The 72,089-nt window shown below is 34.1% G+C and overlaps 12 protein-coding genes across 12 annotated transcripts in view; 8 read left to right on the top strand and 4 right to left on the bottom strand.

The window, feature by feature from the left end:
- TRIADDRAFT_56229 (uncharacterized protein) overlaps positions 1-3,138 on the top strand; it is a gene marked incomplete at both ends in the record, with an annotated part of 3,600 nt that extends 462 nt beyond the window's left edge. The window contains 9 exons of the mRNA XM_002112722.1: positions 725-804; positions 982-1,070; positions 1,231-1,270; positions 2,165-2,236; positions 2,328-2,419; positions 2,489-2,593; positions 2,741-2,832; positions 2,912-3,022; positions 3,102-3,138. Coding sequence (XP_002112758.1) covers positions 725-804; positions 982-1,070; positions 1,231-1,270; positions 2,165-2,236; positions 2,328-2,419; positions 2,489-2,593; positions 2,741-2,832; positions 2,912-3,022; positions 3,102-3,138 — 718 coding nt within the window. The remainder of the gene's footprint in view (positions 1-724; positions 805-981; positions 1,071-1,230; positions 1,271-2,164; positions 2,237-2,327; positions 2,420-2,488; positions 2,594-2,740; positions 2,833-2,911; positions 3,023-3,101) is intronic.
- A 941-nt stretch (positions 3,139-4,079) lies between these two features.
- TRIADDRAFT_25231 (uncharacterized protein) lies at positions 4,080-7,581 on the top strand (the record flags this gene model as incomplete). The annotated part of the gene is made up of 12 exons (XM_002112721.1): positions 4,080-4,196; positions 5,297-5,332; positions 5,552-5,612; positions 5,962-6,003; positions 6,118-6,173; positions 6,353-6,436; positions 6,647-6,714; positions 6,811-6,897; positions 7,014-7,068; positions 7,181-7,224; positions 7,349-7,429; positions 7,497-7,581. 12 exons carry the CDS (start codon positions 4,080-4,082, stop codon positions 7,579-7,581), a joined length of 816 nt encoding a protein of 271 aa, XP_002112757.1.
- Positions 7,582-17,390: 9,809 nt separating this feature from the next.
- TRIADDRAFT_56227 (uncharacterized protein) lies at positions 17,391-22,814 on the bottom strand (the record flags this gene model as incomplete). The annotated part of the gene is made up of 4 exons (XM_002112291.1): positions 17,391-17,419; positions 17,573-17,864; positions 21,341-21,390; positions 22,784-22,814. 4 exons carry the CDS (start codon positions 22,812-22,814, stop codon positions 17,391-17,393), a joined length of 402 nt encoding a protein of 133 aa, XP_002112327.1.
- A 5,106-nt stretch (positions 22,815-27,920) lies between these two features.
- On the top strand, positions 27,921-28,694 carry TRIADDRAFT_25295 (uncharacterized protein; the record flags this gene model as incomplete). Its single annotated transcript, XM_002112720.1, has 1 exon — positions 27,921-28,694. One exon carries the CDS (start codon positions 27,921-27,923, stop codon positions 28,692-28,694), a length of 774 nt encoding a protein of 257 aa, XP_002112756.1.
- A 3,765-nt stretch (positions 28,695-32,459) lies between these two features.
- On the bottom strand, positions 32,460-32,717 carry TRIADDRAFT_25504 (uncharacterized protein; the record flags this gene model as incomplete). Its single annotated transcript, XM_002112290.1, has 1 exon — positions 32,460-32,717. One exon carries the CDS (start codon positions 32,715-32,717, stop codon positions 32,460-32,462), a length of 258 nt encoding a protein of 85 aa, XP_002112326.1.
- A 1,366-nt stretch (positions 32,718-34,083) lies between these two features.
- On the top strand, positions 34,084-35,071 carry TRIADDRAFT_56224 (uncharacterized protein; the record flags this gene model as incomplete). The annotated part of the gene is made up of 2 exons (XM_002112719.1): positions 34,084-34,170; positions 34,616-35,071. The coding sequence occupies 2 exons, from the start codon at positions 34,084-34,086 to the stop codon at positions 35,069-35,071; spliced, it is 543 nt and encodes a 180-aa protein (XP_002112755.1).
- Positions 35,072-41,174: 6,103 nt separating this feature from the next.
- Positions 41,175-43,239, top strand: TRIADDRAFT_25702 (uncharacterized protein; the record flags this gene model as incomplete). The annotated part of the gene is made up of 10 exons (XM_002112718.1): positions 41,175-41,286; positions 41,379-41,470; positions 41,544-41,600; positions 41,668-41,772; positions 41,854-41,926; positions 42,067-42,204; positions 42,298-42,381; positions 42,794-42,882; positions 42,970-43,034; positions 43,119-43,239. Coding segments are annotated over 10 exons (936 nt in total), but the record flags the coding sequence as incomplete, so codon positions are not given.
- Positions 43,240-45,259: 2,020 nt separating this feature from the next.
- TRIADDRAFT_26086 (uncharacterized protein) lies at positions 45,260-52,259 on the top strand (the record flags this gene model as incomplete). The annotated part of the gene is made up of 17 exons (XM_002112717.1): positions 45,260-45,349; positions 48,700-48,799; positions 48,932-48,999; positions 49,133-49,221; positions 49,374-49,458; positions 49,583-49,851; positions 49,972-50,098; positions 50,354-50,419; positions 50,590-50,687; positions 50,783-50,883; positions 50,981-51,063; positions 51,143-51,236; positions 51,323-51,452; positions 51,540-51,642; positions 51,773-51,859; positions 51,945-52,122; positions 52,189-52,259. The coding sequence occupies 17 exons, from the start codon at positions 45,260-45,262 to the stop codon at positions 52,257-52,259; spliced, it is 1,839 nt and encodes a 612-aa protein (XP_002112753.1).
- A 2,810-nt stretch (positions 52,260-55,069) lies between these two features.
- TRIADDRAFT_25208 (uncharacterized protein) lies at positions 55,070-55,327 on the bottom strand (the record flags this gene model as incomplete). The annotated part of the gene is made up of 1 exon (XM_002112289.1): positions 55,070-55,327. The coding sequence occupies one exon, from the start codon at positions 55,325-55,327 to the stop codon at positions 55,070-55,072; it is 258 nt and encodes an 85-aa protein (XP_002112325.1).
- Positions 55,328-57,119: 1,792 nt separating this feature from the next.
- TRIADDRAFT_24809 (uncharacterized protein) lies at positions 57,120-58,595 on the top strand (the record flags this gene model as incomplete). Its single annotated transcript, XM_002112716.1, has 1 exon — positions 57,120-58,595. The coding sequence occupies one exon, from the start codon at positions 57,120-57,122 to the stop codon at positions 58,593-58,595; it is 1,476 nt and encodes a 491-aa protein (XP_002112752.1).
- A 1,454-nt stretch (positions 58,596-60,049) lies between these two features.
- On the bottom strand, positions 60,050-66,931 carry TRIADDRAFT_63297 (expressed hypothetical protein; the record flags this gene model as incomplete). Its single annotated transcript, XM_002112288.1, has 4 exons — positions 60,050-60,296; positions 65,474-65,804; positions 66,083-66,183; positions 66,285-66,931. The coding sequence occupies 4 exons, from the start codon at positions 66,929-66,931 to the stop codon at positions 60,050-60,052; spliced, it is 1,326 nt and encodes a 441-aa protein (XP_002112324.1).
- Positions 66,932-69,149: 2,218 nt separating this feature from the next.
- Positions 69,150-71,726, top strand: TRIADDRAFT_56217 (uncharacterized protein; the record flags this gene model as incomplete). The annotated part of the gene is made up of 5 exons (XM_002112715.1): positions 69,150-69,272; positions 69,968-70,053; positions 70,712-70,770; positions 71,258-71,343; positions 71,628-71,726. 5 exons carry the CDS (start codon positions 69,150-69,152, stop codon positions 71,724-71,726), a joined length of 453 nt encoding a protein of 150 aa, XP_002112751.1.
- Between the last annotated feature and the right edge of the window lie 363 nt (positions 71,727-72,089).

Below are 72,089 nucleotides of genomic sequence, written 5' to 3'. Positions count from 1 at the left end.
ATCACATAGTTTTATCGTAGGACAACAGTCTTTAATTACAATGTACTGCTTTAAAGATGAGATAGTAATGAAAAAACGTTAATTGAATTACATATTGTAGAAACTTTAGGACATCTTGATCTTTGTCAGTGAACTGGTCTTAGAGCGGATCATTTCCTTTTGCTCCTGTCTTTGACCAACTTGCATTAGTCACATTCCAATAGAATTGATGGATGATGATGCTTCCCTAAAATAATATTGATATATTATGTCGCGAATAATCATTAAAATATGTGTATCGTTACACTAATACACTAAGTCCGAACCGTAGCGTAATGTCATGTCTGATAATTAGAATTATAGCAGATAAGTTATAAAGTTATAATAATCATAGATTACAAATTATCAACATGTTATGTTATCAAAATGCTCATCTGTGTCGTGTCTAGGAATTGAGTAAACTTAAATATCTGTATAGTACGATGCTGCTAAGTTAAAAATAGATCCGTTACTATTACAGCTAGAGTCTTATAAAAAGGAAAGTCTTACGACTTCTTCGGCTTTGCTTCACACGATCATTCAATTACTCTGCTAATGCATGTACAGTACAACCTTCAATAAAGTCAACTAACTAGTAGCAAAGTGCGAGCTGCATTTTATGAAAAGTATCACTAGTCAACCTCAAGATCCACTACACATTAGCTAAATTATTTCCCTCGCATAACCATTTCCTTCTCCTCTTTAGGAAACATAAAAAGAAAAAGCGAAAAATGCATCAAAAATCATCAGCTGTTAGTGATAATACCAAAGAAACCTTGGATACCGGTAAAAATTACAAGCTAACCTTACTGTATTGATAATTTATGGTCTACGCATATTTCGTATGCCTATAATACTGTATATCGACTAAGTGCACTGGTGGATATCGATGAGTGGTAATCATATGTCTGATTCAATGCTATTTCTATTTATTATTTTCATCCGATGTTGCTCATGCCCCAGTGGGCAAATGGTGGGCTGTTCAAAAGCTAGAACAGATTAAGGGTTGTGTTTCTATAGAAATGAAAGATCAACGTTATTTATTTGCAATGGTAGGCAATAATATTGACCAAACGATCGAAACGGTCTCCAAATTCGCCAAATTCTTTCACAACCTACTTGCGAAATGTCAAGTAGATGCTAGCGGATGACATTCATTGAGAACATCAGGAATTTTCTATACTTATGGCCCTGTTTTTGATATTTTACTAGGATAATGGTTCGTTTAAACTTGGAGATCCACGTCCTAGTGGTAAGCAATCATATATTGTTGCGTCTTAGGTGTTATACCAACTCAGGTATACAGTACTATACGCGTATATAATTTGGAGGGAGGGTCTATTTTCTACGCAAAAAATCCCTCCAGCTAAGCTTTCAATTTTGCCTTATCAGCTTATGTAAAGCTAGATATCATTTTGTGTTAGTTTGCTGTCTTACGATTGTATGTATTGCAAGATGTAATAGTTAGACAGCATACATAGCATACTCTATTCTCACTAAGCTTTACTCTGCATCTATTTATTTGCCCATTAAGTTCTGACTGAATGCCATATACTTTCTAAAGTCAATCAAGAAGTTGTCATGTCTTGGTCAACAGCTGCCATTACATAATGTAATGGAAATTAGAACTGATCGTTTTAATCTTAGAATAATTGCATTGTTCATACGTAGTCGTGACGCATGATGATAGGTCTACGATACTATTTCATTTTGCTATCAGAATAATTTGCTTGTAATAATGAAATTAAACATCAATCAATAGATTTACTACAATCTCGCCCAGTGTAATGTCATTGCTTTATTACCTATCATCAGCAACTTTGGCAAGACATGACTGAAGAAGGTTGTTGTTTTTCTTTCCCATATTTTACGGATATATGATGTAAATAAATTTTATCTCGCGTAACATATCAGAAATTATAGTAATAAGAAAAGTAACGATACATCGAGTATGTCCGTTAGCCACCTTCGTTCTTTCAAGGATATCTCTAATTGTATTAAGTAAAGTTACCTAGTAGTCAACCGAATTTAATAAATGCAATGTAGTGCTTACAACATAATTATAAGGGCTACGATTATTCCAATGTACATATAAAATTCACTTCTTTTGTATACTGTACTTCATATATATTTTCATCAAACTTAGGACCTGTGGCAGAGGAAGTATTTACAGCCGTCAATCTAAGTGAGAGAAGGATTGCCTTAAAGTCTGGATATGGTAAACTTAAAAATCATATAAATTTTGCGATTGAATAAACTTCATCCAATGTATTGGATTTGTTTCGTACACTTCTATCAATGATATATAGGAAAGTATGTATCTGTTAGAAAAGAAGGTAATATCGTAGGACGTGCTGACGCGATTGGACCACTAGAACACCTTGAACCTGTAATAGATGGCGTAAGTATAGCTATCTGATAAAGAGCAAAATTTATAAGCATCTTACTAATTGTTCAAACATCTACCCAGACCAAATGTGGCCTGCAGGCCTTTAATGAAAACTTTCTCGGTGTTCATGAGGACGATATGATCGCAGCATTAAACAGAACTATCGGAGATGCTGAAAATCTCAAGGTTCGATCTATATATATATATACGCGTCATGTAATACTTCGATATGCTTTCCTTAAATTATATCGATAATTACCATAGCTCATATCTATATCTCGATTGCTTTCGTCAGTTGAAGTTAACCAAGTAGGCAATTGACTCTTATTATAGATTAGAACAAATACAGAAAGGGAAACTGGAGTTAAGAAAGCCAAACAGGATGAAAGTTTAGGAGGCGTTGTAAACTGTGAACTTAATTATGTGTAAGGACTACATGCATGCATCTACAAAGCTCTAATCAGTATTATCCGCAATCTGTAATATTACTGTTATATTACTTAGGAAAATGTATCAGAGTTTTGGCGATCACAAATTACGGTTAAATACGGATAATCCTGGCACACTAAAAAAAGCTAGAAAGACGGGCAGTTTTCATGAAGAGCTGCTTGACAGGTTTGTAGTAATTGCATGTAATGTAGTTATAAACTAAACTAACTGTAAAAGGTTCCAATTTTACTATTATTTTATTTAGGAGAGAAAAGATGAAAGCAGACAGATACTGCAAATAAATAATTTGGACGCTCAAACGTACATTTGCTGACATTTACCTTGTCATGTAAAGCAGCTTCAGTAATAAAATTCCAAAGCCGTGTTCTCAATCGAAATAGTATAGATTTCTGTATTTATCCTCATATACTGTATATTGCTGATATGAGTATATGTGTAGATTTTACACGCATAGTAAATATGAATGCAAAAACTAAATTAGTTTTAACATCTAAATGTAGTAAAACGTTCTGTGCATTTCATTAGACATATTCTATCGTTCAATTCTAATGCTATGTTTCCGTGATAGCATGTTGTCATGTAAAGAATATGCTGTGAATTAGATGTTGATCAATGAATAATGATTAGATAATCCTGCACGAGCAGCAGTGTGTCGTTAACGAATTGGACTTAACATGATGGCCTACGACATTTTTATAGACCTACCAATAAAAGATATGATATACTCTCAATTTAGCGCTGTAAGCTTTACTTGCAATTTTGAAATAGTTTGCAAGCTTAAAACAGCGCAGAATCATCCAGAATGAAGAATAAAGTAATATTTGCTCATCTACATAATAATCAAAGCAAAAATATTAATAATCTTACGTTAACTTGATATTACCGTTAAATCTATTTAAATAACAATAGTTAGAGCCTGCGCTGTTAAAAATTCCATTTAAACTATTTGACCGGATTCGAGGCGCTACTATACATCCAATAACATAATACGGAATGATACTATCATATACATGTTATTTTAGGCAAATGAGTTAACTATTACGGATAAAATTGTACTGTTTGAAAATTGGACATCATTCATAAACTTTACGAATTCATTTGCCCTGTTAAGAAGAGTCTTAGGGAAATAGTGGTTTTACCTTCAGAGTGTGGTTAAGGATCAACTCTTCTTTAAGTATTAATTGAAAGTAGATGCAGTACAGTTTAACCTTATTACACAACCATGGATAAATACGCCAAAATTAAAAAGATCGGAGAAGGAAGCTTTGGCAAAGCTGTACTAGTTCGTAATAGGACGGACTCAAAGCAATATGTTATTAAAGAAATTAACATCTCAAAGGTAAAAATATTAAACTATCTGATAATACCTTTAGGTGGAGATTCCCCAAATACTAGAAAAGCCAAATTTTTCTTTATAACTTGAACTTAAAGCTCATCGTACACTCGCGGTAGTGTTAGTTCATTTGCATAGAAGCTTTAAATCAAGATATATTTGCAATTTGTCATCATAGTTCAGTTAATTAAATTTTGGTACAATAGAAACGCTAATAATTACATTCTGAGTAATCTATACTAGTCCATTAGATGGGTACATATCTCATGGTGCTATCTTGTAGAAAGATTTTTTGAAGCCAAGAGAAGGCATGTAAATTGTTGACTTGCAGTTATGTAATTAATTTCAGTTTAACACACGCCAATAAGATGTTGAATATTTTAAAAACTAAAAAGATACATGTTTATCATACTGTATATGCAGTTTTATATTATTACTCGATTTGGTCGCATCCTTTTGCTTCGCAATCGACTTTAAAGGAGAAGAAGATCCTGGCACGGGATTTAAATTCGCCTTTACAGTAGGAGCTGTAAAGATAATTCAGTTTAGAATTGCCAGTCCATATAGTTATGATATTCCATTCCAAGATACATAGAATTGCATAGAGTAAAATTTGTTACATAGGTAAGTTATCTATAACTATCATTATCACGCATCTTGGAAATAGCATCAACATGTACGGTACGTTAGCTAAAATCAAAGTGAATTTCTAGTAAGATAGTCAATCATTATCGTGCATTATAATAAGGATTGATTCGAGAAACATTATTACAAGACGCATATTCAAAACTTTAAAGTATTACTCTTATACAATACAAAATCAATTTCCAATTACCTTATGCTGCTCTAGTATCATATAATTTCTTTATTTTCAAATGGGAAACACAGACATAACTCGTGTAGTCAATATCTTTTCGGATGTTTGCTCTTACGAGTTATGCTATTATAATAGATTCATTGCAAGGATCATCAACCTTCGCTTATTCAATTTGAAGTATCACTTATATTTGATAGATAGTTTATATTAATTCTATCGTAAGATTGTAATAAAGTATAATTCAATCAGACTGCAATAGCAACTCATAACATCTACTCATTTACTTCAGATGCAAAAGAAGGAGAGAGATGAAGCTAGAAAAGAGGTAAATAAATATTTCATTTCCTGTTGCAAAATCCAACGGTGATGAACATCTCGCACGTTTCCATCGCAACATTTCTTATACAAGATAAATATGGCACAGATCGTAGTAGCAGGCAGACTATAACATCGATGCAGCGTCTGCCGTATATATTAATTTCTATAATTTCAGTTTCCATTTTATAACTATACAACACTAATGAAATAAATTATCCGGTATTAGGTTGAAGTTTTATCTCAATTAAAACATCCTAATATTGTCACCTATAGAGAGTCTTTCGAAGGTAAGTACGTTATATATACTATACAGCTTAGCGCGATATAATCTTCCTTACAGAAATAATGTGAAATATATTGTAAACGCGTCAAATTAAAACAGAATCCGAGTTTAGCTGACAACTCGGGTTAGTAGTTCATTGTAATACTTTATAAATTAAATTTAATGCTTTAAATATCTTATATGCTAAGATACATCTAGACTAATGAATAGAGCTTTTGAACTAACACACCGTTAACAAAATTCAATCTCATACATATTTTTAGCTATTAGTATGTTCAGACTTTAACGAGTGGTCTATTGAATTTCAATATATTTCGACACGATATATTTAATAATTAAAATTCATTCAACAGAACGAGGAAATCTTTACATTGTCATGGACTACTGCGATGGAGGTACATAAAAAATCATACCTATTTGAGTTAATTCTGATACTACTAGACAGAATATTATTAGATACAGTAAGTGCCGTATAATTTCAATAACTGATAACCTAATTCACACTACAGGTGATTTGTATCAGAAAATCAACCAGAGAAGAGGAGTTTTGTTTCCGGAAGATCAGGTAAATTAATTTTGATAATCATCAGCTCTTGCCTGAATCTATTTTTAAAAGATTGACAAATATAAATATCTAAAACCTTGAGAGAAAAACTTATTTCAAAAATTGTTAGTGCAATATGATTTCAAATTAACACCAGATCTAAATTATAAATAGTTATTCTTCTTCATGAATATTACTAGATCTTAGATTGGTTTGTCCAAATCTGCTTGGCAATGAAGCATGTCCACGATCGTAAAATATTACATCGCGACATCAAATCGCAAGTAAGCAGTATTCTAGTTTTTGTTAAAAGCATAGTAAGACTAACATGAATTTTATTTTCTAAGAATAAAAAAATTGAATAGAAACATATCTTTAAGCTAACATGAATTCATTTAGTATTAAGATGATTATTTATTAGTATTATGTGGTATTGTAATCTGACTAAAAAACTTGCAATTTCCACTCTTAACTACCAACAAATCCAATCGTAGAATATCTTCCTGACAAAAGGTGGAATAATTAAACTAGGCGATTTCGGAATTGCTAAAGTTCTTAACAGGTAGATATTAAATTAATCGTGATTTCTATCTGTACTTATCTGTACTTTCACTCGAACAAATAATTAAACTTTGGCATAATTGGACAATCTTTATAGTACTGTGGAATTAGCTAGGACATGCATTGGAACACCGTATTATTTATCACCTGAAATTTGTGAAAATCGCCCATATAATAACAAGAGGTTCACTTTAAAAACTAACAAACATAAAGAGTCAAAATTCTGATTCCTTCACTTTACCCAATATTACAATAATTTCAACACCTAATTATTTATTGAATCTTGATTTGTTAATTTAGTGATATTTGGTCACTTGGTTGTGTGCTGTATGAAATTACAACTTTAAAGCACGCGGTAAGGATTACATTAAAAAGTAACAGTAACCATGAGGCCTCTCTACTTGCATAAACCTTAAAGATTTCCGATAAATATTACTTATTTAACAGTTTCGTTATTTTTATTTCAGTTTGAAGCCGGCAATATGAAAAATTTAGTTTTGAAGATAATCAGGTAAATTTTATAGATTAATAACTTGGCTGAGAGTAAAGATAACGTGCAACAGGAATCATCAAATTGGTGACCATAGCTGATGGACATGATGCGACATTGATTTCTAAATCTCTTCTTATTTTAGAGGATCTTATCCTCCAATTCCTTCTCAGTACAGCTCTGAGCTTCGTCAACTTATCTCGAGCTTGTTTAAACGAAGCTATCGGTAATTTATAACTATTTAAGTTTGAGAAATGTCCATGTGAATGTAATTATCTTGATTATGTTGGTAGAGAACGTCCTTCTATCAATTCTGTCTTGAAAAAGTCAATTATACGCAACCGAATCGATAAATTTCTATCTAAAACCGTACGTTAATTATAATCAATTTTTCTTCTAATACAAGTATATATACATTCACATGATATTAGAATTATGTAGCTTACGTTGATTAATACTAAACAAGGCAAATACTTATATCCGGCCTGTGCATCTATTTTACCTTCTTCATATTCTCTTGTGCCATAGCTTTTAGAAGCAGAATTTAGCCATACCATTCTTCATCGTAAAAACCCTTTGAAACCTGCTCTACCGGTTAATGCAAAAGCGATTAAGCCCGCAGAGCATAATCCTAAACCCAGTCAACACGGTTAGCATAGAAATAGATCAATTCAACTTTATCCATCAATTTAAAACACTTGCTAATTTTGAATTTAATCTTATTAGCTGCTGTAAAGCCAAGTAAGCCTGATGTTGCCGCAATTTATGGAGCTCCAATAATAAAGAAACCCCCACAGATAGCAAAGTAAGTTCACTAATTCCTGATTTTCTTGTATAAAGAATCACTATAGAATTCATTCCATTAATGTATTAGGCGTCCAGCCGTTAATAAAGCTAGGAAAGATGCTTATGAACAACTTCAGGTTTGTTTATTACGCATGATGCTTATTTTGCCTTCTAGTAGCAGATTTATCAGGTTATTTCCATACTATAATCTATAATTAAAGCAGGTTGTTAACCTATTCTTATGTACATGACGTAAGTTGTAAGCTATACAGGAAAACTTTCTATTTAATCTCTACTGTATTATACACAAACAGGCTGATTTGGCTAAAAAGCGAAAGGAATTAGTTGAAAGAGAAAAGGAACGCCGCCTGAAACTCATGCGAGCAAAACAAGTAATACATAATCTTAAATACAATATGAAAGCTTTATATTAAAAATTATTCTTTATTCCACTTATGCTGTGAAATGAATTATAATATTTAGCTAGAAAATAAAAGTCTTGCATCTTATGTTTTATTTGCTCAGGAGAAAGAAAGCCAAAAGGAAAACAGAGAAGAAATTATGAGGAAGCAGCAAATGGATATCTTAGCTAAACAACAGGTAAAATTAAAGTTGTACTAAATAAATCTTCATCCTGTCAACTCCTGACAAAATTATGGAATACATAGAATTAGAAACATTTATTCATTGACTAGAATATGGATAATTTTATTCTAGATGGCAAGAATGAATAAAGCTCGAGAAGCTGGCTGGAGAAACACGCTCAAAGACTACGTTTCTCCGGAGGTAATACTGGCTTATACTTCTTACGATAATTTATGTCGAGATATCAAATTATTTATTGCATCAACGGTTCATTTTGACAGAAAAAGGCTCCAATTAAACTTGACAGACAAGTTAGCGAAGGTGATCAACCTAAAAATGCTGCTCAAGCTGCGGTTCAGCCTGTCAAACTTAAGGAAAAGCTAGAGGTTAACTTCAGCATCTTTATTATAGCCTATGCAATTTATTCTAGCTCATTTGAGCAATCAAGATATAACTCGATCGTTAAAAAACTTTTGGTGAAAAAGCGGATTAATTCATAAGGCAATTCGAATTCTAGGTAGATAAACCTGTTAGCGATTTACCTAAACCTACACCGCAGCAAGTTATTCAGAAAGCCGAAGCAAACAGGTCAATGAACTAAAACAACCGATAGAAGTTACTCTATGCTATTTCATCATAAACTTACAACTGAGCTATGGGTACTATAGACCTACAGTAATTGCCATATTTTATAACTGCGTCTATTTGTCTAAGCAATCTTGAGCTTTTGCTAATTTTTATATCCCGGATAGATTTATTTGCGCATACTACATGAAATATCAGAATTTCTTCTGTTCTAGCAATCTGTAGCAATTATATTAAAACTGTTTTAAAATATTTGCTCTGCACAGAGAAATTGCCGCTAAGGCTTCAGAAAAAGCTCGAATTGTAGAGGAATTTTTAATCAATAAACGAGCTGCAGCGAACAACAGAATGCGAGCTATGAACGATTTAGCAGTTATTGGTAAACCTTACAAGGTTAGCCAGGCAAGCTTTATCATAATTTTACTAGAGCTTTAATGATCAGTGAATGATATTCTTCGATCTAGAGAGGTGCAGATCCAACGCCTAGCCCCTCAGAAGGTCTCGGCAATATAGCACTTACTAAAAATGATCAACATGATAAAATAAAGCCGCCGTTTGAGATGGGTCCTAGTCAATATGAAAAGAAGAAAAATATACATGAAATGGTATATTATTTATTAATATAATATTGCCTCTGTACAACGATAGAATTGTATCGCTAATTGATATTATCTAAACGTAATAGGAATACCTTAAACGTTTGGAAGCAATCCGTCGTCAAAATTATTTGGAACAAAAACGATTACGTGATAAAGCGAACAAAGTGCTTGGCATAGAAGGAGACGAGGTATAGCACCTTGAATGATAAGAAACATGTTTTATTATAGCAATTTCCAGATAGCTAAGCTCTAGATAGCCTAGACCATATAGAACATAGATATCAGTTAATGTGATACAATAATATCTAATAAAATAACTATTAGGCTAAAAAAGAGGTAGCCGAAGGTGATCCACGGTTTGATCCTGATGCAAGAAGGAAGAAGATCGATCGATTACGAGTAAATATTTCAATTATAGTTATATTTGTTGATCCTTGTGCACTACTATTGCTATTACTTTGCAATGCTAATCCTTGCTTACCAATATTCAGCAACAAGCTGAAGAAGGTGCTAAATTACTGCGCGAGCAACTGGCTAGACGAAAAACAGATGTAAAAGTTCCAACCAAGAATGCGGATAAGATGGAAAAGCCAAAAAATTCGGAAAAACCAATAGAAGCTATTAAAAGCCCTATTGAGGTTCGAATAATGACTATCAGGCAGTAAAGAGGAACCTAAAGGAAGATTTGTCCTTACTGACATAAGGCTATTAATTTATTTAAAATAGGATAAAAGAAACAACCAAGATCCTGATGCAAGGTATCATTTCCTTCAGTATTTACGTTACTCCTTTAGTCAATAATAAGTATAGAGCCCGGAAATATATAAAATTTAAAATTAAACATAGGCCCTTGCCTGCATTGCAAAAGCGAATGAAAGAACAAGATGTCAAAAGTATTCTACAACAACCCCAACTAGACAAACACAGCCAAGAGCAACTAGAAGACAAAAAGAAGAAAGATATTTACCAGGCTAAAAAATTAAGTGACATTAAAATAGCTAAATTAGAAAAAGGCAAAAAAATTGGAGGTAATAATGGAAATAATGCAATCATGTCGTTTGATAATTAGGATTAAATAAATTGCAGATTTTTTATTTTTACTATGTTCATCATTTAGAGGGTAAAAAACTTGGCGTAACTCGGTTACTACGGTCCTCTTCCGAAAGCGATTTAACAAAAATGAAAGTAAGTGAAGAAGAAAGGAAAATAAATCGCAAGAAATGGAGTAAGAACATTCCATCTCCACAATATCTTGCTGATGTCCGCCTAGAAACAACTGCTTCACAAATGGAAGGTATTTTCTGAGGGTTCATGTCGAAGGTATCAGTTTTATTTAACGTTTCTAAGTCCTTTAATTTATTTGATTTAGCAACACAAGCCGATGATGAAGCCCAGAAACCATCACAGGTGAATAAATCTGTCAAAGATACCATTGAAGAAGGAGATGAAAATAACCTGAGACGCCGTTGGCAAAAACCAGGCGAAACATTTATTCAAAATTTACAAAATGCAACCCTCAACGTTTCTACTACAACAGATACTCAGACATCTAAGGAGGAGTTAACACCTACAGGTACGGTAGATGGAGATAGAATGTTCAACTTTAATGCTATTAAAATTTGCTCATGGCGTTAGAATTCACAAGTTTTAGTCTGTAAATGAGGGCAATGTAAGCTACACTAATAGCTATTATTTGATATAAAATTTAAACGTAACTTCAGTTAGGAGAAACGATAGTCTACTGAAAGACGATTTGAAGTTATACTATAATTTGTTGAATCTTCTTAATAATAGCTTATCGATATCTTAATGATATTAATGCTAAGAATTAAAGATATTAACAATTCTTCAATAGCTACTGTACCGCACTAAATACGTTTATGTGAACCTCAAACGTCAGATTATTTGAGAGAAATTGTAGTTTACCGAAAGTCGATTTAAAGTTATTTGATAAGTCATCAAATCTTTCTACTACTAACTTATCGATAACTTCATGTAATTAATGCTAAAAATGCCATGTATTAACAATTCTTGAATAGCAATTGTACTGCATACACTTAAGAAACAGTTGAAATCGTCGATTAATTGTTTTCGCAATACCATTATAATCAACCGTCGTAATTATTTTTCTCATGACATGATCTCAATTCATTTTAACCAGACGAATCCAGCGAGGGCAAAGTTAGTATCGGTAATCAACAAAATAAAAAGACACTAACACCGCTTAAATCTCAGCAAGCTTGGGCTAATTCTGCAAATAAGGACGAAACAGTTCATCCTCAATTACCCCCAATTCATGATTTGGAAGGTTTAGCTATAATTGAGGAAGATATCACTGTTGAAGAAATGGGCTTTAACAATGATAGGTAGAAAATGAATTTAAAATTGACAATGCCGCTCAATGATATATATAATATTTTAAGATATTTGCAACATATTTAATAACATGCTGAAATTATTATTTCTGCAGTAAATATGAAACAGCAACGAATATATTGGCGTGCACCTTAAATATTCAACAAGGACTTTACGATGTTCAAGCAGCAGTAAGTACTCGAATGGATTGCTTTACTATTATACGATTATTATTCGTCCTCAGAGTTAACTAATATTTTTAATTTTATTCTCAGCTATTAAGAACTTGTTCTGAACCAGATTTGCATAAAATATTAATATCGGAAGACGACAGTGACGTTATCAATAACGCTGGCAGCACCTCTAGCAACGAGGATCATGATGAATCTTACAGTAGCAGTGATGAAAATACGATCGGTGCTCATAAGGACGTACTAGGCAAAGAGGAAATTAACTTGGAAGTAATGAAAGAAGTTGTAGCAAGCCCTACTGAAAGTAATACTAATGAAATACAAAATGAAGAAGACGATGATGAAGATCTTGATGACAGCGACTGCGAGGCAGAAAAAGACTTCCAGAGTATGCTTAAAACCATGCAAGATGTCTTAAAAGATGATGGAGATGATGAATATAGCATGGGTAGGATAATTTCGATCATTTCCTAATTACTTACATTAGTCTGAGGAGTCGCTATTCATCTCTATTTCAAATATCTGCCTATTATCATATAATAGATTATGCTAAGTAATCGCATTAGCATTGAGATTATGGCATGCTCATCGTCTAAAGGTTCATAAATTGTAATTATTATGTTAAAGATGAACAAAATCAGGCTGAAAAGTTGACGATAAATCCTAAAGAAGAGTTATCCAATAATCCAAAAAGTGACGATAGCGGTAGTGAGAGTCGAGAAGATGAAAGTGATACCTGGGAATCAGGTAAATTTGAATTCTTCTAACTTGTAACATACGTTGCCCTTCGAATAGTAGTAGAACAACCTACTTGGCTGACTGTTAATAAATACTACATAAGAGCTTTATCGACATTTTTAACTTATACATTTGCAATAGTATCTACCACGTAACAAAATAGCAGGAATATAGTGTAAATTGTCTTTTCTATATAGTAGATAGACCAATATAAAATCCGCTAGATCAATTTTACTGCAAAAGATATTTCAAAACGATAAGAACTGCATAAATAAAATCTAAATCTATACATGCTATATTTATAGTATCTGTTATGTGTCTATGTTATTTCCTTCACACGAAAGTTACTCCGAAAGTAACTGGTAAATTAGACCTCTTATTACTTAACTCGCGCTAATATACTTCTACTAATAAGACAAAATATTACCATGAATCGTGAACTTCACCAACTACGAATAATTAGGGCTATGATCTAGGCTATGCTATTTTAAATAGTAAAATTTTACACGTCCATAATTATAGAGTTACAGAATGACTATACGCATGTGAATCTTATACATCCGTATTTAGGGTTACAGAATGATTATATTTTAATGCTTAATGTAATATAATCATCTAATTTTATGTTACAATTATAATTGCTTATTTCAAAATACTGTACCAATCTATATCATTAACTAGATGATGAAAATTTATCTAATGGCAATAACGGCGATGTCAATGAAAGCCTATTTAGTCGTTTAGAGGCAATGAGGTTATCATTAGAAGAGAAATTGGGATGCGATCAATTTGTTACCGCCTACCAATTCTTGCAGGTAAACGCTTAGATCATAGTTTATTCAAATTGTAGTTTTCTGTGCATTCTGGCCATTCATTTTAATTGTTATTAGAAATATATACATATGTGAGCACAATTAATTCTGCACTAGCATTATAAAACATAAATTAGGAGATCAGGAGTAATTCTATGCTAACTATTATTCAATAGGAGAAACATGAACTAGATGATGATAATACAGACATAGGATCAGCGTACTTGGATGAAATTATTCATATTTTAGGGGAAGAAAATAAAGGACTCTTTCCCAAAATTCTTCATCTCGTTATGGCAGATGCAGCCTATTTTGAAGGTTTTTATTTATAATTTTATAATTTCTTGAACTAGCTGGACACTCTTTAATGTCTAAAATGAACGGTATCAAAGGCTCAACTAATCCTAATCCTTTTAATTGTTATCGTAGGTAACGAGTAAATTATCCATTGGCTACTTCGAATTGTAATCTACCTTTACAATACCTACGGTAGTTAGCAAAAAGCCATTAAAGTTACTCTACTTTAACAAATATTCAAAGTCTTATTACTTTCAACGACTAGGCTTTTGTATGTGCCTCCTAAATTCAATACTACACCTTCGTCATTTCTTCAAATTGCCAATATACTGGTCAATAGCCATACTGTAATTATAATAGGTGAATTATCAACCAAAACTTAGGAAATATTTTCCTGAATAGTAGTTAGAGTTTATCTTAACGACATTCTAAGAATCATTTTAGATATAAATCAATCAAATAACGCCTGTGTATAGCTATCAATGTCTTATCAATTTGATGTAACATAAACCATTCTGTCTCTGATTAGGGGATGTAAATATTTTTAAACAAGATGCTATATCATTTCGGTTTCAATAGTTTGCCTATGTAATATTGATTGATTAGAAATTGTTAATCCCTTTTATAGGCCATTTTAAAATCATATTATTATATATCATTTTACTTTCAATAGTTTACATATGTAATATAGATTGATTCAAATCTTCTAATCGCTTTCTGAAATATTTTATAATCATCGTATTACTATACGTGTATGTGTTTATAATATGAACAAAATATTTTCTTTCCACGGCTTAATCAATAAATTTATGGTTAAAGTACGTTATGTTATAGTTTTGTACATTGTTGAGCAATATTCTAAGAGATCAATTTCTGTGAGCACTATTACCATAATAATGTCGCTATCAAGATATCTGAAGTAATCATACCTTACTCTCCGAGTAAATTCAAGAGATGCCACAACTGTAGTAACATCCGCAAAATATATAAATTTGCTTGATTTAAGCCTAATAACTACGCATTACCGTAGCTATACTATAAAACTACAAGTTAAATTACAGTAGTTTATGGTGGTTATGTTCTAAAAAGGGGTCATATTTATACTCAAGCAAATTCAAGAAAAGCTATGATGATGATAATAATGTCAAAGAAATACAACTTCGCTTAATAAAAGTATGATAATAGCACATAATCGCAGCTATTTTATACCTACAAGTTAGATTGAAGTGGTTTATGCTAGTTCTACCCTAAAAGAGATTTTAAATGAATAGAAGGGATGAATTTACATATAAAGCTAAATAAGAAAATACCTTCGGTTTGCTTATTTTAGTTAACATGGATACTTTTATCTAAAAAATTTTATGAGAAATAGTCTGAATCATAAGAATAGCTGTCATTAGTGAATGAAATATACCGAAGTTTAGAAGAAAGATTTATGGCAAGAGTAAATTGAAGACTCTGCCTAAAAACCTTCATGAAACAACGCGATATTAAACACACAATATCTTGATATTTAAATTAAATTAGATTGTAATTTTTCTACTAATTCACTCCTAAGATGTCGTATATCCTTTAATTCTTTTTCGGCTATTACTTTCAATATTAAATCGTATCATACGGAATAGGAGAAAGTGGAATAAATTTTATTTCGTTCTTCAAATTTTCAGAAGGGTATTATCTCATTCACAACGAAATTAATTCCCGAAATACTTCCACTAAAATATAAAGGTTTGCATTTTATTTAATTACTCATATCATAACCTCATTTTATAATAAAAAATGGACGATCGAAAGAAAGAAGTGTATCGATGAATCATAACTACGGTATCCAATTATGGAAATGAAACCCGTACAAATCATCGAAAACTGTTCTAGGAATATCTCCTGTTTTCTTGAGGCTTTCAGTTTGCTGTTGCAATTATGCTATATCTTCAGCAATGTAGACAGATATCACAAATTCAGTGCCCTAAGCTGCTGTTCTAAATTTCAGTTAGATGATATAAAATTTCGACTCAATAACGTCAACGCATGGGAATTTATTCTAGAATTTAGAATACTGATACACCTAAGATATTTAAATTTCTTTAAAATCTACAGATTGTAAATTGTAAAATGTAATATATATTTTACGTTTTTAAGAAGATTATTGGAGCGCCTAATCATTTCCCTATATTCAGACAACACTTGTATTTGAAATTAATTATATTCAAGCAATTATCGCGTCAGCTAGTTAAATTAGTCCAAAGTACGCGATTCAAAATTCCCAAATTTTAACATCCAAGAAGTTTGAACTATACGTTATCAGGTTTATTATAAAGTTTATCATGCTTCAAGTAAGAATGCACACCATTAAATATTCGTTAAATTCTCCGCATTGGAATTACTAAGTTCACGCAACTAAAATTGTTATAGCGCATGGAAATCGCCATAGAAAATTCAATTTTTGATGCTGATAGTAATTTCATATTATAAAGATATTAGACATTCATAATAATTAGCGTACGAATTGATGGTATTATAGATTGTACTGTCCGTTATCAATCTGCTGCAGATTTACAACCCGTTAATTTTAGTATTATATTGACAGTTACCAAGATCGTATTGCAAAGTATAGCATCGTATGACATATTATTCAGCATTCATACAATTATTTTATTCGCTCTCCATTCCAAAACAATTTAATATAATTATAAAGTATATTTACAAAGTCACAAGCAATCATAAAATTTGGAATTAAAAAGCAAGAGGTTTTGTGTAGTTTTTACTCTATATTGAGAGTTGTGAAGAATCAAATATAATTACATCAGATCTTGGTACTTTCTGATTTAGTGTACCTGTATTCAGATCCAATCGGAAATTATTCTTAACTGACATGAATTAAGACTATTAGAACAATAGGGGATCCTTGATCCTTACAGCATAGTATAATTAATACATATTTAGGGCTCAATAATGGAATAACATTTTTATTAAACTGATTAAAACTGGATCATGTCCGTAATTTCAACAAAATTCAAAGGATAATTATTAAAATTTCCAAACATAAAGTTTTTCTTGTATACTTTAATTATTTTTTAATAAGAATGATCTTAAGATATCACTTTGCCATATATATATATATATATATATTTAAGAATAAAAAGCTAAATCTAAGTTTACGGTATCTCAGTCCAAGTTTATAACTTTCAGATGGCGTTATAAAGATAAACTGCTGTCCTGTTAGTTATATCGTTATATTTTTATATTTCCCACATATGCTTCTCTTGCTCTGAGAATATATATGAAAAAAATGTTAAAAATTGTTATTAATGAGACAATTTCCTTCTATAATACTATGAATACTTATATACTCGAATATATATCTATATATATGAGGCATATATAATGATCATCGTATATATTTGATATATTTAGAAATTACCTAAGCGTCCGACATAATTCGCTACGTGATTGTGAAAATTTAATTTTGCCATCCGCTTCGGAGTGTTTCCCTTCGCTGATTTTGCTTGTACATTGGCACCATTCCGGCATAAAAATTCAACACATACAAGATGACCATTTTTAGCTGCTAAATGTAATGGTGTACAACAGCTCATATCACCTTTATTTACATCTCCTCCATGCTCTACAAGTAATTTTAAGCAGTCAAGATTTCCATTGCATGCTGCATAATGCATAGCAGTAACACCGTTTTCATCTATATCGTCAGGATGCTAAAAATTAATCAGCATTTGTCAGTTCATATTTTAGGCAGCAGTAGAAATTTTATCAAGAATGGACGTTTAACCTTAATAGTGGAGAATATAAGAGGCTATTCTGGGCAAAAATATTATCTTACAATAATAATCGTATTATCTATCTTATTATAAATATTCCTGCTAAATATTGTAAGTCTACAATTATGCCAACGATTATTTAAATATAAAATATAAAATAATTTATTTGAATATTCCACACAAAATTCTGTCACTGTATTTCAAAGCAGTCATCTACTACAACTTAAAATATTCATGAAGATATTTGTAAATTTAAATAAATGAGTTGGAATTGTTGAATATATGGTATTATGCGTAATCAATTCTGTAATTAATCTGAACAGAGATTTTTCATGAAAGACGTTAAGTACATGTAAAGATGAGAAAAACTTAAAACATAGTCTAATTATTGGAGCAGTTGTTCAAACGACCATTTTCGTAGAAATGTCCCAGTAGCGTATTCGGAGTAAAGTTGGTCAAAGAGTAATTCTAAATCTCTGTATCTGTAGGTACTCAATAATAATCGGATTATTGTTAATATTATAGCATATAATTAACCGACTAAAGTGCCGCAAAATTACTAATATCCACAACTTTGGATTATTCCTGAAATTATTGCTTGTTTTTTTAATGCTTGTTGTAAAATGAGACTTTGTTAGTGTAACGTAGTAGCCGTGAGGCTATTACAGCTACGTAACTGTCAATCAGTAAGAACATTATGAAAGTATGCGGCTAATAATATAGATCTCCATGAAAAGAAGGATAAAATTGCTGTTAGTAAAATTCGAATAAACCTAGTTAACAATAGTTTTAATGCTATTTAGATACTATGGTCATTTCTATGGTAGCATTATACCGTACTTGTACAGTCACTTGGGAAATTAAGATCGAAATCTCTACTATTACTGTTGTCATTAATGTCATTCGTTAATATTATTTTCAGAAATGGAGATAATATTTCTTATGTTTAACAACAACGTTTATCTAATTGTTATTACGTCAGAAATAAATTTCAGTTCATTTATGATATCAACACATTCTGTATAAGTGCGGTTTAACTTCAGATCAACATAATCCTTTAAGAAATTAACAACCACTATGTGAAAATGTAATATTCAAAATAATCTTTTTTAATAACCTTCAATTAGTAAATGATCAGCAATAATATTTAAGTGAATACTTCCTGTTGTAGTCACTATTATTTACTATGAGGTAACTAGATATTAACAATTAAACATTAAGATACTCAAAACACCTGTATTTGCTTATTTACAAAGCTCATTTCCAAGAATTCTTAACACAATTTAAATTCCAATAGTGATGCTACTTTTTACTGATAATGCAGCATATGTAGTTCATGTATAGGAATTTAACTATACATTTAATAATAGAGTAAATATCAAGTAGTATAGTACTACTATGATATTAAACAGAAAATTTTTAGATTAAAATCATCTAAAGTGCCCCAAATTTCGTACTATTAGAGTAGACTTACTAAAAAACGAAGTTTAAGGTTGCATTCACGAATTTAGAATAACTTTCTGTATAAATCTTACATATATTCGTATTGAAGTAAATTAAAAAATAAAATCTATTGTCGCATTCCACCTAGAAAGCTGGCTACACAAATCTTTTATACGAATTTTTTACAAAGATAATTACATTGATATTTCAGATCTGTTTGTCGTGAATAATTTAATACATTAAATACGGATTTTAGCATCGAAGGATATCGAGACATGTTGACATTAAATGATATCGTATATTTGTATTTCGTATAAATGATAACGATAATAAAATTATTCTGAAGCTAACCCCAATAATGTACGATGCTATATTCTATCTCTTATCGCAGACGTTTAGATAGTTCAATTACTCTCATCTTTTATCAATATTTATTTGTAGTATTCGGTTATCAATGGATCAAACAAAGGTAGATACGAATTCGAGGGTATGATCACATGCAGCCGAAATATGTTTCTGTACGTCAATTTCGAAATTGTCAATGTTATTTATTTCTGTATAATAGATACCTGAATCCGTATCTCGCACAGACAATACTAGGGCATTCAAAGCTGATTAATAGAAAGAAACCTCTTGATACTGATATCGATTATACTTGAATGAATTTTAGGCATTACGTTGCTATAGCAACTCGGGGTGAATAATGTAACAACAGAAAGGGATGAAGTTAAGATATAATGGCAAGAAAATATGAAGAAAATATAAATTCCAATGTTATACAATTGCCAATTTTTCAAATGAAAAATGAAAATGAAACTGACATAATTATTAAGGTGCAGTAAAGTCATTTCTGAATTAATTTTGCATATCCTGAAGTAAATAAAGCAGTGTTATCAAGATAAGATGGAATAGAATCTGCTCCGAAAATTAATGACATTTTGTCAGGCCTTTTTCATTAACTTAAAGTTGAAGCAATTTATAATCCCAATTCTTGGGCGATTCCAATTGTGACTTAGTAACTATCGAAATATGGCAGGAAAATAACTTAGGGATCAGAATGAATTATAATCCTGCGCTACAGAGTCCAAATATCTCGTAATAGGTTAGATTTAGTTACTGATCGATTTAATGCGACAAGAACTTACGCTCGTACATGACTATAGATGCCCTTTAACGAAAATCGAACGGAAACAAAATTCAAATCTGGGCCAAGCAATTATTTAAGGCTCTATTAAAGTAGTGAGTGTAGGTTCTTTAAATTCGCATTTAAATATAATACTTGATTTCAAGCCTAGACTGACATTTCTCAAAGACTTTAGGACTCATAGAAGAATAATAAATACCATTTTCACTGGCCCTTAAATATTCAGAATTACTTCTGTCATTTATATTTGACGATAACTTTTTCTCTTGAACACTAATAATGGGTAGAACAGTCCAGCCGCCATCTTAATTTCTGGAGCATTGTATTAGTCTTAATGCATTGGTACTATTTGCCTAGGTATATCTTATATTTCCGATTTAAAAAGTCATGCTAAGTGTATATAATTGCTTCCACGTTCTATCCATACTATGCATTCTGTATGTTATATCGATTTCAAATAGAAATTATTTTAAAGTGGTGCTCGGATTTTGAATTATGTTCATGATCAATATCTCAAAATTATAATCTTTTATCAAAACCAAAAACGTAGAATTCAGTAGCTAAAGGTTACTCTTACTGGTATTGCAAAATATTCTTAAGATCGTAATAAATTTTAATAGCATTAAGATTAGGAGGATAAACCAAATTATATTTTCAATTGATATTAGGTCTAATGTTGGAACAATTATTACTTCATCTTAATTCAAATACAAGGTTACAATAAATTCACATCACAGTAAGTGCCAATAATGTTACTCTGTCTAATTGGCATTATTCATTAAGTCCAGAAACATTCCTACGAATGTAGGGGAAGAAAATAATTTACCTGACCATTATCGATCGCTCGTGCTAGCATCCTGTAGTCACCAACAAAAGCTAAAAGCAAAAAATAGATAACAACAAGGAGGTTTACAGATAAGATTGGAAGAACTACTTCATTTTGAAGATAAATTTTGCTTTATATATAAAAGTGTAATTCGGAATAATTTGAATTTAAAAATACTTAAAATAAAATTCTTCTACTGATGATATGTCAATAAATCAGTCTTAATTGTCCCGTGATGATAGAATGTGAAGCAATTGAAATTGATGATCGCAAATTGGATTGATAACTATTGTCCCTATAATGAATAACGAAACGTTCTATTTTTTATCCGATATTGCAACTTTATAAAGAAACACTACTGACACTAGCTGCTGTTGAAGGCATATTTTTAAAATATACTATCGAAATGGACTATTGATCAATTCTATTTTCTAAATGACATTTTACAACTAATTCATGCTAAAAGTTCATAGCATGTTTAATATTAACTTGTTCTATTCCCATTTTGACGGTTCACTATCATCATATACTGTTAATATTAGCAGCTAAACATGAAATATTCTATTTAACTTTTAGTAAAGCAAGTTTAGCATTTAACTAGCTGGGATCATTCAACGATATAAAATTCTTGATGATTGGTAATTGTTTTAAACGTAATACTTCTATAATAGGTGATGCAACACTAATTACTAACCAAAATTGAAAAATCTCCAGTTGCTATTTTCAATATTTAATATAATATTCGATATCTTGATATTTACGAAAATCAATTTTTCCTATATTTTAGGATACCCTAACAACAGTTGGAAATTATTTGATATTTTATATTTCCATAAAACTTGCAATGTTGAACTATACGTATGGGTTGCTAGGTTAGAAAGGCAAGTAACACAAATTAATTGCAATAGCATTGCAGTATATTGTATAGCTATCATCGCACTATAGGAAATGACATCAATATTATAGGTTCTAGCCCAGACTAAAACTGAAAAATTCTAGCGGAAGCATTGATTATAAATTTCAGTACGGTAACTGGTGATAAATGTTACAAGAAGATTTCAACATTGTAAACTAGATAGTAGACTTTTAATATAAGATATGACAATCGTTTTCGTTGATGTTTTTAAAATTGAACCCGAACGAAATAATTGCCATCGACTAATATCAAGACTACACTAGAAGTATGGATGTTTCTGCATATCGTGGGGAGTAAAAGAAAGTCAATGTCCTAACTTATTGAAAATTGAGCAATGTCCGTCGCTAAAAATATTGCGTACAGATTTTATTGCTATGATATAAATTGTAAGTACAATTAAAATAACTCTAGCTATAGTGCTTGTTCCGAAGTAACTTCAATAATCAGAAACTCGTTATGCTTCAAACTTTCAAAATGTTAAATCCTAAATGTCTAATTTAACTGGACTAATTTGATTCTTAACTTACCGGCTTGGTAACCATTCAAATTTTTCATCATTCTTGTGTTAAAATGTAAATAAGAAAGTTCGATATATCCAATATTAGTAATAATGTTATCGGAGATTCACTCCTGGCTATTTTAGATGTCCAACTAGCGTGGTTAATAAAATAAGATACGATACTACTACTTTATGAGATTTGCTTAGTACTCAATTTTTATGTATAGACGATCGATAAGATTGCCACACTAAATGATTGCTTTTAGTCACTTACAGTACTAACTAAATTGATTATACCGATAAGGTAAATATAAAGAATCTCTAAGATATGCTATATTTATAAAGAAAAATAAGCAGTTCATAAACGTTGATGCCGTCGTCAAGGTAAATGATAATAATAATAGATACGGTACCAATTTATATTGTAATGTTTGAATTAAAAAATAAAGAAAGAATTTTGCGTAAAAATTGGTATTGCGTTTTTTATAAATGTGTGGGGTGGGGGGTAATAACCTAACTCTCCAGGTGAATGATTAAATTCTAAAAATTGATGGTAATATCTCTTTCATATATTGTCCACAATTGAATTGTAATTGCATCATCAATACGCAAATATATAGGGTATCATTTTTTATAGATTACAGTAAAAATTGTTGAATACCTTACAGTAGTTAGTATTAGATCCGAATAATATCATTCATTCTTTCTTACTATTATTATTTTATTGATAGCTATTTTTATCTTGCCATCGCATTTATTGAATATAGAGTTGTCAATTCGATTGATTGGAAGCTAGTATAGAGATGAAATGGAAAAATGATTTTAATATTCAACAACTAAAAACACTTTTGATTATATTTATTTATTAATATCCATCTTTTTCCTCCACCCCTTCTAGACTCATCCTATTCACAACAATCTTAATTATTGTTAATAAACCATCTGTCATATGCCATTCATCGATCGATTGGAATAGATTATAACAAACGTTTGTCAATGTTTCACAAGAATATTTTATGAGATTATTAATTGTAGCTTTCTATCATCTATTATGGCTATTATTATGACCAATTGAGGTTATTTGACATCATTTATTGTCTGTCTTTTTCTGATAATATTGTATTATGTGTATTTATTGATGTCTAGGTATTGATAGTAAGATTGCCTTCATCCAGAATGATATTGGATTTATATATTCCTTGATTTACAAGTTATATATTGAATTTACACAAAAATTTTCTTAAAGCGTAATGGATTAGACAATATAGTATGGTAACAAACTAAAATTTCTTGTTAATATAGTGACAATTACTGGTCGTCGTAATATCATCGATATCATATTGTTTATAATGGATGTACTGAACTAATCATGCAGTAGAAATGAGTCTTACATAGAGCTGATCTTCATTTTTAAAGAGCATGTAACTATTAAAAAAATGTCGTTATATCATATAAACACTACTAGACTATCATCAATTATAACAATAGTACACGATTTCAGTAGGATCGCTCTTTGCTGCAACTAATGAAGTGTATGATTGCTGTTTAGACTTTTGAGCCTTTATAGAGAAAAATTAATTAGGAAAGACAGTTAATACCTGCCATTTTACAGGAGATTTATAATATGGTAATATGCTAATTCTTTTCATAACCTTCGACATACGAGTACTATGAACAGTGTATATTTACAGAGCAAAGATCACAATCTAGTACATCTGTTGGTAAATAATTCTTTTAAATTATCATTAGTATCATAAAGTTAGATGAAGCGATATTTTGATTGCTCTATGACGATGATTCGTATTCAGTATTACTTAAGGAAATTGTGGATGACCTGGTAAATGCCGAAATTAGCATAATATTGGAAGTACTTTAGTGCGATACTTTTAGAATTAATCAAATTATACTATGCATTCAAACAATAACGTATACTAGCTAGAATCAAATGTTTTACAGGCTCCCAGCAGTGCAGCACAGAGTATGGCATTTCCCCAAATTTAACTTCTACAGCTAGCGATCTAATGCCATTATTGGCAATATTCGAAACTAGTATACTAGCTAGAATCAAATGTTTTACAGGCTCCCAGCAGTGCTGCACAGAGTATGGCATTTCCCCAAATTTACCTTCTACAGCTAGCGTTTCAATGCCATTATTGGCAATATTCGAAACTAGTGGATACTTAAATATAGACAGAACATATTTTTATATATATATAACAGTAGAATACTTAGCCAAAATAATGCATATCTGGTTTAAGGTAGTTTAGGTCATTGTGACTAAATACGGCATAAGAATCCCACGTAACAATGCCATGTAGACGGCAGTATTTTTTTATTTAATTTTCTTTCATCAAATTGAGTTTATATTTTAAGTTGTACATGTATTATAAGGTCCAGGAAGCGAAGGAAGTCGACCTAAATTCTATCGATTCACATTGAGTTTACTAAACTGCTTTAAATGCAGATTAGAGAGTAAATAAATCTGATGATAACTTCGTGCAAACGTTTATGACAATCATACCATGACTCTGTAGTGCTATTGTCTTCTATCTGTTAATTCCGGTTAGGAATGTTAGCACCTGTACTATCCTTTGGAGGTATTTGTTTTAGTTCGTACTGACTGAAAGATCGAGATAAATTTGTTTTCAGCATAGTACTTTAAATAATGCGCCACTTACAGCGACTAATGCCAGTCTTGGACTTTAGATTGTTGAAAATGTAGATAAAAGTGAATAGGAGATTTACCAATGTACTCCTTATCAATGTGAAATTTGATTGTCATCTTGACAAGAGTTGCCCTAACGAAAACGTTTTTATTCTTCTGAGTCTAAATTTGAACTTTTCCCGTTTTGTTTAAATTATCACTACAGACACGGCCGCAATTTAAATACAGATGGCGCCTCTAATTTTTTTTTTTTATTTAATCCGGTATATTGTATTCGATACCTCAGCGAAGATAGGGTTCATGAACCGTTTACTGTACGACGTAGTTGTCGATAGACGAGAGTAAGGCATTGTATTACCTATGATTATAATTATTACGAAGTATTTTATTCATTAGCTATGCGGAGAGTAATAAAAAGTTTAAAATCCAAGTTTAGTGGTTACGTAATTTGGCAAATGAGGAGTACTGTATATTCATAATCTAAGTGTCCCAATATTGATAGTTAGCTATATAGTAGGAGATAGAGGAAATTGTGACTAATGTTATCCGTTAGCAATTCACACTGTTACAGTGCCATTTTTTATGTGTTAACATGCATAGGTTCTAGAATGGATTCCAAATCTTGTCACAAATTCTGGTTTGGCCTCTTGGATATTTTTGAACACGCGCTCGTCTATTTCTGATAATTTATGACGTTATCATTCATGATGGTTTGAGTTTAATATCAACCCTATATGATGGATACTAGTGCAAACATGCTTTATAATTCGTTACTACTAAAGATAGTGCAGATAGTGGCCAATTTCACTCTCTACGGGTAACTTGTGCAAGAGTGATCTATAATTAATTCGTTGCTAACAGTTTGGCTGCCTGTGCGCTGCTATGAATACAAAAGTTCTTGTGATATTATTTGCCAAGATTGTTGCTCGCTTTTATTTTGACAGAAAAAGACACCTTTAAAGTATTCCTTTTCATTGTCCGTCCCGTCAAATAGCGCTGAAATATCATGTTTCATTGACAAGTATATCCGTAGATGCAAACTTGAACATGGTATCTGTAGCTAAAATAGAACATTAATGAACTCACGGTGAATACAATATTAGCCAGTCCGCAGTTAATGCCAGATATGCGACGTTTATGCTGACTATAGACATAGTATACAACGCATCAGTAAGCCAGCATATTATCAAAACATAACTTGACAAAACTCCTAAAATTCAATCACTTTCCGTCCATTTTCAAAGTACTCCAGCCGTGCGTATGCTTATGATAGCTTATCTGCCTCCAATATTAACGAAAAATGCTTAAGTGAATGTTTGCATAGGGTACAATTGCTCCCTTTATAAACTATCCCCTTAAAATAGGTTTACAATTTACTTGAAAAATGAATGCACACGTCAACAATGAAGACGTCTTAAGTTCATAAAACTGATTGGGGAACCAGCCAATGCAATCAAAAGTTTGATCCGTTTTACCACAACTGTTTGTAGTAAATGAATGACATTCACTTGTCCGCTGTTACTGAGACTGTATAAAATTGGATTCAAAAGTTATCAGTGTTGATGAACGGAAGACAATTTCACAACTTTTGTCAAACACTCGATTTTATGTGTCCTCCTTCATTTTAATAATACGCCAGTTGATGGATTAACTGTCGGTTCAATTTCAATTTATCCAAAAGCAATTGATTCAATAAAGAGAGCAGCTTTACAGTGAGCAACTTTTTCCTCTTTCTTTGTCGACCAGCCGGTGTTCCGGACGTCCGGTCCGGTTTGGTCAGGTCAGGCCAGAAATAAACTTTGTCACGTGTCTCTGTCACGCTTTTCTTGACATACTGTAGTGTACAGTGTATAGTACTGTAGGATTGGCTGCCAAGACTTCAGTCGATCTTGTACAGTACTGTACACTGTACAGTACTGCACTGTAGATTTCATTTTCTAGTCATCCATCCGTCCACGACGAGACGCACTGACTCACTGGCACCGTAGGGTACCGGCGCGCCGTCCCTCATAGTGCAGTATAAAAATAAAAAGACCCGATGGTGAGACCGGTGTACTGTGCACACGTGTTTTACTACATTTGACCGTGCAGTGTGCAGTATACAGTACGGTACTGAAGCGTGCAATGGCTCACGGGCAAAAACAGCTGACAGTACCGTACTCCCCATGACTGGTACGACAGCAAGTCTTGAATTCAAATGTTCCACTGCAATCAGTAGCGTGGACAGAAAGAGCCAAATTGGGCAACAGGTAGGTAGCCATTGCTGAAGAATTTGATTCAAATTCATGGTTCATGCAAGTGTACGATATAGTTTGATCAAGGATGGAATCGTTGATCACCATCTGTTTGAGATTTTTGATGAATTTTACCGTAAGGATCATCTGGTAATGGAATTTTTTTTATTTGACTTTGTTTGCAGGATTATCTATTTTCGTCAGGAGGTCTTCTCGAACTCGGTGCTAGTTTGTATCCGATAATCATTATAATAAATTAATGAAAGATGACTTTTCGCTGCATCATTCTGCTTGCATGGCTAACACTAGCTTGGTCAACAATCACTATCGCCAGTCAATCCCCGCGAGATACGTTAAATACATGCATCGCTTCAAGTTATCATAAAAAAGTGCCTACTCCAGAGCAAGATTTAGTTGAGTGCAAGCCTTGGAAGGCGCGTTCATGCTGTACTCCAGCAACCGTAAAGGAGTTATCGTTAACTGCAAATCAGGTGCTATACAATTTTAGATGGGATCACTGTGGCAATTTATCCAGCCAGTGCTATCGTTATATGGTGCAGGATTCCTGCTTTTATGAATGCTCACCTAACGTAGGTCCATGGATAGTCAATGCATCCTCTTCGCGTCGTAGTGAACGCTTTATGCATGTACCTATTTGTGCCAGTTTTTGTGATAACTGGTTTGCTGCATGTGAAAATGATAAGACTTGTAGTGGCGATTGGCGTTACGATTGGAAGTGGATCAATCGTAGTAATCACTGTAAAGCAAATAACACTTGCAAAACGTTCGGTCAGATCTTTAAAACAAGCAAAGGTTTTTGTGAGGGTTTGTGGCATTATTCATTTAAGTACCAAAGCGATGATAAACCGTGCATGAAGCCTTGGTTTGAGACGGCAGCCAACCCAAACAGCGATGTAGCCAAGTACTATCACAACATCAATGCCGCTCAATCTTCAACGCTTGCTTCGTCATACTTACTCCTGATAATTGGATTTCTGGTAATGCACCTTTCCACCAATAATATGTCTACAATGCTTTGATTTCGCAATATTGGGTCGTATCTTACGGCCTCGCATTGGCCCTAGTAATGAGGCACTCAAGTATATAATATACGATATAGAGAAACATTCGAGAAATTGTCAATCTTGGATATTACTGGATAAAGTTACAAGAAGTACAGTATCTAATGACCGCGGTATAACTACTGCTTGACTTCGAGCGCCTTTTTCCAATTTAAATTTATTTACGTACGAGTACCAAAATAATTAATTAAGAATGGAGACCTATAGTATATAACTACAAGTCTAATCTACATATAAATAACCAACCGCAAAGGACACTCATTTGTCGAAAACTTTCTCTGGGAAAATTGACCTCTTATTTCAGTTTATTATAATGGATGAATGCGTTGTACTGTATATTCGGTGCTGTTCGCTTATAAGTCTAGTAAGACACATGTGTCAAAATATCAAATAAACTTGGCTGCTGCTCTGCATGTTGTTTTCGTTTTTAGATCCGATACTATTACATAATACTTATTTGTGGGCAGATAGAATTAGCAACTGTTACTTAAGCTTTTTTGGTTGGACCTGTACATTACGTGTAGCCCATGACTAGTCCTATTCACTTCTGATGTCTTAATTAAACATATCGTAAAGATTGAAGTAGAGAAAAATCAAAATTCGAACAGCATTTGCTAGGTTGGTTATTAATTCGTGTAAAAGTGACAGTACGCACTGCAAACTTTAGCAATGGATAGAATGTATCAATGACTGTTGTATTCAAATAAAGGATAATGCAAAATTACAATGTAATCAGAACTCTTGATCACATTCAGTATATTGCTGTCAGCTATTATTCTATTGTAGGTTGTCAAAGTGGCCAATAAATACTAACTTACTATTGCAAAAAGAAACAGAATTAAACTTATGAATCTCTACTTTATTCTTGTTCATACAATGCCATTGCGTTGAACGTTGCTGAATGAACTGCGAAACGAGCTCACAGACGTCTTCGTATTTCTACTATGGTTAGTAAAGCAATTCACTGTCAATTGCATCTCATTGGTGAAATCAGCTATTATTCTCGACAAACTTTTAGTTATTTAAATAGTTTTATTGTTGTCGTGAAACAGTTCAAGCAACTCTGCACTTGTATTTGCAAAGGTTTGACACATTAACGAATGTCTTCGAATATAATAAAAAAATATACGAAATCTAACAATGGATAATAATTTACAGTACTTCAATTCTAATATGCCATATAGCCTACACCATGATACGTGCCATGCTTAACAATCCTGTTCAATGTTCAGTGAGAAGTTACAATAATATTACCAGCTGTATCATTAAAGTTTATGACTATTGATGTACATTTCATGTACTCTATTAGTGATATATGTAATAAGTTTCTGAGAAATTGAAATAAATACAAAATTGACCATTATTATCATCAAGTTCTAGATGAGTTACTCCAGAAGGAATAATCATTTCATCGTTATCAACACTAGTCAATTACTAGCGAATACTGTGTTTCAGTGGTTGCAATAGACTGAAAAGTTTTAGATTAAAATGCCCAAACATGCAATGTTGTATTACAAGCAGAAAGAATATCAGTACCTGCATGTATATCTACTGCTGATAAACAATTACTTTTAAATATTTTTTTTTCCATTATCACCCAAGTTATCAAATTTGAAAGGACGAATCAAATGAAAGTGCTCACAACAGTTGTACAGTAATCCACGATGAAAAGGATTTCGATACAATCCCGATGAACTACGGAGATAGGGGTATCGTGATGAATTCAAATATTCGTTGGTTGTTAAGTTTGCCGCGGCCAAGTAAATCTATAGTAGAGACAAAAAATTAAAGGAGATGAAGTCAATAAAATGAATTGACGTATTAACATACATGGCAAGATAGTACGTAGAAATACAGTTGTCAACAGTTACATACGTGAGAAAGTAGTAATCCTAAAAGCATAAAATCGAGCAGGGAAAAGTGGAATATAAATGCGCTCAATATCCAAGAAAATCCTTCCGTCCTGATTGCATGTATTGCATAGTATACTACAATACTACATGCAACATAGCATGATGCGACAAAAACTAGGAAAAAGGCACTATCACAAAAAATGATATATCAACAAAAGCTAGTACCAATTGTTTGCATGCACATCATATGAGTTATGTCAGTTTGTATAGTAAACTACTCCTATACAATTTTACCGATTTCTGTAACCAACGCAATTTAAAACATAGGGACAGTGATGGTCGAAATGGCCAACGCATCTATTGCATACTCGACAGTGTTTCGCACGTAACGGCTTTATTATTTTACATGTATGACAGAGGCGTTGTAAAGGGTTCTTGTTTAGTGTACATCCATCATATTTATGTACCTTTTAATCATTCATATTCTTAGTATCAAGAGAAATGATTTCAAAGTTATCGATATTTTTAATGAAATATTAACAGTACTGTCTTACTTCCTTAAGTGCCTTCTCGTAGAATCCAGTCTTTTTCGGAATATATCCTGGGTTTGTGTAATAAGTAAGCAATAAAAATAGCCATAATGTCGTATTGGATAGAAGAAAGACTACATGTATCCGAGGTGCTGTTGATATGACGTAACGATACAGCTATAACAAAAAATTAACATTACTTTAACCAAATTATGTAATTATTAAAATTCAATCATTGACTACTGATGCTAATACTTTCTATTACATTAAGTGGAGTAATCAATTTCAATAACATATGAATATATCTACCTTCAAGGCATACATTGGATAGCCCATACAGAATAATGTGATAAGCATGAAACCAACAGGGAGATAGGTTTCTCTGCTAGGTCCAGTTATAATTGTTCTAATTATCAATTTATTGAAATTCGTCAATATGAAAATTAATATCATAAATTCGCACTAAAATTACCTCTCCAATTACCATTAAAATTTAAATAAATAGAGAAAGCATTCACCTCCAATTACAATTAAGAAAACCACACCCTCCAGATTTCAACATTTTCAGATAATCGGCAGCTGCATCATTTTTTTTCTTTTCAGCAACATCAATTGGGTTTAAGCCATCTTCCGTTAAACTAGTAACACTACCTCCCTATATTAGTGAATACACGACAAATTTTTAAAGGCAGAATTACTTAATATGTAAATATGTAAATTCAAGACAAGACAATAATCTGAAATAAGAAATGAACTCACGGCATTAGCAACCATCTCTACAACTACAACACTACCATGTGATGCAGCCAAATGGAGTGGTGTCTGGTAAAAAAATACGACATTATTGACGCAAGAAGAGTAGATATACAGTATAAAATTCAAGAAATTTAATTTTTATGGGAAAAATTTGCAGAGATCGTTTTTACGATGAAAGATGATAAATATACTTAAGTAATCCATAAAATAAAATATTCATTGAATGCTTATTTTATTTGCTAAAAATCAAGTGAACCTGATCGAAATTATCCTTTGCATTCGGGTCAGCTCCTTCATTTATAAGAATTCTGGTTATATCTCTACAACCTATGTAGAGTATTGCCATCAGTAATATATTATTACGGATATCTTGCACATTTCAGATACTGCAAGAAATTAGTAAATTTCTAACTACTGGCACTAAATCAAAGTGTATAATCCCTCTTTTCTATGAGTTATAAGTTTCGATTACTATGCAACAAGTTTCTGGCTAATTCAAAGCAAAGTACTACAGTAATATTTCAATTTAATTTGTAGATAGGTATCATTAATACTTTTATCCATCGAAGCTAAACTTAAAGAGATCAGCTGATACAACCTTTGTGAGCCGCCCAATGTAAGGGCGTTTCACCATGTATATCCGTAAGGTCGATTGCAGCCCTTTTAGTAGTCAAATACGCTACCAACAGCGTATAATCATTCTGAACAGCAGTAATCAGTGGTGTTCGTCCATAACTGTCTTTGGCATTAATATCGGCACCAGCTTGAAACAACATTTCCACCGACAGTGTATGCCCATATGTGCACGCACAATGAATGGGCTTCACACTTAGTTTACTCATACTAGCACAATCAATATTAGCACCGAGATCAATTAAATATTGTACGACCTCTGAATGACCAGCGATGCACGCCCAATGCAACGCACTGTATCCATGCTGATCCAATTCACTGACTAAGTTGCCGTTACAACTACCATCGATTATACATTTACACATTTTCACATCCCTATTAATGATATAAAATTATTCAATCGAATCAATACGGTTTTTACAAACTCTGAACAATGTTATAAATAAAGAATTATTATTCTAAAAATTTCCTAGATTAATAAGAAATACTATAGTTTTATGCGCAAGATTATAGTATTTTATCGTTATCCCCAGTGCTGGAAGGGATCTTGCTATTGTCATTTAGGTGGTTATTTTACAGTAATTCGGTCAGTTTCTATCGGTGTTCATATCACCTATTCAATACTTCCTCTATCACATATCAGGGCATCACCCTTTAAAACTACTTGTAAGTCTACGCATGGTGCAGCGATTTTGATATGTGTACAGTATCGTAAAACTGTATGTGAATTTATGGAAAACAAGTACAATGGACTAGATGTCTAAGCCAAGGTAGCTATCCATGTACTTTAGTATAGCTTATAACGACGCAGATATAGTACATTAATAGTCTATTCATTCATTCCTTATCAATCAATAATTCATAGTACAAATTATAGAATTTTGTTTCCACAGTAAACCCTCTCGACTGTCGAGCATACCCATCCTCGAAGAAGAAAATTGTCCAGTACAGCATTTGTTGACTATAGACATCGATGATTATGCTAAAGATCGACAATGATTTACCCGTTTTTTACAGCTTTAATGAGCTGTAGAAGGAGTGAGTTCGATTCTGGATTTGAAGACATGAGTTTAGAAAGTTTCGTTGGTTAGTCTATTTAGGGATGGGTAATTTACATCTGCATTCATTCTGGCTTTGCCAAGTAGAGTTTGTTATGCAAAAACAAGAAACACAACGTTGCCCACACAGAAGGTGTGGTCCATGTACCGTACCGTATCGTGCCGTACCGTACCGTGCGCAACCAAACATACAGTACTGTAGATGCTATCGTTCGAGACATTTCTGAATATCAAGTTAAAATCTATAGGAGTGTACAGTACAGTGTACAGTACAATCCAGTCAGTAATTATTATTATTTTTACACTACTGTACTGTACTGTTAGTCCAGTCCAGTCCAGTCCAGGTACTGAACTTTTATGAGGCCTACAGTACTTACTACATACAGTATCGTACTGTACTGTACAGTACTACTATTTACTGTACTGTACACTGTACAGTACAGTACTGTAATCGGTTCGTACAGTGTAAAGGTCTTGATGGTATGGGAAGTACTTGTACAGTACGGTACGGTACGGTATGGCACGGAGCGGTACGGCACGAGTATATGGTACCGTACACCGGTACACGGGTACAGTACAGTATCTAGCAGTTCATACCTCTGTGGTAAAAGTACTGTTTTGCCTTCGATCTGTCGTGTCAACGTCTTGAAGGTGAAGGTGGATCAATAGTGAACGAACAGAATGAATTACTATGGAATGAATGTCTTGAAAGGTGGCGGCTAATTCAAATGCTTAACCATTCAACCACCCATAAACTTACAGTACAGTACTGTACTGTAGTGTACGACGTACTGTACAGTTAGTACTGTACAGTACTGTACTGAAAACAAAAACCGTTACAACTCTTTCGTAAGAAATCATCAGCAGTTACTCGCTTGCCATTACGTAAATAACGCAAACGTAAATATCATCTCTTCATCATTTCAACTTGATAAGCTGAAATTTCTATCGAGTGTCTTCGTTATTTATTACTGATTGATTTGTTCATACAAGGAACCACTGGCAAGAATTACTGCGTTGGTTATTACGGATTGATTTGTTCATACTAGGAACCACTGGCAAGCATTACTGCGTTGGTTATGACTTCTACCAAAGCAATAGAGGAAAATTTTCCAGTCCATTTTACTATGCACAGTTATGTTGCAAGGTTGCATACTTTCCAAAATTGGCCCTTCAAAAGGAAATCCAAATGTGTAGCAGAAAAAATGGCTAAAGCAGGATTTTATCATACGCCAACTTCGGATTATCCAGATTGTGTGACTTGCTTTGCTTGCATGAAGGAGCTCGACGGCTGGGAACAAAATGACGATCCTTTTCAAGAGCATGAAAAGCATTCCTCCAAGTGTCCGTTTATACAATTAGCAAAAGACGAAGATGATATGACGTTTGAAGAGGTTATAAAATTAGAAAATGCAAGGCAGATGTTGCGATTTGATCATGAGGTTGAATCTTACATCAGAAAGTTTGAAAGACAATGCAATGATGTGCTCGACGACTACTCATAAACTGTAGAAGCATCATTGATTTTGAAAAGGCCTTTTCTGATGTCGTTAATGTACTCTATTAAATTATATATTATAAAATTTGCAAAAATTTTGAACTCCAAGTAAAACTATTATTTGAAAATTGTAAGTGTATCTGTATACTGTACGAAATAGCGCTTAATATGGTGTTGACGCTGTTTGTAATTTTGATCTTGAAAGTATCTGCATTTTGTGGATAATGAAATAATTCTCGTCACAAAAGGTGATTACATGTACAAATCGCTCATCCAGTTTTAGGAAGAATTCATGCCGCTACCCAAAATTCGATCATGAAAATAAAAACATGTACGCGTATAGTCGTCTGTAGAAATATTATTGCGGGCAATTTTAGAACTTCTATACGATTTTAGATATGAGAGCTTGCTAATGCTTAAAATCTCATTTCCTTAATGACTTCATGATCTGATGTTCGCGTATTTAAGACAATAACAAGTTCCTCTTCAACTGTAGGAAACGACCCTTCGTATTTGGGATACTGTTAGCACTTTCTACAGTAAATGTTGTTAGTTGTACAGTACTCTACCTATGGACGTCGCTGGAGATATTTAAAATTTCTACTTTTGTCTTATTGTACTAGCTTACGCCTGATTATCACGAAAGGACAAGATATCACTTTGCAGCGTTCTACATCGCATTTCACTACTGTAAATGCTCCTTTCCGATCCTCCTGATTCAAGTTTCTAAAATTAGGAGAATCTAGCTCGTGATAATCTATTCTTTAATTGTTGTAGTTACAGCACATAGGAAACCTTAGGGACAGCTCACCGGATAAGTTGATCTACCTTTTATCAATTTCAGTAGTCTACTGTACTGTACGGTCGTTTATCGATTGCAGATGCTACCGTAGGCAATATCAACTTGTAAAACAGTTCAATCAGTTCTGAACTAACTCGAAGTTGCACAATGCCCGAAATAAAGTTCAAATATTCGAGAATTATTACCTTTATTTACATCATCCTATGCGGTGAATAGTGCCGCTTCAAGTGGTACTGTCATCTTTAAGATCTGCATTGCAAAGATGAGCAAAGTCCAACTTCAGGGATTAACCATAGCCTATCTACAGTATTACTAATTATTAGCATGACATAAGATCAATAGTTACGTGATGAGCGCGCTACTCAATCACATCTAGCAGTACTTGACGGCAATGTACAGCACAGTATGATATGTTGCTTGAATTTATTACTTAATGTTATGATCACTGGATCCTAGGGAGGTTAAGGATTCTTCACAGGCAATACAAGCACCCTTTTAATCATGGAAATAAGGACCTTTATTACTCCAAAGCACTAATATAGCTCCAGCTGCCTGTATAATCACAATTCCTGGTGGCATTGGCCAACAACTCGTTTTATAGTCTACTCACAATGCGCCATGACTTAATATGCTACATACAGTATAAAACTATATTATGCAATACTATTAGTATAGATCGTATTACGTTCCAGCAGATAACTGTCAGAATATAGCAGAAGGATTAGAAGTACGTATCATCTCATCACTAAATATACCATATACTACAGTATACCCCTGCTACTGGCCTGGTTATTCCATACTGTCGTTGGTAGCTGTACATTGTTTACATTCTAACTTTGAAAATAATGAATCATTTGAAAAAATTCAAAATGACAATCTTCCAACATGCCATGCCGTATGTCTTTCATGTATGCTTGCCTCTCTTTGTTAGTTATCAGCTAGCGAGTAGTTGCCAATAAATTGATTCTTGCCTTAATTTTTTATTTCTTATTTGATTAACGTTGACTGAGTTATGAGTGAACCAATATTATACTGTCAGTTATTCGGTTGGAATTTTGAATAGGCAACGTTTCCCCCAAAATCTGTGCAAAACATGCGTCCACCTCTATGCAAGAATCGAGGATGAAGATGAATGCACGCTTAGCGTATAGTATAGAAATTTAGAATTGACAGAGACATTGTCCATTAATTAGATGAATTTGCACTTTGACAAAAGGTAGTCGAACTTTCTGCACGTCCAGTACGGTACATGAGCGTACAATGCATTGTAGGATTGGTTTCCAATCGACCAGTACAGTGTACAGTGTACAGTACAGTACTGGAAACAATCTGGCCGCTTTTTCGCCGCGGATGCAAACCTGTACCTGCTATATCGAGTCTCTTCCCATATCTATCATGTTCAACATGATAGTAGAGTACTGTAGAATAGATTATGAACATTACTACCACTTGATTGATCATTTTGCTGCAATACTGCACTCCTGTTGTTATAACATATCGCCATACTGTATCTATTTCTTGTAGCTCTATCATGAGACACAAATTCCACCAATAATATTCTACCGTCGTTTGCTTGAACCGCGCCCACCGACGGTTACGTACACAGTGCGTACTGTACAAGATTTTAATCCACTGTACTGTACACTGTACACTGCACACTATGAGCATACTGTACAGTGTACAGTACAGTACCGTGTACAGTGTACAGTGTACAGTACAAATTTTGAATCCAAGTTACAAGCATACTGTACAGTTTGTACAGTGTACACGAGAACTTGCTACTGATGCTGCAGTCGGCAGTCTGTAGATTTCTTGCCATTTTAGCATCGTTGACTTCTACTTTGATAGGCAAGACCACCATCGATCGATTAATAAGGTAGAAAAGAATATCCAGTTATTGGCCCTGTTGTCGTTGTTGTTTACTGAATGATACTTGGATGATTGAAGTCGTTCATTTTCAAGGTGATTATGGCGTCACGAATTAAGAAAGAGTAAGTTTGAACCCGTTGCCATCATGCTATACAGTATAGAACCCATTCTACTTGCAGCTACTGTACATGATCAACAACATATCAATACTTGATATTCTATTCGTATCCACTAAAAACGTCCAATTCTTCAGTAAAAATGACAATAGTCAAGAAAGATGATGTTACAATCATATCAGATAGGGATTCTATTTCGTCACTTGCAACCAGAATGGCTGCTAGTTAACCTTACAAGTACTGTCACTGGAGCGTTTCTTGCGCGCTCGTATTGTTTTTGTTGATTGACATTGTTGGATTGCATGAGCGCCTGGTGTCTTTTTCAACCTGATATACAGTACTGCGCTATACTTTACGACTCTATTTGGTCTGCCAATCCATTTCAATTGAATTAATCTGCTGCAACAACGGCATAGGTGCAAGTGAATCTTGCATACATTACTATTATTTATCCAGCGTTTTTGTGGAGACATGCATTCATCTGTAGGTAGATTTACACTGCAAAATGACTGCAATATTACTCGTAGAAGAGATGATCGTCTACTGTAATAGGCGAGCTCAAGCATACACTACTTTACGGTGTTGTCATACAGTAGTCTAGTTTACAATGTATTATTCATATTCAGTAGTACAGTATATTAGTCTTATGTACATCATTCAAATTCACTTTAGCTAAATTGGTGGACATACAGATAAATATCTTAGCACAGAAGTAGACAACGGTCTTCATCCGGTCATAGTTATAGCGATAGGGACTACAATTGTACAAGACAGTTTATACATACGTTGATGTAACTTTCAATTGAATTCCTGATTCGACGTGCTAGATGGGGCACACCATTATTTGACCCGTTTCTCTATCGTTAATTATAGTACTTTACTTAAACCAAAAATAGATAGTATTTAAAAAGAAGATACTGTTGTACACATTACTATGTTGATGTCAGTCCATCTCTACATTACAATGATGATTCTTAAATACTTGTACAGGCTACATTAATATCCATATGTGTCGACCCACTTGATACCGGATAATAACAGTTTCATATTACTCTTAGTCCGTAAGCCGTTACTGGTTGCAGTAGAAACAACTAAAAATAATATTTCTCGCTTGTACGATAGTTTACTCAACAGGGCAAATGGATATTTCAGCCAGTAAGATATTGTACTACTAATACATAATATTATAACTATTAATTTATCCCTTCCTGATTTCTTCTAACGTACAATCGATCACCTGTGTAGACAGTAACTGCGATCGGTAAAGTTACCAAATTGTTGAGAGATGTGCAGTGCTGAAAAGTACAGTACATAATATCGAATTTACTATTGGAATAGAATACAATTGCCGAGAAAAAATACATGCAATATTGACTGCGTCAACGTCTGTATTGTATGTCCGTGGAGAGTTCCTACATAGAATGCAATAGCTTATGCCCATAATGACTGTAAATTACGTAAATGGACAAATTAAATCATAGCATTGCTGCTGATAGCCTTCACTAGTAACCAACCGTTCAAATAAATGAACTATAGTCAATCAGTTGCAATGATGAGCTACTTCCGTTGCTATCAGCTGTTATCAATCACGCAATCATGTAGTCCACTTAATTCTTTGTCTCTGTATGTGCACAGACTGAACTCCGATTGCAGTTTTACCATATATTTTAGAATTGATGACTTACGTGTATTAATCGTTAATTGTCCGTCATAACCTGTATAGTGGCTCAATCACCAGTATTAGCATACGTTCTAGACGTCACGACTTATACAAAACATGATTTTATATACAATTTAGGCCACGAAAAGATTCAGCATCATCTTCAAATGCGCGCAAAGACTCTGCCGGCCGTGAAGCGATCAACAGGAGCACAGCTGACAACTTAAAGCTCTCCGACTATGCATGCATACCTGATCAACTAGGGCGAAAAGCCTCTCCAGTTCAGTATAGCGATAGTAATAATAGCAATACCAATAGTGCTCCTATTGTAACCAAGGAGAACAGAAGTTGGCATTCTTACCTTCAAAATGTACCTTTACCACCAACATCTCCATCTGTGTTATTGTCTGGTAGTAGCAGTAACACAGATATAGATAGTAATTTGACTTTTTTGGATTATTATTGCAATGTAAAATCCGTAAGCGACGAATCACCGGATTCGAATCAAAGGTATTTAAAGCTCATTACCAATCGTTATTGCCATTGCTGTATATACTCGTACTGTTGTTGCACAGTTGTAAAAGAACGCTAATTCTCGTAATACTTTCCCTATTTATACTTGTAGCCATCAACCAGCGCTGTGTACCAACGATTTAGAATCATCGCTACGAAATTTAGCTAATGATGGAAGTTCACAGCCGGAGCTAAACCATAGTGACTTAATGAGTGCCACAAATCATTCTGACCCTGATGTACGTTATTGATTTAAAATTATTCTCTTAATTCTTTGAACCAGCCGCAACCTTTCCAATATATTAATTGTTACTGACAGTGTCTACGTAAGTTTCATTGATGATAATGAAAATGAGGAATACCTTTTCTTTAGATGTCTTCTATAGTTTTACCTCCTTTTACCTCTCCATCGAAATCTTCAACGGTCTTCCAAGCTCAAGAGAGGTAAGTTGCAATAGGCTATGACTGAGATATTGAATGGGACTACTCAGTAATGCTTCAATGACTGTAATATTCCGCTTGTCAACTATCGTGAACATCTATAAGAATTTATTTAGATTAAAGTCCATTAATTGAGTTAATCATTTTTCAGGTATAAATTTTCTTTGGAAGCCCCAGCATCAATAGTGCATAAATGGACTGGTGACGCATTGACATATATCAATAAAGGTAATTACATTACCGTTGCTTATTTGACATGATCCCAGTTTCCATTTATTTTATTGAAGCGTTGGACAAAATGTTCACTACTGTAATAATAGGATAGTCCCTGTTATATTGTAGTACAGACAGTTGCGGTATGTATAAGTGAGTAGATACAAAACAGAGTAAGTATTATTGTTATTCGTGCATAGAAAAGGTAACAAATTCTTTATCATACTCTAATTACAACTCTATAAATACATTATGTAAATTATTGTTTAATCATATTATTGACATACGGTATTATAGAATTGCCAAGTTAATAGCTTGTTCTAGTAGTTATATTCTAGCTTATGCATTTCTCGTTTCAGGCCAGTTTTACAATATTAATTTTGAGGCTACACCTGAATCTAATCCCTCAACTACTCGTCTGAAGGTATTTTAGTAAATCAGTTATGCAAGTATCGTCACAAAAGTGTAATATACCAATATTTTCTTCACGATGTAGTCGATACTACATCTAGTCTTCAGAGAAGAAAAAGAGCCTGATAATGAAATGTCGCATTGGCAGTACTGGTATAGTCAGCAGCCCAATCCTAATCAACGTGCCTTTGATATAGGTTAGCATTTCTAAATATTGAAATTAAAAACTATAAAAATATTGTTTTCTCCAAATTCAATGTTAATATGACGTAACTTTTTTATTTCTTAGATCGCAAATCATGTCAAAATGTAGAAGAACGTATTGAAGAAATAGCTTATAATGCGGTTGCCTTCTATTGGAATCCTGCCGATAATGCTAAAGTAATCATAACAATCTATTGTTATCATTTTATCTTTTTCGACTAACGATATTAATATCAATTTCGTTATATAGATTGCTGCACGTATTAATTGTTTGAGCACAGACTTTTCTCCTCAAAAAGGCGTGAAGGTAATCATGTATTTTAAGTGAAAGCACCATTACAATGCCGTACGTTTGACACAAATTACTATTTTAGGGTATTCCTCTGCATTTGCAAATCGATACTTACGAAGATCTAACTTCTAGCGATGTAGAACCTGTGCACAGAGCCTTTTGCAAAGTCAAAATATTCAGAGACAAAGTAATGCTTACAACCAATGTAATGTAGTGCCTCTTTTAGATTCTCAATCTGCCTTTAAATTGTATCTGTAAATCTTATTAGGGTGCTGAAAGAAAGAATAAGGACGAGTCAAAGACTGCACGGAAGCGTATCCAAAAAATGCTTAAAGCACATAGTAAGTTACTACTCTTACTATATCATGAATTTAATTTGTTTTTAAAGACAGCGGATATTTGTATACTTTGCGTTTTATTTACTGACAGGTTCATTTTATGTAATAAACGAAATTCCTTTTCTTCAATTTAATTCTTTTAGCTCAGAGTGTGGATGCATCGTCGGCGATTATGGAGAGTACGCCGTCATCTACATATCTAACCCCAACCACACCTTTAGGTCCGAAACCAGTATTGTTTATGCCATACATGAATATCGAAACTTCGAATCGACTGGTTGGTGTTCAATAGATCTTTTATCTCGCAGTGTTTACAAATTTTATGATGACTAAGACATAGGTATTAAAGAAACAGCTTGTCTTTCAGCGCCTAGAAAACGTTAATAATACGCCTACTGGATCAAGTAATCCTTCATCCTCATTTTTTACGACAGTTAGGTACAAAAATATCTTCTTTTGTATCACTAGTCTTTGTCTAGTATCAATGTCTTCATGATTTACTATTGCTTACATAGGGAGCGTGAGAATAAACGATCATTTACATATGCATTAGCAGTAACGAAGGTACCGTTAGAATTAATTCAATTCACTTTATTATCAAGTTATTTTCCAACTTACCCTTTAATAGATTATTCTGTGATATCAAGTGAAATAGTACTGTAAGGCACCTTTAACGTGTTCACTTATTACTTTTCGATCGATTTCGATAGGATGTATTAGCTGATCTAGAAGTTGCAACACCTGTAGTAAAAACACCGCGTGTTGCGCGACCGATTCCGCCAGGTTTTGTAGTTTGTGTAATTTTTTTGTACGCCAGAATGTGTATCATGGTTTCGATTAAAGTAACATACTATTGATCTTTGTTGATAGCTGTTACAATTTATGTCAAGAAGGAAGAAGAAACTGCATATCATGCGCTAATGCTGAAGAACTGCACTGTAGCAGAACTAGTCGATTGTGTATGTGAATTTTGACTATTGAATGATGGGCTAAGTCCAGGCCAATAATACTGTAATTAAGAAACTTATTACCATGATTTATTTCAGCTTGCCAAAAAATACGGTGTACGAACTGATATGATAACGGGTGTTTACAAGCGTACAAAAAAGGGGTACTATAGGCTTACTTTTTTTTGTTAGCGTTTATTTCATTGGTATTATGCAGTACTGTACTAAAAAGTTGTTATCTTGGTTAGGATTCTTGTAAATATGGACGATCAAATCGTAGAGCATTTTCAAGATGAAGATGACTTTGAAATACAGCTTAATTTTGACAATCAAACGGGACATTTCGATCTAATCTTAAAAATTACGTAGCTATTGCATATAGTTTAGTACTAACTATATTCGTATATTTATTTTGTACATGTGCAAAGTGCGTACACCTCGAGTCATTATTTCTTTTTGACCTTGAATTCAGATGCTTCATTTAAAAATCGGAAAATGTATCAAAAACTCTTATTTAGAGATCATTGTAAATGCATAAAGGTATTGCTAGAGTCCTGTCGTGAAACTTTGCTTCGTAATAGAAAGCTATTTATTTCAGTAACTTAACGTCTAGTTATGCTGTATTTATAAGGCTGTAACACTGTTTCCAAAGCCTCTATTTTAATTTCTTTTAATTATGACTTGCCAAAAATGAAAGTGTATTACCGTTCTATGAATTTCGCACCTGTTAACAGTGGCGCTTAATAGCTAGCGAATTATCTGTATATGAAATATGCCATGTTGGATTTAATAGCAAATAGGTATAAGCCCGTCAAGAAGGGACTTTCTCCAATTATGAAATGCTGTAGTCTGACGCGTTGATTACGGTAATTACTCTATCGTATTATATATTATAGCTATATTGTTGTTCGCTTTTCTAATTATAAGACACTTTGCTGCTCAATGGTATTATTCTCCTCTTTACGGCTGTATATTGCAACTATGTTAAATCAAGAGATCAACTTTTTTTATCATCACTCTTCTATCACAGCAGTTAAATACCGTTATAGGCCATGTTTGGGATTTGTCATAGCATAGATCACTAGGCTAGTGATCTATGGTCGTAGCTACAAATAAATAGTTCGAGAAATATTTTTAGTGAATTTTTTCTCCGTGGCAATACTGCTTCGTTATACGTATATCCTAGACGATACAGTTTGTAGTGCCAATCACATGAGGATATTTCAGTAAACGTATTTCTATAAATGTTAGTCAAACAACAGTCAGAAAGTGCATTGTAGTCAGGGAGTGAAGTTACAAAGCTGCAGGTAGAAACCTGCTAACTTAACTTATTAGGATACCAGTGTAAGTGCAATTTTTCGATATTCGTTGAATAGCATTTTGGGAATTAATCATAACAATAGTTGTAATCTAGAGAACGGACTGGGTTTGCAATGTATATATTTTATGATTGAAGATTGTGTAGACTGCATTGCAGTTTCCATGACCATAGCAAGATGGGTCATTTCTTGAATCGAGGTTGTCTTGATTGCTGGTTCTAATTGAAGCTCTAGTAGGGACTAATAAAATCTCTCTCTACCATCTATAAATATAGTCAGGGATCCACTCCTGACCAGTGTTGCATGGGTATAGCGTATTGATTGATTTATTCTTGACTTTCTACTACTGGAAATGCATGCTGATGCAATACTACAACATATCATTGTCCCACTTCGAGCCATAGCAACAGTTCCACACAGTTTACTTATTTGATGGCTGTGATGACAAAAGCAGTATAAAATTATTCATCAGATTCAATTTCTAGCATTTCTAACCTAGACTAATAGACTAAATTTGCAATGGATATGATTAGAGATGGAATAGACTGCCTTGCTGTTACCACAACCATGGCAAATTAGCAAGAATTGGATCCTACTAGCAGTGGTAAACCTCCCTCAGGTCCTTATGGGATGCTTATGATTAATTAAGCCACCTGACTTCGTGCTGATGCAACACTACAACATACAGTCCCATACGGTAAGTCAAGATCGTAGTAAACGCTAGCCGATGAGCGCAAATAGTGCAGTTTGTTATTCTCCTGGATAGTGCGTTACCAATTACTACTGTACCCTACCAGCCCACTCCCACTCGCTAATAATAATAATAATAATTTCCACCAGTGGAAACTACTGCAGAGCTGCCAGCCTGCCACCCAATCTCGAAATTAATTATTACAATATCTTGGACTGGCATTTACTGTACTGTAGGCTCTGAGCAGTCTATATAATTTACTCTTTTTCTTGGCCTCTCCCTTGTATCTCCAATTAGTCTATTTGGAGCTGTACATTGCATCAGCTTTTCAAGCCATAAGTGACGATTGAATATAGGAAAAGAAAGCAACAACAACGCCATGGCTTCCCCAAATGATCAACCGATCGATTGCAATACCGGAGATGAAATGTTAGATCAAAAGATTAAGGAATGGCTACGTTATGATCAGGTAGGATAGTGGAATAGCAGCAACATCGAGTACGCGATCGACTGCAATATCCAAGGGCGCTCTGAACGTACAAGCTTACAAAATGAAATTGAATGTTAACGTGCCTACACCAAGTACGCCCGAAGGATGGCGTACTATCAAATACTTGCTTATATTAATTAATTTAAAAAAAGTGAAAGCGTTGGTCTTGCTATTTCTCATCGATTCAATAACAACAGGCTATGGGGATAGCATGATCATACTAGTGATGGATAGACTGTAGTAGAGAGCTGTTTATCAATCCAATGCTATCATGCCTACACCAGGCACACCCAAACTATGGCGTACCATGAAATATTTGCTTAATAAAAAAATCAAAGCATTGGTCTTGCTATTTTTCATCGATTCAATAACAACAGGCTATGGGGATAACATGATCATACTAGTGATGGATAGACTGTAGTAGAGGAGCGGATGATGAATCAGTCAATGCTTTGCCAATGTTGGGGTAAAGGTGCATGTTTCATCAGTAACATCAATTCGGGCCTTGTCGACTGGCGTGACGATGTAATCTCCCTGACCAGCTTGCAAGGCTAGATGGCTGTACTAATATCGTACAACAATCTGCAAGCCATTCGATTTCTTTTTTCCTACCCTATTTGTAAGGTACAGCTCGTCCTACATTGTAATGGAATATTGTAATAGCAGCGTAAAAGTTGATTTTCTGCTCTTCACCAATGTATTACTAGTTGAAATGATTGGTAAAACTTATTGTACAGCAAACATGGCAACTCGTATCAAATGGCCAGTATGGCCAGGAAACCGCTTGTTGCATCGACAGTCAAGTTGAAGGTGGATCTCTTAAATAATCGTTATGTGGATAGCAACGAGAACGTTCAATTTGACTATCCTTCCTCTCTAGCTGTACTGTAGGCTCCAAATCGGTCATGACTTTGCTAAATTTTTTACCCACATCAAGTACAAGATGTCGTTTTCCATTTCAAAATGGACGAGGCGTACTACTATACGGATGATTGATTGTCATATCTTTCTGCGTCGATGAGAAATCTAACTTAGACTACTCAATGTATTTAGTATAGTCCATTGCCGATTTCGACATTCGTCATTTTATGCATGTCCAATCGGTTGATGAAAAGAGAATGCATAACTTAACTCTTGCTATCGATGGATAGCGCAGTCTGATCAACACGGTCAGCGAGATCCGAGTTGATGAAAAAGGATCTTCTTGTCGTGATAGTTTCATGTTATTAATATTGTTACTGTATGGGCCATACTATTCTTGGGTAGGCCTGGTGTGTACTATAGTATGGCTAAAAATCTCCATTTCAACAACAGCTAAGCAGATATTAAAGATGAAAGTTGTCTGTATCATTCAAAGCGACTTTTTCAACTGCAGACTATGGAGTTTGTTCATCACTTACCTACGACAAACAACTAAAACAGAAATCATAGCTTGATAAACTGTCATCATCGTACTCTGTATCGATATTTAGCACAAGCCCTTAAACTACGATTACTGATAGGCTATACTCGATCCATTCCTCTTGCTGGCTTAAAACCCAAAAAGTGTTTGTTATTAAATACTGTACTGTCCTGTAAAGAATACAAAATGGCGCATCTATGAAGTAGTTTCATTCTACGTTATTTGCTTAACCTCATCACCGTTTTCAATAGTTTCGTCAAAGTTTGCAAGTAAAAGTATGCATCAAGAGATGAAGTAATATGCATACCAATTGACATGGACAAATTTATTCCTTAACTTGACTTTTGATCGCAATTTATAACAGTTTTGATAGATAGTCGATAATGAATAATTATAATTGAATTGAATATTGTAGATAATAATCTACTCAACCCTTAACCCTCCATTGTACAACTCAAATATGATACCTACCAAATCATCGTAAACAAGAATTTCAATTGGTCGCTTTATTTTCTATCTTGAGCAATTCTCTCTTTATATTTGATTGGCAGCAGCATTTCTTCGGATTTCCCAACCGTAAAAGTACAATGTTGAATTGACTATTGGTTATCAAGCCGAATTAGTCATTGTTTATTTCTACATCGACTAAATTACTCTATAGATTACGCTATAAACTGTTGTTGTCTATTTGATGGGTTATTGCATGTTTCTTCGACACCGCTGGCAAAGACTTGTTCAACCATTTCTTTACACCGAATTTGTAGATGTTATTTCAACATCCACTGATCGATGGAGAGTCACAAACTAATAAAATGGGAACTTTGGTAGTCGATGGTAGAGTAGATGTAGCTTCCTAAAGTACCAACCCTTTTCATGATGTTGAGCTTATGCTGATCCTACAGGGACTTCAATATGCAGTCAATTGAGAGTGGACAAGCCTACGTTTTCCATTTCTCGCGAATCCTTTTCCCAACTGTTGCTTAGAGTTGATGATGTCGGCTCTGCGACATGATTGACAAACAGTGTAATTCCATTTCATTTTGCTGAGTTTGTATAAATCTTATTTCAATTCTCAGAAATTTAGGAAAAGACGAATCTATATTTTGCATTTCTAGCCGATCATCTTGCACATAGGGCCTTCTAATAGAAAATCTTAAAAAATCCTTGCATATAATCGGAAATTATACTTTACTAGAACTTCTATAACATTTTGAGTTGGTAATATTGATACGCCTATGAATGAATGAATTAGTTGTCATCAACGGTTGAAAATTTCTATGGGAGCTGCTAATTGGAATAGTTTGGTGAAAGATCTGCTACGGTCGAGTAAAATATTCCTGTGATGAAAAATAAGCCACCCTCCTGGTCATGCTGTTAAGTATATTATTTAGCAATCATTTAACAATAATTGCTAATTAATGCTTCATGGCTGCCTTTTGCTCTTATATACGTATAAGGCATATAATGCTAGGGGGCAACTCTAACTTATTCCAACGTAGGCTATTTGTTCAATTATGGGTGGTGTTATTTGCAGTTGGCCTCAATGATCTCGTTCTACCTCTTGCCATTATTAATTTATAGGTTTCTTTCGCTAACACACTATCTCCAAAAATAATCGTTTGCTACTCTTACTTTGTCGTTCAATTAATCGACTTACTTCAGTTCACTACTGTAGTAGTTGTTTAATAATGGCTAAAAAGAAATAGAACAGCTCCTACAATGGATACTTTCATCCTAAATCATTTAGTTACTGCTGTACATCGGTGATAAAGTTATAATCGAGAAAATTGTTACTTGGTCAATGAAATACCACATAGAAGAAACCTTGATAATAAAAATTAGAATAATAATTAATCAATATTTATGCAAGAACATAAACATAATCAATCATCATTGTACTAATGATTCTATTTGATTTGATTTGTAGAATGTTAAAACCCGGACTGAAATTTTAAATTTACTGCAAGACAAACAGTATGACGAATTAAAAGGAAGATTGATGAATAGATTAAGTTTTGGAACCGCTGGTAAAAGATAGAATAGCTAAGAATCGAATAGCCGATATCAATAGATTCTATTTTAGATGCTGTTATCGCGCTTGAAGTTGGATGCAAGTATTTTGCATGATAGCTGAATAAAGATTGATATTGTTTTATTAGGTCTAAGAGCTAAAATGGGCGCAGGCTATAATCGTTTAAATGACTTAACAATTATTCAGAGCACGCAGGTACAAGTCTACTCGAACAATCTATGTTACGCAATAAGTGTTATGCTACGTTTACGCTGTTAGTTATGCGTATATTGTATCTACCTAATAAATCTTGCCCTTATCGATTTTATCCATTTAAATGTTATAATAGGGGTTCTGCCGATATTTACAGCAAAGCTTTCCTGAAATTAAGGAAGGTGGTGTTGTAATTGGTTTCGATGCACGATATAATAGTCACCGGTATGAATCGATGCCATATCTAATTCTGTATTTATGAGATTATGTCGAAATTGATTGATAGCTTTCAATAGTTGTATGCCATTAATGCAATAGACTGATAATATACGAATAATCAACTACCTATATTCAATCGTAATTCTGACATTGAATAGGTTTGCTCAATTAACTGCTGGAATATTCCGTCATCAAGGGATACGTACTTACCTTTTTTCAAAGATAGTTCCTACACCTTTCGTTGTAAGTTTATTGTAAACCATGTCTAGCGTTGCACTAGATAAATTTTAATAGGCTTCAACGATAGATATATGGCATACGATAGGTCCTGTTCATCTTGACCTGATTACATTCTATATTCCGATAGGCCTTTGGAGTTCGTTATTTGAAGTGTTGTGCGGGAATCATGATTACTGCATCTCATAATCCGAAGGAAGACAATGGTTACAAGGTTTATTGGAACAACGGTGCTCAAATTATTCCACCACATGATGTCAATATAAAAAATTTAATTACTAATAATATGGAACCGTGGGCTGATTCATGGGATACCGAAATTGTTAATTCAGCTATCGATCCATATGACGAAATATATCAGGAATACTTTTCTATAATCAAGAAGCGATTTCATTACGGGTTAGAATCAGCGATTATTGATATTTTTATTGTCAGTTAATCCTACTAACGTTATATGCTGTATAAGTTTTAAAGTTGATTTTAAAATTTTTACTTTTATGCTTGTATTGATATCTCAAGAGCAAATGCTACATCGGAAAGTAAAATAGGAATTGTTTATAGTGCTATGCATGGCGTTGGTTGTAAATTTTCAAAAGAGTCATTCCGAGCATTTTCTCTTCCTGACTTTCATGAAGTAAAAGAACAGGTTGATACTTGAATATAATTTATTTATTTTTATTGTATAAAAATTTTTCGATCGAATTCTATTTAAAGATGCACACAATACCTCCCTCCTCGACTTACGATAGTTTTAGCACTAAACATAAATGATACAAAGTGCACAGAGCGTAAACTCTTTGTTGTGCTCTTCTGATTGCATTATGTTAAAACCAAGTGCTATATCTGACGTTATTGTATGACTTATTTTAAAATCGAAACAAAATTAATCTTTATCTTACAGTGCGAACCGGATCCGGAATTTCCAACAGTTAAATACCCCAATCCTGAAGAAGGACGAGGTGCATTGGTAAGATATGAAAGGCACAGTCAAACATTCCATAGAATAACTTGATAGTAGGATTAACTTCTAACATTGTCACGTTTGGAAAAATAGATTTTTCTAGTATGGCAATATGAATTGTGTTTGTATTGCTCTAACTAGCGGATTGTCGTCTGACTTGATTATAATATATCTAGGAATTATCAATAAAAACCGCCAAAGAAAAGAACTGTACTATTATCCTTGCCAACGATCCGGATGCTGATAGGTTGGCAGTAGCCGAACAACAATCAGAGTAAGAACTCGCAAATATTCAATGTATTTTTAAAAATTTTTGTAATGAATGTTGCTTATTAACTGTTGAAATAAATTAAATGTTTTCATTACCAGTGGAACTTGGAAGATCTTGAGCGGCAACGAAATCGGTGCCTTACTTGGCTGGTGGTCTTATTACACTTTTAAGCAAAGTGATCATAGCAAAACCTTTCAAGGTGATTATAACAAGAAATAAATAAAATTACACATGATACGTAGCTGTAAAATTGAAGAAAACATACTAAGCACTCTCTTATTGATATTATTTAACAGATTCCAATGTATACATGTTGTCTAGCACCGTCTCATCCACTATATTAGGTGCTATTGCATTAGTTGAAGGCATTAACTTTGAGGTATCGTCACATAACTCTCTGTCTTGACCTTAGGTGAGATTAATATTATGTTGCTGATAAACTTCTTTGTGTGCTGTAGGACACATTAACAGGATTTAAATGGATGGGAAATCGAAGTGATCAACTTATGCAGGACGGGAAAAGGGTTTTATTTGCCTTTGAGGAAGCTATTGGTAATAAAAATCATTATTTATGAGTGTTATGAAACTTATTAAGGTATTGTATATAATTCGGTATTTTCTCCTCAACCTTTATTTAGGATTTATGTGTGATACATTTGTTTTGGATAAAGACGGAGTGCATGCAGCTGCTGTAGTAGGTGATATGGCTAGATACTTGGCAGATAATGGATTGACTATCAACGATCAACTAGAAAGAATTTGGGAAAGGTAACAGTAGAGATGCCAGTTGAACTGACTGACGCTTGAAACTAATGCAGTCTATTCTTGTTCGTTTTTGGATATTAATGAATCCAGATATGGACGCCATGTTGCTGTTACTAGTTATTTCTTATGCTATTCACAACCGACAATCGAAAAAATTTTTTCGCGCTTGCGAAATTACGATGGAGACAACAAGGTTAGATCTAGTAACAGGCTGTTAGTATATAAGAAATATTATGCCATTCCTGCCAATAACTTCAAATTGTTATAAATGCAGTTGCGATAAAAATAATGTTGTCTTATTCATGGTTAAATTGAAAATGTAGTATCCAGCTGCCTGTGGCTCGTTTAAAATTAAATATGTAAGAGATTTAACGACTGGATATGACAGTAGTCAACCTGACCTCAAAGCGGTATGTGCTGTATTATCAACCTAAAATTTATGATTGCAAAGGCGTTATCTTAATTTCTTATTTCCTATTGATATGCATGGAACAGTTACTACCTTCTAGCGCATCATCACAAATGATTACATTCTCATTTGAGAATGGCTGTATCGCAACACTTAGAACTAGTGGCACGGAACCAAAGCTAAAATATTACGTTGAATTGAAATCACAACCAGGCGTCAAGTTAGTTATTATTACAAGATTTAATTTATTTTCAAAAAGTGTAAGTATTAATTAATACGGCTACCATATACTTTGTAGGGTTTCTGAAGAAGATGTGAAGGCATTGTTAGCGGATATTATATCAGCTCTAGTAGACAACTTTTTGCAACCGGAACTAAACGGTCTCATTGCTAGAGAGTAATATATATTATAACCTGGATTTGATGTTATCATGGCAATACATTGCATTAAAAGTAGATCATTATGTTTCGAACTTTATTGATGATTAAGAAAGCTCTTGAATTGGTGATTTTCTATCTTAATTCTACTAACATTTCGTAGACCAAATGTTGTAATGCTGTTTTACTGTGGAGCAGATACATATTTCATTCATTTTTTTCATGTACTGGTATTGTTACTTACCTATCATGTATTGTACTATACTAATACGATAACTGTCTAACAAAATATCAACTACTAGAACTAGGTGATTGAATTGGATGTAAAAGTTGCATATGCATTATTATACAACCATGCTTTGTCTTCTACTTGGTGGTATTGAATGTATCGAATTGACAGGTGGAAAATTTTTGGCTCGAGCTTGACAATAGTTGATAATTATAATTAGTCATTGAGTATTTGATATTATATTATAAATGATTGTAGAATCAACAAGCTTTGCATTGCGGGATATCTCGATTATCGTACTTGTTACTTGTATCTTATCAAGAGCTGCTGGTTATATTTTCATAATAAGTAATATACCAGAATTCAAAGGCGTCACTTCGATATACAAGTAAAATAATCCTCGTGCTGTAGCTACAGAGATCATGATATAACCACTTTGAAGTTATAATCATTTGGCTCTCGTTATGCATCGACTTTAGTTTATTATTTTTACCTTTCGCTTGAGCATAGAAAATGATAAATCTAGAATAATAATCAACCTAACTATTATTAAATATACATCGATTCTACTTTAAATTGGATTGCTTGATCTGTCCATTAGTAGTTAATGTCACGATTGTAAAGTTGTTGATAAAGAATGTTATTGTCATTTCTTTCTTACGGTTCATTAGGCTCAATTGATACCGATATATTCTCTCTATAAACGACAATTATTATCAGTAGAACAGCTACTAGGCCTACTTTAAGATCAGCCTGGGAACTAGATTGCATGTGAGTTACTATTCCTTCAATTCCATCTGTTGGTATATTAAATCTACAGACCACAATCAACCAAGAATCAACGTATTATTTTAATAACACTAGGTGATTTGTCCTACTTTTCAACAGTTCGAATTTAATGCGATATTGTTATAAGCACAACTTTATTTAATAGTTAGCACCAAAATACTATCTACTTCATTGCATGCAAGTCCTTGCTGTATTAAGAATACACATCTTCTCTTGTTATCTTTAAATTTGTACATATTAGTCAGCAACATACCCTATACGAGTATGTTGTATGTCTGGTATGTAGATTTTAATTCACTGCAGGTTAATGAGTGTAAGATGGAAAGCAATCACTGTTCTACATTCGTACAGTAAAAGTTTCATCGCGTGGAGAGAGAATCGATTATAAGTAGTAGTATTTCTGGCTGTAATTAGCCTGCAAGTAGTAGTGTATCATCAGCTAAAGATGGAATTTAGTGAATAGTTATTCGATTAGAATACAGTCAGGCTAGTAAGAATCATCATGGACAGTATTCGAGAATGCTTGTGGATTTCGATATCCGACAACACATACATGCAGTGTTATTAGATGCTGTAGCCAATTTACTTGCTCAGTAGGTCAGATATCACTAAAAGAGTCCATGTACACGAGGACAGCAAGGCATGAACTACTGTAGTAGAAGACAACCTAGAAGGAATCTTCTTGTAGTCTATGAATAAACGATGCCCCGTAATCGTGTTTTTAATTTATAGACAGTTTTTATTGATTTCACCTTGCATATCTGCTAGTGCAATATCCATTATGGGGCTGGCTATATCCGTCATTGATAAAGTAAGTTTTCAATATCTAGGTGTAGTAAGTTCAATAAATGTGTACCGGAAGTCAACACTCGCCAATCTAACTATGCATGCAAGCATGTCAAGACAACATGGTTCAATTAGATCATTTTACAGTATGTTTTTATTATTTTTATAATCCTCCTTACGAGAATGGCCGTATTTTATCGATCCGAACAATATACTAAATGTCCCATAAGTTTGTTGTGATGTCGTCCAAACTACCAAAAGACAGTCCAATGTTTTGGATGAAATATATTTACATTTCATTTTGAACCATCCTTCGCTGGCATAGGATTATCGGCATCCATCACAGACGTTATGGTCTTGATAATAATTTCTATATACCGCAGGCAACGTTACACTACACATTTAGTTTTACACGTACTATAAAAATGGAGGATAGACAGCGTTGATATACAGTATTCTATTCAAAGCGTACTCTAATTCAACGCTGCATTTTTACAATGTCAAACGATGTGATTATGGACTTTTAGTAAGAAATTAAGGCCGATTTTACCCTGTACAGCGAAGATACTAGCCCTGTCAAGGAAAGTGGTAAAATAGCATAAGCAATGCATGTCCACCATTCCATGTAGGCCGTTTACCAATGTACTGTACATATTAAAAGAGAAATACTCTACAAAAGCATACGCTAGCATGTTACTGAATGCATGGGCTTGCATATAAAATACTGATTCTAAATTTACGATTACTTTTGAAGTTTTATGCATGATACAACGATTGAAGTGATGCAATTTTATTATACTAGAATGATCGGATTGTGGAGTAGTCTTTATAATACTAGCTAGCAATGATTCAATTTGTAACGAAGAGTAGCGATGTTGAGATGGAATTGGATTCGCTGACGGCTGATAGAAAAATCAATTATCCATCTCGCCAAGGGCATCCATGTTGGAATAGTGTGGTGTTTTCACCGCGTCCTCTATACCCATTTCCTTGCATTGATGACCACGCAGTAGAATAAAGTAAATGGCATTAAATCCAAGGTGATGGTCGATGTCTTGCCATGATAAAATCGACTCTTTTCTTGGATTCTCGTAGCAATATTCGATTGCATTTTTCATGCTCTAATCGTCGTCGTTTAACGGTGGGTTTTTCATAATATCGTTTTCTCTCTACTTTTTGCGGTATCCATTCTCTGTTTAATATCCTTTGCAATGATTTATAGCCTGCCTCAATAGCGTTATTTCGAACAAAAACAGTCCTAGCAAGGAATCCAGCGTGGGCTGGCATGGCCAATGGATTCTGATCTCCCTACGTGTCGTTATCAACTGCTTTGAAAGCGAATTGCAAGCGGAATTGCAAGCAGAATTGCGAGCAGAATTGAGGCAAAATCTGCAGGCAATATTGTCTTGGCAAGCGTGCTCTACCACCTTACTTTACTACGCTTTACAAGGCCCATGGACTATAGTGATCCAATATCAGTGGAGTCCATTTTGGGGTAGTCTATCTACAGTACTACAGTATACCAGTCTGTAACACCAGTTAATCTAAGCTCTGAAACCGTAGTCCTAGGCATGATATAACTGTTTGTGTCATTGCTATGCATAACCCTTAATTGACTGAAAAGAGTAGGGTATTGTATAATCACTATGACAAATACATACCACATTGGTGGTCTACACTCAAGATCCTTTTCAATCTACTGTACACTGTACTATAGTACTGTAGCAATCCGGGACTACTCAATTCGACTCCATCTAAAGATGGCGAATGTCAGTTAGGGAATGATAGCTTAAGGATGTTCTCCATCATTTATAAGTGGCAAGCTTTGACCTACTTAACTGCACAACCATCAAAAGATGGAGAATGTCAGTTAGGGAATGATAACTTAATAGCTTAAGGATCGTATGTTCTCCATCATTTATAAGTGGCAAAACTTTGACCTACTCAACTACACATTACACAACCATCAAAAGATGGAGAATGTCAGTTAGGGAATGGTAGCTTAAGGATCGTATGTTATCCATCATTTATAAGTGGCAAACTTTGACCTGCTCCACTCCACAACCATCAAAAGATTTGGCGAATGTCAGAGAATGATAGCTTAATAGCTTAACTAGGGAATGATAGCTTAAGGATCGTATGTTATTTATAAATGGCAAACTTTGACCTACTCAACTGCACAACCATCAAAAGATGGAGAATGTGAGTTAGGGAGTGATAGCTTAAGGATCGTATGTTATTCATCATTTATAAATGGCAAACTTTGACCTACTCAACAGCACAACCATCAAAAGATGGAGAATGTGAGTTAGGGAACGATAGCTTAAGGATCGTATGTTATTCATCATTTATGAATGGCAAACTTTGACCTACTCAACTCGACTCCATCAAAAGATGGAGAATGTGAGCTAGGGAATGATAGCTTAAGGATCGTATGTTCTCCATCATTTATAAATGGCAAACTTTGACCTACTCAACTCAACTCCATCAAAAGATGGAGAATGTGAGCTAGGGAATGATAGCTTACGGATCGTATGTTCTCCATCAAAAGATGGAGAATGTGAGCTAGGGAATGATAGCTTAATAGCTTAAGAATGGCAAACTTTGACCGGTTGTCGAGTAGAATTACCGGCGTATAGAATTACCATTTGGTCGGTGAACGTATAGGCTGACCGATTATTCTATACGATTGCCATTTTTTGACATTAACCATAACATATCCATCGATCAATAGCGAATCAAATAATATTAGCATAATTAATGGCCAAATAATATACAATGTCTATTTAAATTAATTAATGGCCAATGTTGATTGTTATGATGATGACCGGTATAATTGTTTCTGGCTATAGGAATATGGCAGTGCTATGCCATCCTAGCTATTGACTTTATTAGTAAAGGGCTTGTTCCAGCCTCTACGGTCATTATTTGCTGCCTATAAGCCGTGTTAAAGGTCATTCCTAGTGTCAATATCGATATCGCTTTGAATTCAAAGCACTAGATATAAAGTTAATACTGCGTTTGATTTAGTCAGATATACTGTATCGAAACGATTTACACACGAGATTAGAACTACAACATGAACTGGATACCTTCGACATCGCAGATACTACAACTTGTTCTAGTTGGTCTAGCTTGGTACTTGTACAAATCATGGATTAGACCTTATCGTCTGTTGAGGAAGTTAGGCCTGAAAGTTCCATTTCCTAAACCTATTGTTGGTAACCTAATGGATTATCACCCTGCCGTACAACATCTTGGTCAGTTAAAAAATCAAGAAAAATACGGTCGTGTTTATGGTGGTCTCTTTTTCTCTATACCTGCTATATGGGTGAGCGAACCCAATCTTTTAAAATCGGTTTGTATTAAGAATTTTTCTAATTTTTCCGATCGCTATTCTTTGGTAAATGGTATTGAGCCTTTTGGTGAAATGTTGCTCGAACTTAAAGGCACCGATTGGAAACGTATCCGGAATATCTTATTGCCTACGTTTAGTGCTTCAAAATTAAAGGCGATTATGCCCTTTATTGATAAAGCTGGAGATCGCCTAGTTGCAACGATACTGAAAGCAGAGCAAGACGGTCAATCGATCGATTTATGGAGAACTTGTGGTAAATTTACTATGGAAGTGATTCTAGCAACTGCATTCGGTATAGAATTCGAATCGAAAGAGCATGAAGAAAAGTTAACTAATGCTGCCAGAGGCCTGTTTGAAATTTCTCCTGGCCCCTTACAATTCTTACTGATATTTGCACCGTCCTTATTTCGTGTATTAGAACCGAAATTAGGAGGTCAATTTATGAATTCCACACATTATCTTGTGAAAACTTGTAAACAAGTAATCAAAGAAAGAAGAAGAAACATGGCCCAAGGTATAGCCTGTCGTAGAGATATTTTACAACAAATGTTGGAAGCTGGCGATAGCGACAAGTTAAACGATAAGGAGGTTGTTGCTCAAGCATTATTATTTCTTGGAGCAGGTTACGAAACTACAGCAAATGCACTAGCATTTGCAACCCACTCGTTAGCAACAAATCCTGAGATACAACAACGAGTCTTTGACGAAATAAGCGACAAATTGAGCGAAACTGATTCAGTAGATTACGATAGTGTAGGCGATTTACCGTATTTAGAAATGGTAATCGCTGAAACATTAAGAATGTATCCGCCTGTTTTCCATTTCAATCGCGATATAAAAGAAGATATGGAAATTGATGGTCTTCAAGTCTCAAAAGAGGCTATGATTGGCATCCCTGTTTACGCAATTCATCATGATCCTAAAATTTGGCCTGAACCAGAACAATTTAGACCGGAGCGATTTACATCCGAAGAGAAATCGAAACGTGATCCATGTACCTATCTTCCATTTGGTAATGGGCCACGCAATTGCATCGGAATGAGATTAGCCATGGTAGAAGTTAAATTAGCTATAGTTAAAATTTTACAAAAGGTAGAATTAATTGTAACTAAAGAGACGGATGTACCGATACAATTAAAATGCGGTACTACCTTGTCTCCCGCTAATGGTGTACACGTAGGCTTTAGGAAGAGATAGACAATTAGCATGTTAATGCTATCAGGCTATACTATTTAAGCGTTTGGCTGATGAAAACACCGTTGCAATTCTAGAAGACTTTAGTGTTGTATGTAGCATTTAAATTTATTTTTGCTACTCCATCGTTGTCTAGTTTTATAATATTGTAGCACCATCAATAAATTCGATACACATTTCTTGAGAGGTTAGACTATGAAGGTGCGTAGATTGCTTAACTCATATTACCATAGATATCATACATATATTATTGAAATTTTTTTCACCATCATTTTAAACTTCAACTTACCACTATATTAAATAGAAATCAACTTATTGTCAACTTGTTTTTTCATTTGATCCTTCTAACTAGCCTCTATCATTTATTTTTGCGAATCTACTGGCTAAATTTAGCATAGTTACTACCAATCGTAGTTTAAAGCTGAAATAGAGTGATAGTCAAGTATAATATAATTTTACTACACCGGCTATTGCAATATCATTCGGCTTTACACTTTGCCTTAGAACGTGCAAATTACTTGCATAGCTCTCTTGCATGAACAATGAGTTAGCCTACTGAGTATAAAGCTGAAATAGAGTGATAGTCAAGTATAATATAATTTTGCTACATCGGCTATTGCAATATCATTCGGCTTTGCATTTTGCCTTAAAACGTGCAAATTACTTGCATAGCTCTCTTGCATGAACAATGAGTTAGCCTACTGAGTATAAAGCTGAAATAGAGTGATGGCCAAGTATAATATAATTTTACTACATCGGCTATTGCAATATCATTCGGCTTTGCATTTTGCCTTAAAACGTGCAAATTACTTGCATAGCTCTCTTGCATGAACAATGAATTAGCCTACTGAGTATTATAGCAGTATTGCTCTGTGATGATCGTCGATAATGCCAGTACACATATCATTGTCATCACAAAATGACTTTAACCAAATTTTATCTTTATTGCCAATAAAATGAGTTATCAAAATACAATTTTTTCTTGCACAAACAAATTCTTATTGCGTCAGATAGTAATCTATCGCTAACGGTAAGCTGTCTGCAATTTAAAATACATATTTTCACTCAACAAAAACAGTACCACAGTTGGTAGTGCATTGGTTCTATCCAAAGTGTTGTGCGAGTGCTAAAAACATTGCAATCTTGGAAATTAGCGATAAAACTGACAGAGCATGAGAGTAAGCCAACAGGTATGATGAAGACTATTGGTGCTAACACCTGGTTTCTTTACTAAAAAAAAGTGGATACCTGAGACGTTATCTTGCTATGATTCATTTTACCTATAATGTTACTCTACTGCTACTGGACTTTACTAAGTATAAATAAGAAAATTTCAAACATCACCATGATCAATATTGAATCAAAAGAAAAGTGATAATCTGCTATTTTATAAATGCTATTCAGTTTATCTAATTTTACTAGCTAAATGTGACAAAAGTAGTATCTATTTTGCAATGTTACATGGGATCAACTGCTGGTGGTATATTTATTTTTTTCTGAGCATATAATTCTTCAGTTTTAGCCACGAACTGCAGAAAATCTGGTATAAGCAAGTTTGGCTTTTCCAAAGCAGCAAAATGGCCTCCGTCAGGCATAGTGTTGTAGGTAATAATTTGCTTGTATTGGTGGCGGACCCATCGACGAGGTGGCCTGGCCATTTCATACGGAAAATCAGCTATGCCTACAGGGAGTAGAACTTCGGCTCTGAAACAATGGATGGGTACTGTTAATTAGTAAAATATCTCTAGTTTAGCGCTTAACCTGTTCCTTTAAGTTATAGTAGTACAATGATTTCATCATCCTCTACTTGGATGACGGATCGATAGGATAAGCTAACTTACTTTCCTGCATCCATATCATTAACGAGACACTCTTTATAAAATCGCATCGAAGTCATAATACTCTGCGTTACCCAGTAGATCATGATATTGGTAATTAACTCGTCTCTTGTAAATTTCTCTTCCATGCAAGCCGTATAGTCTTCTTCGTAGGCGCAGCCAGACCAACGAACAAATTTTTCCAAGATCCACGCAGCTAATCCTATAGGAGAGTCGTTAAGTGCGAAGCCTGGTGTATCTGGTCTAGTACTTTGTATAATAAAGTAACTAGCTTCATGAACAAAATCCATTATGCGGGCTAAAACCGGTAGATGGCGCTTCCTTTCCTCTGGATCTAAAACGTAAGTAATGATCATGAATGCAAATGGATACTATGCTCATACATTATAGTAAAATAACTGATGACATAAGGGTACCCCCCGGAAGATTATATTGACTGCAAACACGACAGAAAGTAAAAATTGGAATAATATTCTATGCAATATAGAGCTATTTTCTTAGAAATTGAACTGCTATCTATGTGATGCCATGGATGGGTGTAGTAGATCGTAAGATGCCATAAAGAAATAGTTGTTCCTACCTGGAAACACCCAAGAAGGGAAAATACTGCCGACACCATAAGTATAAATTGGATTGGGGGCCATGGTGGTAACAAAATTAATGTGTATTCCACGACAGTGCCTACAGGTCATAAGACAATAAATAAGCAAAATGTAATTCTTGGTTAAGCTAGGGCATAAGTTCAACTATCGACCATGGTATTTTTGTTCTTTCTAACCTAGTGTCGATTTTTGCTATATCACTAGCTATAGCTGCACCCCAGTCGCCGCCTTGAACGTAATATTTTTCGTATCCTAGTCGATTTATCAGTTTAGCAAAGATGCTGGCGGTTTCGATAGGACCTAATCCTGATACTTCTGGTGCATCGGAAAAGCCAAAGCCAGGTAATGAAGGCGCAACAACAGTGTATCCTTGCTCGTTTAACATAGGTATCGCTTTGTGAAATTCGAAAACAGATCCAGGCCAACCATGAATTAATAAAACTACCTTGACCGGTAGAGAATTAGTTTGAGCATCACTTTTAGGCTTGGCATGGATAAAGTGGATATCGAGACCACTAATGTTGGTTTTAAATTGATCAAAGCTGTTGAGTATCTTTTCTTGTTTTCTCCAATCATACTCATTTTTCCAGTACTCGATGATAGGTAAGAGATATTGGCTCTGAGTGCCATAATCCCAACCAGGCATTGAACGATAATTGCGAATATTATTCAATCTCGCTTTTAAATCATCCAATACATCTTGCTCGACATAAACTGTGAATGGTCGAATACTTGTATCGAAATTGGCTAGTTCTGGTGGTGTTGCCGACCACCAAGGATTCTCCTTGGCCTTAATAATCACTACCTTTTCAGGCTTGAGCGATATATAAGCTATGGCGGCGGCTGTTGTACCGCCAATTAAGCCAGCAGCCCATTGCCACGGCGAGACAGAAGATAAAGTAGCTATCGTTTCACTCCCAACTAAACCAGTAGCCCATTCCCAAGTCTTCATCTTGCCAATAAAACGTAGTTAATTTGCTCTTCTTGTAGTCACTGCAGGGATATCTCAGTCTAGGCTGCTTAATTATGGCCCAATATCGATATACACTCGTTGTCGATGAAGATACTTGCTGAGTTGAAGTCTACCTAACAGCAATAACAACGTCTTAGCGCTAGGAAAGATTGCCGTAACAACGCCGTTGTCGTGGCCTAGCTAAAGATTAAGATGGAGTGAGCATACTTTACACTCAGTACAGTATGGGCTACGCCTTTCCAGATGATCTAGTTTGTGTTGTACTGTATGTGTACATAGTGTACATTTGCCAATAGAACCGATACTCATCGCAAACAGTTCGCTTACTGTGTATAATGTCGTCTATACAGTCTTTCCCTCTCTATACAGTACTATTATATTATCTCAATTATGTATATGTAGACTAAATGATTAATTTACGGGTATATATTATATACAGTCTCTCTCTCTCTCTATACAGTACAGTATATTATCTCACTTATATATATGTAGACTAAATGGTCAATTTACGGGTATATATTATAGGCAGTCTCTCTCTCTCTCTATACAGTACTGTTATATTATCTCAATTATGTACAGTATTATGTAGACTAAATGGTCAATTTACGGATATAGATTATATACAGTCTCTCTCTCTCTCTATACAGTACAGTACAGTACTGTTATATTATCTCAATTATGTATATGTAGACTAAATGATCAATTTACGGGTATATATTATATACAGTCTCTCTCTCTCTCTCTCTCTCACTATACAGTACAGTACTGTTATATTATCTCAATTATGTATATGTAGGCTAAATGGTCAATTTATGGGTATATCTTATATACAGTCTCTCTCTCCCTCTCTCTCTCTCTATACATTACTGCTATATTATCTTAATTATGTATATGTAGACTAAATGGCCAATTTACGGGTATAGATTATATACAGTCTCTCTCTCTCTCTCTATACAGTACTATTATATTATCTCAATTATGTGTATGTAGACTAAATGGTCAATTTACGAGATAGACTTGAAAAGTATTTAAGATTAGGGATTGAGTTCGGGTATATATTGTATATAGTCTCTCTCTCTCCATGCAGTACCATTGTATGATCTCAATTACATATACGTAGACTGAATGGTCAATTCACGGGATAGACTTGTAAAGTGTTTAAGATTAGCGTCAAGTTCAGGTATATATTGTGTACTGTACAGTCTCTCGCTCTCTTTGCAGTACGACAGTATTATATTATCTCAATTATGCATATGTATACTGAATGGTCAATTTATGGGATAAACTTGTAAAGTGTTTAAGATTAGGGTCGAGTTCAGTTATATATAGTATACAGTCTCCCTCTCTATATACAGTACAGTACGATTATATTATCTCAATTATGTATATGTAGACTAAATGGTCAATTTACGAGGTAGACTTGTGAAGTGTTTAAGATTATGGATCGAGTTCGGGTATATATTGTATACAGTGTCTCTCTCTATATACAGCACTATTATATTATCTCAATTATGTATATGTAGACCGAATGGTCAATTTACGAGGTAGACTTGTAAAGTGTTTAAGGTTAGGAGTCGAGTTCGGGGGCTAGTGGCGAATGGTAAGGTTAGACAAGGTTTTATTTTTAATCCTCAAAAAATTAAAAATATAGTCAAAACAATCCTAGAATTAACCATAACATATATGCATAGTAGTATATAATAAATATATATATACTGTATAAACATTACATAGATATTGTATAAATACTGTTTACTGCTTATTTATATATCAACATATCATAAACGTATACATTGATCGAATTATTATTGTAATGTAGTGCCGCTAGATCTGCAGTACCGCGTTTCAGTCAACAAGGCCATACCTCCAATAGCAGCAGATCCACGGGGTAACGATTTTGTTTTTTTGAAACTATGTATTAATCATTATTATAAGGTAAATACACAGGCATCGCCGTTGCAATCTTGAACTCGCTACTGCATAATTAGAGATTCTTTTCTCTACTGTAATTATACACGCCCTACATTCCGGGATAAGTTATCACTAAATCTGATTATAATACAATGACTAAACCCCAACGTTGGTTGGCCAATGCTCGATGGATTCATTAAATCTTCCAAAATGGTAGTATTATCTTTACTTATTACATTATATTATACACAGTTGTATCATGATCTAACTTTCTATCAGTCATCACTAAAACGTCCAAGTGAGCCCATGCTCGATATTCAAGGAATCTTCCAAATGGACAGTATTATCTTCACTTATTACATTATACTCTACGTATGACGATATAACATTCGAGTAGTTATTGGAAATGTCCCAAAGTTAGCTAATATTTGATTGATTCATTAGATCAACCAAATTGACCGTGTTATCCTTAATTCTCACGTCATGCTGTACGTACGGATAATGATCTAACTTTCTATCAGTTACAATTACTTTATAAATCTGCTAGCTTATGATGTAGTATCAGTAATTGAGATCATTACTACCATTGGCACTTTAAAGTCGTTGTAGACCAGATTGGAATGAAGTAGTTAAGGATAGAAGTGCTAGCATAATTGTTGCTACAATACAAAAAAAATATACCTATGACAGTATCTCAATATCAGTGGACCTTTATTGGCGTGCAAACATGTAAACCTTGAAAACGACTACTGTAATGGTTTTCAGCTAAGTCTTTATTGATACATATTGCTAGTCAGCTCGTCAATCTTCATAGACTACAAGGTTGTAATATTAACATGCCTAGTTCATATAGTTCTACGCGTATACCAAACGCTATCTAACTGTATGATCTATCCTAACACGATTATATGGCCATCTGAATATGCCGAGGTGTAGACAACTGCATAGTATACGGCTAACTAATACCATAACTAGCACCGCCATCAACTACGAGTATCATCAGTGATTGAATTAATAGACACGTACTAGTATCATATTTGTAAATATTCTAAGTATATCGACGAGTTTTGCAGTAATCAAGTAGCATGAATTAATATCAATCATAATGGGAGAAAACTGATCAGTTTGCTTGTGGTATTTCTATTTTGTCCTGCGCATATAGTTCTTCAGTTTTAGTCACGAAATTAATAAAATCTGGTACTAGCAAGTTTGGCCTTTCTAAAGCAGCAAAATGGCCTCCCTCAGGCATAGAGTTATACGTAATAACTTGCTTGAATAGGTGCTTAATCCATGAAAGAGGTGGCCGGACCAATTCATATGGAAAATCAGCTATACCTGTAGGGATTAAAACTTTCGCTCTGAAACAATGGATAAATTAATTTTGATGAGTAAAATATGGATAAGTTTTCATGAGTAAACATGAATGGTTTACAGCGTGATCTATTTTAATTAATAATGATTCATAAATTACTAAAGAATTTTTCAAGTATCACTTATTCATTTCATTATTTGTTATCATACGCTTAGATGACTAATGAGTCAGCTAAATTAACTTACTTTCTTGCTTCCATATCATTAGCAAAGTACTCTTTGTAGTATCTCATTGAAGTCGTTATACTCTGAGTTACCCAGTAAATCATGACATTAGTAATTAACTCATCTTTTGTAAATTTCTTTTCCATGCAGGCTGTATAGTCTTCTTCGAAGGCACAACCAGACCAACGAACAAATTTTTCCAAGATCCACGCAGCTAATCCTGTAGGAGAGTCATTAAGAGCAAATCCAGGTGTATCTGGTCTAGTACTTTGTATCATAAAGTAACTAGCTTCATGCAATAGATCCAAAGCACGATCTAGAACTGGCAGATGGCGCTTCCTTTCCTCTGGATCTATAACGTCAGAAAAGACCATAAATGCTCATGAATACTACGCTCATACATTTTGGTAAGATTACTGATTTATGCAAGGTACGAGTGATATGCATTTGCAACATGTGCAGTATCACATCAAGCAAAAAAGATCAGTATTATTGCATGCAGCCTAGAGTTATTTCCTTGGAAATTACAACTGTTATTTTATATCTCAATTTATGGATAGACGGTAGATGATAGCATCGAGAAATATCCATTTCAGGACTTTAAATTTAATAATCACTGTTAGTTGTTACCGGGAAACACCAAAGAAGGGAAAATACTGCCTACACCATAAGTATATATTGGATTGGGTGACTGTGCTACAATAAGATTAATGTGGATTCCACGACAGTGCCTAGGATATGACAATAGGTGACGAAATGAGCAAATTGCAACAGTTCCATGTTAAGCTGGAGTATTATATTTGGCTATCGAACTACAATATTCCTTTTTAACCTTGTGTCGATTTTTGCTATATCACTAGCTATAGCTGCACCCCAGTCGCCGCCTTGAACGTAATATTTTTCGTAACCTAATCGATTCATTAGTTTAGCAAAGATACTGGCAGTTTCGACAGGACCTAATCCTGATACTTCTGGTGCATCGGAGAAACCATAACCAGGTAATGAAGGCGCAACAACAGTGTATCCTTGCTTGGTTAACATAGGTATCGCTTTGTAAAATTCGAAAACAGATCCAGGCCAACCATGAATTAATAAAACTACCTTGACCGGTAGAGAATTAGTTTGAACATCACTTTTAGGCTTGGCATGGATAAAGTGGATATCGATACCATACATGTTGGTTTTAAAATGATCAAAGCTGTTGAGTATCTTTTCTTGTTTTCTCCAATCATACTCATTTTTCCAGTACTCGATGATAGGTAAGAGATATTGGCTCTGAGTGCCATAATCCCAACCAGGCATTGAACGATAAGTGCGAATATTATTCAATCTCGCTTTTAAATCATCCAATACGTTTTGCTCGACATGAACTTTAAATGGTCGAATACTTGTATCGTTATTGGCTTGCTGTGGTGGTGTTGCCGACCACCAAGGATTCTTCTTGGCCTTGACAATCACTTCCTTTTCAGGTTTGAGCATTACATAAGCTATGATGATGGCTGTTATACCAATGAAGCCAGCTATCAATGTCCGGGCCTTCATTTTCCAAACAAGATGTTATTAATTAGCTGATGCTATCGCTGCTTGTTTGTCCACTTGTTGCTGCGGTTGTGCACTGTCTAGGACGGTTTTACGTTGTACGTCGACAACTAGAAATCAAAGCAATAACCTAAATGAGTTTAACTCTAAACCAATTTCTCTCACTTTACTGTGATAATAGGATCAAATTGATACAATTATGGCTTTCAACTTCGCTAATCATGATGCAATCACTTACCAAGGAAATATGCTAATCCAAGTGTGTTTGCGGTAACCCGGTAGCAGACACTAAAAATTCTAATGTGGCACTAGAGTGCACTTAACTTCAATAACTTATTGATTCTCTTACAATAGTAATTTGTATATGAATAACAGTAATTTATCTCGACGGATCGGCGTACGCCTGCTAATGCCCTACTCTCTAATCTGGAGATATGAACTAATTATCATCACAATCGCTAGCAAATACAAACAACTGCATTGAAAAAGAGCTCAGCAGCAGGTACCTAGAGTTACTAGGGCTGAATAAAAACATGCCAAACTATGTCAAAGTGGATTGCTTCTACTCCAACTTGTTGTCCATGAGCTTATATTCCAAATTGAGCTGATGCCATTCCATCACCTTTTCCTGCCTCGAATAGTTTAGCTATCCGATTCCGTGTTCGTATAAGCCTTACTAGGTCAAATGCTGTACTACGCTTTGCTCTTACGCTCATTTGCTCTTTTGCTACTCGTATTGAATAAAGGGAATCCATTGAAAGCGACAGCATTAGTCATTTCTTGAGTGCCAATGAGATCATCCTAAGTTAAAAGAAGCAATCTATCTAAATCTCAAGCAGTCAATCTATCAAGCCTTTCTTGTAGGCCTGCTTGATTGCCATCATGGTTAGCAAAGGGAATCAACCCATTGCAACGGGAAGCTATCAGACATTGCTTACTTGTCTATTGCATTCCAGTATCATGAATAAAGGGAATCCATTGAAAGCGACAGCATTAGTCATTTCTTGTGTGTCAATTAGATCATCCTAAGTTAAAAGAAGCAATCTATTTCAATCTCAAGCAGCCAATCTATCAAGCCTTTCTTGTAGGCCTGCTTGATTGCCATCATGGTTAGCAAAGGGAATCAACCCATTGCAACGGGAAGCTATCAGACATTGCTTACTTGTCTATTGCATTCCAGTATCATGAATAAAGGGAATCCATTGAAAGCGACAGTATCAGTCATTTCTTGTGTGTCAATGAGATCATCCTAAGTTAAAAGAGGCAATCTATTTCAATCTCAAGCAGCCAATCTATCAAGCCTTTCTTGTAGGCCTGCTTGATTGCCATCATGGTTAGCAAAGGGAATCAACCTATTGGAAGGGGAAGCTATCAGACATTGCTTACTTGTCTATTGCATTCCAGTATCATGAATAAAGGGAATCCATTGAAAGCGACAGTATCAGTCATTTCTTGTGTGTCAATGAGATCATCCTAAGTTAAAAGAGGCAATCTATTTCAATCTCAAGCAGCCAATCTATCAAGCCTTTCTTGTAGGCCTGCTTGATTGCCATCATGGTTAGCAAAGGGAATCAACCTATTGGAAGGGGAAGCTATCAGACATTGCTTACTTGTCTATTGCATTCCAGTAGCATGAATAAAGGAAATCCATTCAAATCTGAAGCTATTCCACATTGCTTGTACTGTATATCGCTTAAATTAGAGTATTATCATGACAATCTTTCCCATTTTGCAAGATTGGAGCATTAATGTGCATGGAGAAGAAGTCAAACCTGCATGCAAGATTTCAAAAATCCTTGCTAGTCCTCCGACTGGTATGCCGGACTTTCCAATACTGTAGTGTCTTTGTATAGGGATTTGTCCCTAAATACAACACCATATAGCGTACAGTATAAGAGGAGGAGAGAGCGTTTTAGGGGAAGTTGTTGGTGCAAGATTATCCATAGCTTGACTTAGTGTACTACCCGTGACAGACCTAAAATGTAATCGATCCGTATGCGATCGACTCGTAGTTAAAAGACAACCTAGGAGCATATTGGAAGAGGCAGAATTGGACATCGATTGCAATTAATCCATTTACTGGATGCTCTTGAGCTTCTTGTAGTCTTTCATCCTTCCTTCATTCGACAGCTTAGCATTAAGGAAAATCTTGCAGACTATGACCAATCAGTATTACTTGGCAATTGTTGGACGCCATGACAATCCACTCTTTGAGATTGAATTGTCGGCTACTAAAGGTGGCGATGTTATTGGTGGATCACGAGAGCAGAATGCTAATAAAGTAAGTTGCAAGCCTTGCAGAGAGGAGATGGCAATCGTCTATCGTTAGACCTCGGTTAATAAAATGGAAGCAAATCCTATCCCCAAATTTATTTTTCAACGATTCAATCGATTCGTACGCTTAGAATGGCTTTTTTAAACGTTGTACAAGTGTCTTCTCTTGATAGAGATTTTCGAAAGTAGCCATACTGTCAATCAATATACACCATGAAATGATATTTTTAAAATGAACCCTAGTTGAAATGGTAGATGGATTGAATAGAGAGTCTGTAAAAACTTTATTTTCAGTCGATATCCATCTTAAAGCAATAGCACGGATATTGCTAGCTACTAGTTTTAATGTACAGTAGAGTACTACATCCTCTGGTAGTATATGGATACAACAGTAGTAGCAATCTACAATTTTACATGAAAGCAAGACAAGTCTGTCTCCTACGTGATCACAAGTGGTATCGTGAAAGCATTCATTTTTTAGATGCAAGTTTTATAATCAACATTGATTGGATCTATCGTCTACTTGTATACGTAGAGTCAGTTTGTAAACCGAAAATAGGATCAGTGCATAGAGCTATTATTAGTACTTTGTTCTTATTAAGTGCACAACCATTTTATTTTTCTTTTCATAATGCACCTATAAACAATTTTAGCAATGTATCTTATGATGAAACTTTGTCCTTTTTTCATCACGGCTAAAAGAGAGAAGATCATAAGCATTTAAATCAGTTTATAGTCCATTCGTCACTGGATATCGTCGATGAGGTGATGTGGAATACTAATTCCATGTAAGTAAAAGTTATTGCTATTTGAGTAGGCATAGGAAATTAATATCCATCCTAGATTGTCTTAATAGTCTGCTACAGTCATATGATGAATCGATTAACCTGTAACAGAGTTTTAATTGATTCTTCTAATCAAGGGTCGTTAAGATGATAAGCTACCCGTATACAGTTACGTATCTACTAGTACATGACGATGTAATCTCCATTCAATATTGTTATATATTAATTGCGCTACCAGTTCTCCAGTTACTTTTCTACTATTAAATGATGGCCTTCCACTATTCGATAATTAATTAATGTTGTACTCGCATTAATTTGGTTACAAGCTCTTCAAATGCATCAATAGATGATGATACTGTATAGCCTCTAGTAATTCAATAATGCCATATCAGTCTACTTAGATTATGTTATAAATTCGATAGTTGCTGATGTTGCATCTAACAGATGACGGCATTCACCTTAAATAATGCTGTAGAGTTAAGACACTTGATACTTTTTCCTGGATTGATAATATTGATCATTTTGCTGACAATCATCTCTACAGTATCTATCGATAACACACATATTATCACATAAATTGATTATAATATTATTAACGGAGGTATAAATTCCTCCTATGGAGAATGAAATTGAAGTAATGTAATTGCATCTATCCATTTAGGTATTTAAAGGTTATAGATAAGTTCAATGAATGGCTAGTTTCTGCCTTGGTTACCGCTGGTGATATCCTTTTAAACTAAGCATAGAAATTGTTTGATTTTATAAACTAGCATTACGATAGTCTCGGATAACGGCTTTAATACTATCTCTTTACCGCGTCTTAGTCAACTGGCGAAGTCATTTCAGTTATAGCTAAGCATATAATTGCCGTACTTATGTAACCTTGCTTTGACGACCTACTGTTAATCTAATAAGAAATGGATAATTTCATGACATTCTTAGAAGAACTCTAATCTCATGCTTATACTGCTGTAGGCCAATTTTGAGTATCATGCCAAGATATTGCTATCATAGTGGTTCAATTTGCAAGCACTTGGCCTGTTTCATACTTGTTAAAAGATTTTGTATTCATAAATGCCAAAGAAGGAAATAGCTTTAGAGCATTTTAGAACATACAGTATTGTAGCATAAAGTTTTAAGAACAGTTTTTTTGGACCGTAAATGGAATGATTGTCTGGTTTGAGCAATTACCTTAACACATTTTTAGGTGCTAGATTTATTGTTTTACATGACGCTAAAAACGAGGATGGCATCAAGAATTTTTTTGGTGAAGTTTACGAACTCTTTGTAAAGGTATGAAAGTATCCGTTTAGTTGAGTTGTTACACCAAGTTGATATTAGCTATATGCGTATACTTGGTACTACATTCATTAGCTGCATTAGTTTACTGCTACTGATGGACAGTAGTACTCAGATCGCAGTTTTGCATGTAGATAAATATTATAATTACTAGTGCAAACTCCCGTCGCTTTGCTGACGGTTTACGATAATGTGCTCATTTAACAGATAGTATTACCATTTGTCGTAGACCTGTCATTAAGAATGAATCCATTGCACTACTCTCATTTTTATTGAAGGTCCTAATGAATCCTTTCTATGACATTGGAACACCAATTGAAATGCCAGCATTTGAAAAGAAAGTCCTGAATGCAGCGAGAAAGCATTTATTTAACTAAAAAATCCTTGTAGTACGGCAAATGAAGAATCTCCGTGTAATTTTAATATTCACTGATAGTTTAACGGTTATTAGGCCTGCAAACCAATATAGCACAAATCTTGTAAATAGAGAAGGAAAATAAAAAATTCCCAATTTTTGTCCATTTCTTATTCGAATTTTACTAGTTTAAATTTCGCAAACTAATAACATCTGATCATCCAATATAATACATTACATATAAAGTAAGTTAATGGTTCATTAAAATTAATGATATTTTAAGAAATGACAAATTATTAAACATGTTGAGGGATATGACAACCTCTTATATTATATCATATTGCAGTTAACTGCTAGTTATGCCAGGCTGAATCATACATTATTA

Source organism: Trichoplax adhaerens, genomic scaffold, assembly GCF_000150275.1.
Source record: "Trichoplax adhaerens TRIADscaffold_5 genomic scaffold, whole genome shotgun sequence".
NCBI lineage: Eukaryota > Metazoa > Placozoa > Uniplacotomia > Trichoplacea > Trichoplacidae > Trichoplax > Trichoplax adhaerens.
Note: the sequence above shows the minus strand (reverse complement) of the source record. Positions and strands in the feature narration are given on the sequence as shown.